Source organism: Nicotiana sylvestris, chromosome 2, assembly GCF_000393655.2.
Source record: "Nicotiana sylvestris chromosome 2, ASM39365v2, whole genome shotgun sequence".
Taxonomy (NCBI): domain Eukaryota; kingdom Viridiplantae; phylum Streptophyta; class Magnoliopsida; order Solanales; family Solanaceae; genus Nicotiana; species Nicotiana sylvestris.
Genome location: NC_091058.1, coordinates 30,648,479 through 30,720,567, shown reverse-complemented (window position 1 = coordinate 30,720,567; position 72,089 = coordinate 30,648,479). Strand labels below are relative to the sequence as shown.

The following is a 72,089-nucleotide window of genomic DNA, read 5'->3' as shown; positions in this document are numbered from 1 at the left end:
AACGAAGAAATCAACTAGAGTGTTCATAGATATTTATACACACGCAAAATTAACTAACAAAAGTGTCTGTTTTGTTAGGGTGGCATTTCTTTTGCTGCTGTACATAAATTTGCTGCTAATATTTTACTAGTTCTTGGGTCATTTTGTGAATGTAGTAGAACAGTATAAATATATTTTTTGAATGCCTCTTTAAATTCGGATGTAGTCGTCTCTGCAGCCGATTCAAATTTTCCTGTTATGTCTATGTTCTCTGAGGTTTAAAAAAAAAAGCCTTTTCTGCTGTTTATTACATGAATGTGTCATTTATACGGGAAAAAAATTGCCAGATTCTAAAGCTACTCTTTTAGTGGAGATTTGTTGTTATGTTTTGAATCGTAGCACAGAGGTTAGATATTCTGCACAAAATGAACTATTTGCCTAGGACTCGGGATAAATATACATGGCAGACACTGAACTTGTCTTTATGTTGAATCATAGCACCGTCGTGGGCCTTCGTTTTGCTTTCTATCTCCTGTATCCTAACAACTAGTTACAAATTCTGCATCACCTATTAAAATTTAAGTTCCATGGCATTATGAAAGATGCAACTTCAAGAGTTTCCCCAAAGGAAGAGGTGCCAAAAGCAGGGAAAGAGGGGCCTTCTACTATTTTTCTCCTTGTTGAATACTGAATTCACTGGGACGTGCTCATTGAGGAAAAGGTACCTTTGGGATGAAATGGACTTGAACAGAGATGAACAGATGAATGGATAAAGAGAATTCATACAGCCGATACCCCAACCAATTTGTGATTGAAGCACAGTTGATTGACTGATTGATGGCAGGAGGTCCTAATTTTCAAATCCAATCCGTACCTGCGTCCATTTTATTGATTGCAGTTCCAAGCGTCTTGTGGGTGAGTTCGGTATCCTCAATTCCTTCCAGACTATAATCATCTTTGTTATTGCTGCTTTCAAACTCTTAAAACTATTTTTATATTATGTCTCATTTTTGTCTGAATGCAGAATTGCTGAGTTGGAGTATCTTCATGGATCATAAACATGCAACTTCTTGCTGCTAGTTGCTTAGACCACGGCAGAAGTAGGAGGCTCATTTCTATGGTGAGATTTTTCTGCTGGTCTTTGATTTCTGAAGTAGAATCCTATTTTCTCTGACAAGGATGCACATAATGATCTTCCTTAATTTAACCTAAGGTCGTTATTAAGATATGTAGTAATTGCATTTTAGGCTTCTTTTTCGCTCACTCTCACGGAGTTGTCTTCACTATTGCTGCATCCATTGCATTTAGGAGCTTTATGGTTTATTCTTTATTAACCTTTGATACCTTTCTCAGCCTTTTGGTTAAAATCAAGCATGGGCGTATCTAGAGGGTTCCATGGGGCACGTGAACCCATGCTCCCCTCACTAGATTAGGTATCGTAATGTTATAATCTTTTCAAAAATACTTAAGTATATATGTGTGCACCCAAGCTCCACGTATTATATGATGCGATGGTTATTGGGATTTGGGCGCACCTCTATATGCGAGATTATGAATTCAAATCTTATGTCAATCTTGTTATTTTTTCCTTTTTTCCCTAGAACTAGGTGCCCATTGGCGATGGGTGTATCTGGTGTCACTTTTTGCGTATTAATGAAGTACTTTTTATTTTGTTTCTTTCTTTATTTAATTTATTCTTGTGTATATTAAGCTAGTAGCTGTGTATGATATAGCATATTAGCATATAATCAATGGGTTGAACTGACTCCAACATTTTTGACACGAAGTATAGATGTAGATGTAAGAAAATTACTATTTTAAAAAAATTAATTTTTAACTTATACTTTCAAAAGTGTAATGGGTGTAATAGTAAGTACTAAATGTTGAACCCGTAAAATTTATATACTAGATCCACATTTTAGTAATAGTGCACCCATCTTCCCAAAATCTTGAATCCGCCTGAGATCAAGTGTGTTCTCTAGTAACCTTTGTAGGCACTATATCAGTATGAAATACTAGTAAGATTGTTAGAGAGATCAACTTCTGAACACTAATTAATTACTGAAAATTTGGTTAGGTAACTCTTTTGAGGAAATGAGCATAGGTTATTCTCCTGTTAGAGTTCTTTTCTCCCATTGGGGATTTTGGGTGTGGGAAGGGGCTTAGATGGCTTTCTTCTTTGTGTATTCTATCGAGAGAAGTTAATCAAATCCTAGCGAACATGCAAATTATTTGCTTGCATATGTAGAATCTGTGAATTTTGCTAGAATTACTAAGAAATAGAAACTGATTTGTATCTAGACAGATCCAAGGTTGCTCTGAGAATGAGAGTGAAGATATGAATGAAGGGTGTGGAAGGAGGTTGAGAGAATGAGAAAAGATGGTTGAGAGGGGGGGATGCTGGTGATCGGAATACTGAGGTTTTATCGGACCCTAGAGAGAAGTTAGAGCTAGGTTTATATCCAAAATCTTTCTTGTTGCCTAAATGAATAATCATTTGAAGTATTTTATCGCTAGGATCATTCAAGATTCAAATTACTTTCTAGTGCATCACTATTCTAGCTAAATTCACTTATGATGCATATGCAAGCAGGTATTTTATACGAGAAATTATGAAGCATACAAATTCTTAATGTACTGTGTGAAATGGACTATTCTCTTCAGGACTCAGGTGTCTTGATACAGAGAGGATGATATCTTATACTGTATGAGAACTCAGTTAAACATGAAAGTTTTTTTTTTTTCCTTTTCTTTTTGCGGATTTCCCATGATTGAAAGCATGTTTCATGGTTCTACACAACTTCCAGGGGTTCAAATATTGACATATTAGCAGTAAAACAATGCTCAATTTCGTGAAAATGGGTTACTGTTCTTGCAAAAATGACCACCCAAATGCAACATTTCGTTCCCTATTTATCCCAAGAAAATGATATGTTTTTCCTTAAATGGTCTCTATTCGTAGGGATTTTCTTAAGCTCAGCTGGATACGAAAGGAAGTATAAAAGCAGGATGGAAACAGTGGAAATAGAAAGGATATAACGTTCACGTCAACAAAGAAAGCAAACAAATTCTTTTTACTAGGTTAAGACAGCATGGGGTCGTTTAGATACCGAGATTAAGAATATAATCTCATTATGCAATCCGTGTATTATTTTATGTTACATTTGATTGGTAATTCGTTTTCGGTATAAGCAATAACTGTATAAATTATAGGAAAAATGATATTGTATAACCGTTCTCAAAATAATAACCGAAAATATATATATACATTCTGTATGTTATATACAAATGTTATACAAATTTTATACGGGTTAAAAGCGAAAAAAGCCTTTATACCGCAAGCGCAACATTATTTTATACAGGAATCAATATTTAGCTCTATGAAGATAAAACACCTAAAAGACCAAAGTAACAATGTTTTATCTTTCTATTTACTTAAAAAACAAGGTAAAATGATAAACTTAAATAGTGTACGTCTTGTATCCCATTTTCAATACAATGAGTCAATTATTAGCCAAAACAAGTATATGCACTAATTAATCTAATAATTGTTAACTTTTGTATTACGTTTCTCACATTATAATCTTTGGCTAATTTTGTCCAAAAATCTAAAGACTGTTGCATAATTTTTTCCCTTCAGAATTGCGTAGTGGCAATAATCATAATCATACAGTGGTGGGCTTAGCTGAACTAAATCATGATTAAATTTGCACCCGTGACCTGCCTTAATTAGTTCATGGCTTAGATCCCCATATTCATTTAACCAAGCTGGAACTTATCATACAATTCTTTTTTCTCAAGTGGTCCATTGGTTTGGTACACCACATCATGCCCCATGATTAATGATTTCTCCCATTAATTAATTAATGTTAATACAACTAAGAAAACCAAAAGGGATCTAATGTAAGAATGGAACAGTGGAATAAGAATGATGCTAAAACCAAAAGTTGCTTAATCCACAGCGCACAAAGATTTGAGATAGTGGATTATGTACACACGTGCTATAGTCAATTGATTAATCCACACTAATCAGCCTGTCAAATTAGAATCTTTCTTCCTCTTTAAAATTCTAGTTTAATTTATCATTTTAATTCAATCTAAGCTTTATAACTAGTCTAAGAAGAAGTCTTAGTTGTCCGACCAAAAAATATTCTGTTTTGTCTTTTTATAATATATTTGAGGGGAAAAGACATTCTCAAAGTGACCTTACCTAACAAGCCGACCACGCTTGATTTCTTTGATAGTACTAATATCTTAGTAATAAAACTAGCTAAAAGTGACAATATATAATCACTCTTAAAATAATAGTCGAAAAAATATATAATTTTATATATTTTTGTATATATATTATGTATGTTATATATAAAAAAATTATACAAACTTTCGCTAGCGAATATAAAAAATTTCTAGCACGGACTAAAAATGATAACACCCTATTAACATGTAGAGAATTTTAATTATGTGCTTGACTGGACTTCTTTTCCTCTTAATCAGCACCTTTTGGTTACATGCATGTGGTTCACATATAAAAACATTTAATTTCATTTGAATATTTATCAATCCTCTCCTTTTTTTTTTCTTTTTTTTTTTGAAGTTGTGGATGGTGATCAGACTCACAGGGTCACACTTTAAGATACAAAGGTACTAACAATTTACTGGTAACTACTCAATTTTTACTTTTTTTTTACCAAGTGAATTCAACAGTCAATATCGATCAACTTTCAAAGTGTAGAATCCATGCCTAGTATATGAAAAAAAGAATCAAAAGCTAAAAATAACCAACCGATTGAATTTTCGCGTTAAAACTGACACTGAAATAAGAAGAAAATACAGAAAACGTCAAAAGGGACAAACAATTTTCATCATATGCGAATTCAGAACTTTAAGTAATTGAATGCAGAATATATATACTATTAATCTCTTCAATAATGTGAAGTGAACATTGAACAATAATTTGGACAGAATGAATAGTAGATATAGCGACATTTCTCCAATATTGAGTACTTTAGGAACAAAGTACTTGATATTACCATCATTATCATGTTATCACCAACTATTCTTTGTAATCTCCATCTTAATTTTAATTGTAGTGTTGACATATGAAAATTTTAATTGTAGGATGAATTATTTTAAATGAATTAGATTAGTCCTGTTAGCCATTGAGTGGTTAGCGGTTACTACCTTAAAAGATGTCTCGTCCCTTTATTTCAATAATCTCGATGTGAACAATTAATCCATAAATTTAATATTTGATTCTAATTTACATGGGTAAATAAACACTAGCTATATAATGACTCAGCCATTGTCATTAAGAAGAAGGACGTACGACACAATGGTAGTTTACACCTACTGATTTAAAATTTCGGATGCATATCATTTCAATTTTATTGAATATCTCCAAATGGACCAAAACAAAAAACAAAAAAACAGTAGTGTATTCTAGGAATAGGTAGACATGGCTATGGTTTTCATAATAATCATTCAATAGATGACTAGATTGCAGAACCATGCTATATATGAGAAGCCATGTCACTACGTTCAGAGGCCGATCCAAGATTTAAACCATATAGGTTCAACCTTTAAGATTTTTAGCATTGAACTCATTATAAAGCTATGAGTTCAAATCAATTATTTATTGCAATTTTAATAAATTTTACACATAAATATATGTTCCACATCGAAAATTATGAGTTCAGTTGAGCTCGTCAGCTATACGCTACATACGCCCCTGACTACGTTTATGGCCATCTTAGCATCAAGAAATGGCCAAAACTAGACATATTTGACACTACCGTTTACTTTTAGAATGGGATAATATTGCAGCCAATACAAATATATAATCATCATCATACCATTGAAAATAATGAATAGGATGTTATACACAAGTTCGATGTTGCTATTCGATCTAAAGATTTTTCCGATATGTACCAATAACTGTAAGGGGTCGTTTTGGTTAGTTCAGAATATTTAGTGGGGGTTTGGACATAACAATTGTAAAATTCCCAAAAAAGTGAATTTTTTTTTCAAGTGAAAATAATATTTGAAAATTAGAGTTGTGTTTGGACAAGGGTTGTTTTTGAACTGAGTGAAAATTTTGAAAAATAATTTTTTGGAGTTTTTTAAATTTTTGAAAAATTCCAAAATTTATGTTCAAATGAAAATTAAAAATTTTTATGGCCAAACACTGATTTTGAAAAAAATAAAAAATTTTCGAAAAAAGTAAAAAAACTCTTATGTCCAAACAGGCCCTTAATCTCGGTATAAAATCTTGGATAAGATAATACAATGTTTGCTTGGCCATATAAGGAAAAAAATAATCGTCGTATAACTAATGAAATGTTTGATTAGTGGTACTAAATAATACCGGGATTAAACTATGCGAGAAATTATGTATTATTTAATGTATGATATCATGTGAATAAGAATACATGTATTAGCAATAAACTATTTAAAGACAAAAATATCCTTGTAAATTAGCATTTCATAAATAACAATCTTTTTATTATTAATTATCGGATAAATAACTCTCCGATCCATTATAATTTTCGTATACATAATTCTTTCACTATAATTCTCGTATAACAAGTAAGTATATGACCAAACTGCCCATGAAAAATATACTATTCGATTTAAAGATTATTCGACATGTTACATATATTAGATACTTTTTTTACACATACGCATTTTCTAGAATTGTTTGTCATCCTAAAAGCCTAAAGAAACACTACGCCCACCCATTACACCTAAAAATCTTAACCTCTTATAGCATCACAATTTCACAAGGAGAGTCAATTCATCACCGACAATTCCCTTTCATTCTCTAAAATAATGATACCAACTTGACTGAAAAAACAATTTGTATGGCTAGTTTAAGGGAATATATCTAAGAAACCAAGGACGGTGGTACTCTTGTTCTCTATATGTTTGTTGGTTTCCCTTTACTTTTTCTTTTAATTGCTAATTGACCACATGACTACGTGAATAATCCTTATGTCACACATGGCCATTTTTAGTACAAATTTAGCATATGAAACTTCTCTTTTACCAAACTAACGGTGCGCACTATCAACGGTACATATTCTTTCACGAATCATTTCATCGCTCAGATATTTGATAGGATAGTCGATTTCCATGTAATCCGATCTAGATATTGTAACTCCTCGCAATATTACGTCGATATTACGTCCAGCAGTATTATATTACTATGATGCTATGCTTCAAAGTATTAAATTAGGACGATGCTGCACCCTGTAGTATTGTATGTTGAATTTGTCGTAAGGCAATTGATGTTAGTCCAAGGAAAAAGATTATTTAGAGATTATAATAATTATACTATTTTAAACAAATGATAATTAATTTGTGATGATGAGAGGGGAAGCAAGTCAAAGAAAAATGAATTTTTCGTCCAAGTTTGACATATTGGGATAAAATACGGGCCGAACGTTAATACCCGATATTTATGAATTAGTGTCATATAAGGTACTACATGACCATAATAGTAAAGTGTACAAGGTATGTTAAAAGCGAGTAGTATTTTAAAAAAGTTAAGATAATTCTTAATTATGCGGGTAATTAATTAATTACTGGGTAACGGGACATTACCTAATTAACTGGGGATATATTGAATAAGCATTAAAGAGCATGAGGTGGCACCTCATGCAAACTAAGTGACTCACAACTTAGAATTGAAGGTGGCTATCTTAAATGTCATACACTTACATCTAGTAGATATATTAAAAAGTTTGGCATCTTTGGCTTCACTAGCCTTAAAATAATCAAACTAAGCTTATAGCTTTCTTCATGCTCAAACATTTATAAGAATGAAAGTTAACCTCACTCCAACAAGAACGGAGATTAATCTTGAATCAAAACAATTTCAACGGGATTTCTTAGCATCGTAGTAATGTGAGATTTTGCAATACTAAAGGAGTACGGTGCAATTTTTGTCAATAATATCATATGAATTTTTCCCTACTCCGATTTTACCATCACGTGTTTCGTCGCAATTAACGCGTGTTAGAGGGATTGTCACGAGGATCGACTCAGGTATGTTAAGGCTATCCCTTCTTCCTTTTGACACGATCTATACAACAAACGAAACGAACAAATGCATAATTTTCATAAATGAATCTATTCATACAAATACTAGGGGTGTCTATATTCTTGATTCCCCATGTGAATTATTATTATTATATCTTCTGTTCATGGGTCTCAGAAAAATATATATTTAATAAAGTTTATCCGAAAGATATAGTGATTTTTTATGGCATTCCGAGAAAACCCTATTAATGTATTTCTTATGCATTTATACATGTGCATTGACCAATGACCATATGACGTTATATACGCATATATGTATGTATATATATAAATATATATGGGATATGGGAAAAGGTTACGGCGTTGTATACGCACCACCACCTGATCAACTGGTATACGTTGATGATTTTGCTCACAGTGGCTGAGATGATATGATGGGATGCCCTCAAAGGATTGATGACATTATGAACACATGTACTTATGCACGACACGATATTCATACAGATATGCATGCCACTCTAAGTATTTCATTATTTACAGAGTTGTCCAGACTTACAGGTTGAGTTATGTACTCTATATTTCTTCCATGTCTCTTATGTACTTATTTATGTGCCTTATATACTCGGTACATTATTCGTACTGACATCCCTTTTGCCTGGGGACGCTGCGTTTCATGCCCGCAGGTACCGATAGACAAGTCGAAAGCCCTCCAAGTAGGTTATCAGCTCAGCGGAAGATGTTGGTCCGCTCTATTTGCTTAAGAGTTGCTTGTTTGACTAGTATGATTTAGACGTATATTGTTTGGTATGGCAGGACTCTGTCCCGACCTTTATTAAAATTATGTATTCTTAGAGGCCGTAAACAGATGCCATATACGTAAAAGATTGTATGGCCTTGTCGTCCTATGTTTGGTGTACGTGTGGCTATTTTGCTCTTCTGAGGCCGTATGTCTTGTGTATTAGTTGGTATCACATGTTATATTCTACTTATCTCACGACAGCCTTTTGGCTCAGTTATCTATGATGGTATGACATAAAAAGATACGTTATGTTGGTACTTGGTTGAGTAAGGTACCGAGTGCCCGTCGTGGCCCATCGGCTTGGGTCGTGACAAAAGTGGTATCAGAGTAGTTCCGTCCTAGGGAGTCTACAAGCCGTGTCTAGTAGAGTCTTGTTTATGGGTATCTTGTGCATCACACTTATAAGCAGGAGGCTACATGGCATTTTGGACTATCACTCTTTCTTATTACTCTATATCGTGTGGTAAAGCCCGGTTGTAAGAACTCAATTTAATAAACTCTATCCTATTCATAATACGATGTTGCCTATCCATAAAGACAGTTGGTAAAAGATTGCATGCGGCTATGGAAGAGTTGAGTTAGAGGAACTTGATTTTACACGATATTTATGATGAGTAAATGTGAGGTCTTCCGCAAATCATGTGTGTAAAGGTGTAAGCTTCTTGATAAGAATCCCTAATGCATGAATATCTATCCACCCATGTGGTAAAAAGCAACGAGAGAATCATAAGGTACATGTTTCAATAAGTACAAGAAGTAAGGTGAAAAACAGTACAAGGTGCCCAGTTAGTAAGGAAGAGCATTATCTACAATTCGGGAAGAGATAAAATTATTTTGGGTTATCTTCGACAACAACAGATGTATGTACAATCGACCACACCCATCTCAGTCATGCCCAATGAGAGCTAACATATATGGTTTAAGAGAAGGACATGAGATCAGGATCCGACTGGGGTTAGAGTAACCCAAAATAATGGATGGATGGTTTGCATTAGTTGACATTTCCGAAAGATATTACAAAGGTGCTAATAGAACTCCTTGTGAGACACCCAGATGGTGTACTCTAGAATATTACAATTAGATGTGAATACTAGCATGAAAAAAATGCAGAAGATAGGCACTGAAAGCCTGGAAGGGATAAATATTACCTTAGTGTGGCTTCTGTCCCTAGTAGAGCGAAAACGTTGAGCAAACCAAAGAGCCAATGAATGAAACAATGGAAGCTAAAAAGCAAAAGAATGTCTTGTTGAAGGTTCCGAAAGAAAGGGATAAATAGAAATATTAGCAGGGAAATAAGAAGAGAGATAAGGAAGCATTATGAGTAAGATGTGATACATGGATGAAAAACAGTAGATCAAAAGATGATAGTATTACAGAATCTATAGTCAGGTGAAGGAAGAGACGAGAGGTGATAGGCCTTAAGACAACAAAAGAGTATAGGCCATAAGGTTGTATCCTCATTTCGAGAAGTAAGTTCGTGACTCTAACGTGATTTCTAATAGGAAAAGCAAGACCCCATAATAATAGAGATCAGTATGGGCTGGTGAATAGGATAAAATAAAAATAAATTGGGGATTTAGTGATTTGATAATAGTCGACATCATGAGAATTTCAGATTTCATACCGACAATAATAGAATGAACAACAGAAGAAGATTCATGAGAAATTAAGAGAATGGTCATTCACGAAGACGCTTCCCTAAAGTAAGCAATGTGAGCAAAGTTAAGCTTAAGAGATTGTATATGCCAGTTATAGTAATTGTCACCTCGCGAGTAAGGAATTTCGTTATCCTTAGTACAGAAGGAATACCGCAAGGAGAGTAAGGGTCATCGATGATGTGAAAGGATGCCAAAAATGAAGAGGTAAAATATTTATAGGCAGATTCTCGTAGCTCCAACTCTTAGTACTCCCCTAAAGGGGGGAATATGGATTGACGTGATATTAAGTCAGAATTAAGTGGTTCTAATAACTATGTAATAATAAAGAAAGAATGCGACAAAAATAAGAAAAAGATGAAATTGCACTTATTAAAATCCTATAGAAATGCCACGATTCTAGGACATTATGCAAAAACGATGTCAAGGAAGAGAAATAAAGGTTCCTGCCTGGGTTGTTATTGATAAATAAGGAGCCAGAGTGAGAGGTAAGTTAAGACAAAGGAAATAACCCAATAAAGGTTACACATAATATTGATATAAGAGTGGGCCAACGAGTGGTTAGTAGTTGATTCAGGAAGAGCCTAGTTATGGCTAGATAAGAGGATATAAACAAATCAATAGATTGTACAAGATAAACAAAGTGAACCCCAATATGGGGAAATCAGCCTCTCAGTTATGACATTATAATACTTGAGATATATTCATATGGGAAAGCTAAAAAGGTACCGTATGAGTATTACGGAAACAAAAGAGAGTGTCACTGGAAAGACAATCAAAAATATCAGTTCAGGAACAACCCCACAAGCACAAGGGCATGGAGATAAGTAACTACGGATAATTATAGGCAAGTAATGACATAAGGAATAAGGCTTCAACCTAAGCACATTAACCTAAAAAGGAAATGGTCGTGTAACAACAGTCTCACAACAACATTGTAAGCACTCCAAAAGAAAGTGACACCTACCATGGCTAATGAACGTGAAGTAAAATTAAAAGTAATATTCGAGACCATATGAGTTGCACAAAATTCTGGCATGCATGGGAACTAAGATAAGCTAAGTAAACACGCAACAAGGGGCAAAAAGACCAGAAAAGGTAATAGCTTACGTTTAAAGAAAAGTGAGAAGGAACAAAAAGATTTATTCGATTAATGATCCAAAGTGAGTTACATTACGAATGCACTCAAGGTTTCAGAGTATTATCCCTACAACACATATGTGAACAATCATACAGTCGTAGAAGACTCCGGTAAAAATTAAAAGGAAGAACTAAGTCCAGGTTATAGATAAGAGATTAAATTATTAGAAGGTTGTATCATGGATATTCCATAGCGTCCATGAAAGGCTAAGTAATACCATGAGCCGCAGATCGGAGGATAGCTTAAGCCTACATAAAGGCTGATCAGAAGGAAGAGGACACTAAAGAGTTACATCAACCAAGTAAATCAGAAGTTTGATTATTGGACCCAGAAAATTATAGAAATCGTGATTGAGAATATTGCAGGATCACTCTTAATATCAGAGGTACAAAAGAGATAGTACAATAGCCATATTCTATAACAACCACAAGATAAAACCAGTTAGAAAAGTACCAGCCTCATAAGAAGCCAGTATGGAGCTACCACCAGATGGTGTATGCACCAGGGGTGCAAGTATTATAAGAGAGCTTCAAGTTGTGGATGTGATTATACCTATGTGAAAGGGAGGTCATATAAGAGATAAATGATATGATGTGAGACTTTAAGATAAGTAAGGTGAAGGTGGACAACACACGAGATACTCAGATACAGAAGGTTGTGAATAGTCCTTACGTAGGACAGAAGGCTAGAAGTATGGGGATTCAATATCTAGGAATAATAGCGACATCATCAGTAGCATATCCTCCAGCCTATGGTCTAGGTATCGAGAAGCCTGACTAAGAGAATAAAGAAGAGTTAGAGATGATGTGATGTCTCGCTTGATATTCCAGAAAAACATAAGAAAATTTATGATGCAACCAAGTTGAAAGGTTGCAAGTAATATAAATAGATATGTATAGGTTTCAAGCTATTTTATGGTGAAGCAACAAGGTTATAGAAGACATGAGTAAGGATAAGAAAGGGCGAGTGAGAAGGTAACAAAAATGGATAAGTCCTTAGGATTAAACCCATGAAAACAAGAAGAGCAAACGGTTTCTCTAAGTTATACAAAGCTCACTACAGCCTGAATGAACTCAAAAGAGTCTAAGACTAATAACATTTATGAGAGATAGGATACTGTAGAATGGGGATGTGATTATGATAGATAAAGGACGACGTTTGGGCCTTCGATTGAGTAATGGTCTGACGAAAAAAAAGAAAGGGTTTCATGAACTAGACAAGATTAAAATAGCCACGTAAGGCGAGTCACATTGAGATGCTATGAAATACGACTATGGAAGTATAATATCGTATCACCCAGGTGGGTTAGAAAAATCACTTCAAATATTCCACGATGCAAGTAATATAAGCCCTTGTGGCAATATATTACGTAAAAAAAATTCAAGTTATCAATGGATGATTGTAGATCAACATTGAGGTGAATTAATAATGGATAGGTAAAAAAATTTGCAAAGTACAAGATGAGATTGGGCCATCAGTCTTAAAATGAGAAGTAATGAAGAAGCGTTAAAGGATTTAGCTTTATGCATATAGGATAAGCAATAAGAGTAACATGGAGTTCGGTAGCAGACCTCGTTAACGATAAATCGAGGTAAGAATTTTGGTATAATATGGCCTACTTAGATGTAGTAATGCTAATGACACCCAGAGGGATAACTTGACATAATTTTGTATATGTTCACAAAGTGAAGCCTAGATATGCTAAAAGCTGGAAGAGAAGAGAAGAGTCAGGCGCACATACACAGTTAAAGTCGTAAAGTCTGCATGATAGAAGGTAGCAACAGTTACGAGATTAGAAGGATTCCAACTACAAGTCATGGTGTGAGAAAAAGGCTTAAAGGGGGAAATGCCCTGGCCTTTGGGATTCATTCACAGAACAATCGCCTAGATGGCAAGACGAGTACTAAAGTATTCGCAAGACCTATAAGTTATGAGAATGATAAGAGCATCAGTCAACATTTGAGGACAAGTGTTCCAACTGGGGGAATAATGTGACGCCCCGCAATATTACGTCGATATTACGTCCCGCAGTATTATATTACCATGATGCTACGCTTCGCAGTATTGAATTACGATGATGTTGCACCCTGTAGTATTGTACGTTGAATTTGTCATAAGGCAATTGACATTAGTCCAAGGAAAAAGATTATTTGGAGATTATAAGGATTATACTATTTTAAACAAATGATGAGTAAATTCGTGATGGTGAGAGGGGAATCAAGTTAAAGAAAAATAAATTTTTCGTCCAAGTTTGGCATATTGGGATAAAATACGGACCGAGAGCTAATACCTGATATTTATGGGCTAGTGCCATACAAGGTACTACATGACCATGATAGTAAGGTGTACAAGGTATATTAAAAGCGACTAGTATTTTAAGAAAGTTGAGATAATTCTTAATTATGCGGGTGAATTGACTAATTATCGGGTAACAGGATATTACCTAATTAATTGGGGATATATTGAATAAGCATTAAAGAGCATGAGGTGGCAGCCCCCATGCAAACCAAGTGACTCACAACTTAGAATTGAAGGTGGCTATATTAAATGTCACACACTTGACATTGACATTTACGTAGATATATTAAAAAGTTTGGCATTTTTGGCTTCATTAGCCTTAAAATAATCAAACTAAGCTTATAGCTTTCTTCATACTCAAACATTTACAAGAATGAAAGTTAATCTCACTCCAACAAGAATGGAGATTAATCTTGAAACAAAACAATCCCAACGGGATTTCTTAGCACCGTAGCAGCGTGAGATTTTGCAATTCTAAAGGAGTACGGTGCAATCTTTCTCAAGAATATCATATGAATTTTTTCCTACTCTGATCTTGCCATCACGTGTTTCGTCGCAATTAACGTGTGTTAGAGGGATTGTCACGAGGATCGACTCATGTATGTTAAGGCTATCCCTTCTTCCTTTTGACATGATCTATACGCCAAACGAAACGAGCAAATGCATAATTTTCATAAATGAATCTACTCATAGAAATACTAGGGGTGTCTATATTCTTGATTCCCATGTGAATTATTATTATATCTTCTGTTCATGGGTCTAAGAAAAATATATATTTCATAAAGTTTATCCGAAAGACATATTGATTTTTTATGGCATTCCGAGAAAACCCTATTAATTATTTCTAATGCATTTCATGCATTTATACATGTGCATTGACCCATGACCAGATGACGTTATATACGCGTATATATATGTGTATATATATATATATATATATATATATATATATATATATATATGGGAAAATATTACGGCGTTATATACGCACCACCACCTGATCAGCTGATATATGTTGATGATTTTGCCCACAGTGGCTGAGATGATATGATAGGATGCCCTCAGAGGCTTGATGACATTATGAACACATGTACTTATGCACGACATGATATTCATACGCATATGCATGCCATTATAAGTATTTCTTGATTTACAGAGTTGTCCAGACTTACAGGTTGAATTATGTACTCTATATTTTTTCCATGTCTCTTATGTACTTATTTATGTGCCTTACATACTCGGTAAATTCTTCGTACTGACGTCCCTTTTGCCTGGGGACGCTGCGTTTCATGCCCGCAGGTCCCGATAGACAGGTCGAGAGCCCTCCAAGTAGGCTATCAGCTCAGCGAAAGATGTTGGTGCGCTCCATTTGCTTCGGAGTTGCTTGTTTGGTTAGTATGATTTAGACGTGTATTGTTTGGTATGGCAGGACTCTGTCCCGGCCTTTATGAAAATTATGTATTCTTAGAGGCTTGTAGATAGATGTCATGTACGTAAAAGTTTGTATGGCCTTGTCGGCCTATGTTTAGTGTACGAGTGGCTATTTTGCTCTTCTGGGCCCGTATGTCTTGTGTATTAGTTGATATCACATGTTATATTCTACTTATCTCACGACAGCATTCTGGCTCAGTTATCTATGATAGTATAACATGAAAAGATATGTTATGTTGATACTTGGTTGAGTAAAGTATCTGGTGCCCATCGTGGCCCATCGACTTGGGTCGTGACAGAAATCAATGTTATAAAAACACTAATAGGTTTTTTTACAGTTGAAATTTTAACACAAAAATATTGTTTAAAATAAAGAATTATAAGATGAATACAATAATGGAAGGGATGTTTATAGATTGTCTGCTAGAAGGAAACCTAAGAGTCATAATTTAATACAATTGACACCAAAGACTACACCCCACAGCCACTAAGTATCAATCAAAACCCTCCTCTTGGACCATACAAGTTGCTCTCAAGTGATCATACCTAAGAATTATAGATTTTCTCCAGTACTGCATGCCCCCTTCCTATTATAATATATAAAGTACTAATATATATATATATACACAAACAGATTGATAACCATTGACCCCTTCCACAAGTATATACACACTTTCACATTTATAAAAAAAAATATTGCTATGGAGAATCTTAGATGACATGCTCTCATTTCTCATCATCTTCCTAAGAATTTTTATAAACTTGATATATACCATGCATCCTCATAAATCCTTCTTAAAAAAAAAACCATATAATAACTCCCTTCTCTTCATTTCCATATCTCTTCTTGCATCAAGATCCAAAGGCTAAACTACTTAGAATTATTTCACTACTAAGTTGATCAAATACAAGATTCTTGATTTGCTTATCATCGGTGTATCAAATATGGGGTTGAGTACTAAGTTGGTTTCTTTTGATGATCACGGGCTTGATAATTGGAGCCAGAATTCTCTACCAGAGCCACCGTCGACAAGGCGGCAGCCGACACCGAAACCGGAGCCATTGAAGTGTCCGAGGTGTGGTTCAATCAATACCAAGTTTTGTTACTACAACAATTACAACAAATCACAGCCTCGCCATTATTGTAAAGGTTGTAAAAGACATTGGACAGAAGGTGGCACTCTTCGTAATGTTCCCGTAGGCGGTGGCCGAAAAAACAAGCGGTTGAGGCCGACTGATCCTGTTGATCATATAACTAGGATGGAATGTGTCACATTAGAGGTGAAAGATCAGAGGTGTCCTCTAATCAGCACGACCGTGCCATCTTCTACCATAAGGGGAAATGTTACTACTAATGATGAAGAGAAAAAGGAATCTGATATTTTCTATCAAACACTAAATTTTCCTTCAACATCACTACAATTTGATCATACAATTAGCAGTTTTTCCAAGAAACCTTTCAGTGGCAATTACAATGACATATTTGCAGGTCTGAAGTTAGATGGAAACACACATTTTTCTTTCTCTTATGATACTGTTCCATGTTCTCTTAGTACTCAAACTTCAAATATTTGTAACGAATACATGGGAAAATTTGATAGTACAGTGGAGGAGTCATCCATAACTACAGTTATGCCAATTACAGGCAGCAGTGATCTCCTTTCTCAGCCATGGAAAATTCCAGAAACAAGCAATAATATTACTGAAAATATGTCAAGTTATTGGAATTGGAACGAAATCGACACGTTGTGTACAGCTGATCTCAATATAGCATGGGATGATTTAGAGATCAAACCATAAGGGAATAAAGAGAAATGAAATATCGATTTTATTAGAAGAGTTTGTCTATATTGATCAGTTCAAGGATTTGTTTTAGTATGTAAATTTCATGCTTGCTATTGTTCAAGTCTTGTTAATTACTACTAGTAACTTGACCTTGGTTTTTCACAAAATGTATATTCCCATATCATCTCTTTATCTATGTAACTGTCGAATTTCTGAAACTGTCTTTTTTTTTTAATAAGTATTTAACTTATAGACACTGACAATACACTAAGTGTATTAAACTTGTCGTAACGTGAAACTTACCTAATTTTCCAGCTTGCTAACTCCACTTTTTGAGAAGTTAGATATAGTTATCTTTTTTAGTGATTGATTGGGCACAAATTTGTGTATACTTTTGGTATAAAAAAGTTAAACTTTCTTTTGATAATAAGCTTCATGCTATAATGTTCATGCTATAATGTTCAGTTTCCATTCTCATTCTTTGTCAATTCACTGAGCAAACAAGTACAGTAGGTTGTGTAGATTTCTTTTCGCCATGGATTCTTGATAGCAAAATGTGAGAATTTTGACAGATAAAAAATAGAAGGGATTGATGGGGTCTTTTCCAGCTAGGGGTGGAATGATTGGATGTGATAGAAGATTCTTGTGGATATGTATAATATGTTTAGATGGATATCTTCAATAATTCTGCAAAGATTTCTTGTGCTCCCTACATCTGTCTAATAGCTAGGTTAGTCATTCCCTTCTTGCTCCCTACTTCTTGTAGCATTGTTTTTTCTGTTCCCGTAGGTTACATGTTCGAGTCGTGCAATCAGCTACTGATATTTGTATTAGGATAGACCCCTTGGGTTATCACATTTTCCGAATCCCGTGTGAACGCGTGATGATTCGTGGAACTCTGACCTTATTTATATTTGGTCGTAGGAAAAAGTTTAAAAAAGTTCTTATTCATTATGTCACACTTTCTTTATTAGTCCGTTCCAACAAGAATGACACATTTCTAAATTATATTTGGAAATAATTTAACTTTAAACATTTTAATTTATCAATTTTAACCTTAATGAGAAGCTTTTATAGTCACACAAATGTCATGACCCCACAAAGCTTTTGCTCCTTAAACTTTGAGGACCACATATTTCAAAAGTTTTTTTTTCCTTAAACTTTGTGTCAAGTCAAACTACATCATTTAGATTGAAATGAAGGGGTAGCAAATCTTCATTAAGGGAATATAAGTGAAAGGAGAGGTTCATAATTTAATATTTGTCAAAATTTTAGCAGTTAGTTCGCATATTTCTATTTCGTGTGGAAAACATTAGGATAAGTTGAACACATTATATGTATGCTTCATTTGGATCTGTGTACACATCCCCTTCTTCCCACCCAAGATAAAAGAAGAAAGAAGAAAAATCTTTCATTTGTTGTGAGGAAGCCACAATCCACATATTTTGGTGTTCTCGGGGTCCCTTCGTGGCATATAACACAAGTTGGTATAAGAGAGCACATGGGGGGACTAACGTGGTATTGAGACTGATCATAAGCCTATATATGCTCAAGTACAATGTCATAAGAGTATTCTCTTCTCATTTCTTCCATTTGAGTGAAGAAGAAGAAGAAAGTATATGTGGGCAATGATACTTTCTTATCTGATTCGAAGATAATACCAGATGAAGAAAATCCTGAAAAAAATGAATAAAATCAGATGAAAGCTAAATAAACTTGAAGAAGGAAACGTAGTCATTGTCTATTGTTGGCCTGTATGTTAGAATCAGTCGGAGACTTATGGTTTAATTAACATCATGGATGTGAGCGGTTCAAGTCTGCTTATCTTCAACTCGTGAACTTCACCGATGACGAGAGTCTGACATGTATAAAATTTAAACTCGTACTGTATTAAATTACAGTATAGAAAGATGTCGAACCCACAGAGATTGGTTTATCTATTCTACAGACGTTTCTTGTTTTAATTACTATTTGAGAAAATCAGGAAGAGTTGAATTGTGAATTAACTAACTAAAAATGCTTGAATAGAGCAATAGAAAATATTTTATTTTTCACAAATATAATAAAAAGGCGTTGAGATCATAACTTCACTTAATATTTCTATTATATAATAGTAAAATTATCCTTCAATTCTATTTCTCACAAATATATAAATGCCTCTCACGATTACATTTATATATCATTACTTAAGTTGAACAATTAATTGCATTCTTCTAGGTTATACAAATTAATCGTCAAAATAGTATTAAAGAGCCAGAAATATATGCTTAAACTAAAACTTGCTCTTTTAGTAAGTCCCTTTCAGTTACCCTACTTGTTATAATTGATTACTACAATATTCGCCTCTTTCGATTACAAATAAGTGTAGAATCAATTTTAACATATAAGAGTTAGATGTCACTAAATAAAAGTTAACATTTATCAATACCAACATTAACTATATTACTCTTCCGCCTCTTTCGATTACAGAATTAGTAAGAAGTTAATGTTTAGTGAGAAATAGATAGATGTTAACAAATTAAATAACACCTAACTATAAAGCAGATAAAATTTAAATGAAAAACTTCAGCTCAAACATGTGAAATTGAGGGATAATATCTACTATTATATAGAAATATTAAGATCCATCACTCTACCAACACAAGAAAAGTTACTCCATAATGGAGTTAGTACTGACAACGAAAATATTCTTGCCAATTAAATAAGAAAATAGAAAGAAATATTCAAGAGAATAATTCCCTCTATTTAATTAAAAACAGGTGCTAGAGTAATTTTCAATATTATAATTTATTCGGAACTAGAAATGAAGACACTGTAATAGCTAAAAGAAGAAAAGAAAGTAATGAAAGAAGCAAGGAAAAGAAAAAGCTCTCTCAATTTTATAGATGGAAAAATATATGATGTACATTGATTTCTCACATATATTTTCCCAAATTGGCAACTTGCAAGTGCTTGTAGTTGTAAAGTTTGCTAAAATGTAATCCTCCAAATCGGCAGGTGGACCATTTGCTTGGACTTTTTCATGTGCACAACTACTTTCATCATTTGTAAAGTTGCATACACCACTTTACTTTTGATTTCAGCATTATAATTCTTCTTTGCAAATTTGGAAAGTGAACTTTTTCTTCTCATTGTTCCTTTTTTCTTATTAGTTTAATTGTTTCCTACAAAAAAAGAGAAAAATATTAGTACTAAAATTTAGATTCCAGCTCAACTTATGCATGATATTTTTCTCTTATCAACCGATACAAAAACATGTGATAACACACGATATTCCTCTTTTCAGGTTCTCTTCCACTTCTAGAACTAAACGTACTCTGATGCATTACATGGATTAGACGAAATTATTTATAGAGGAAAAGATAACCATTACATGTTGCTACTATGTTGCAAGCCATCAAGGAAAAGGAAAACTAGAAATAAATTCGTCAACCTCATCTCAATAGCAGACTGGCGGGCCGTGCCTGAATTCAGACCGGACCAGACTCTTCTTTGTTTGAGCTGCTCCCAATAATCAATCAATTCATTTTTCTGTCTTCTATCACACACTTTATGTTATGAACTATAACTAGAACGGTAGGAGCCTAAGGGCATAATAGTCTTTTTACTATATAGGTAGTTAGTAGTCGGTTATATTAGCTGGGGTGGTTAGAAGTCAGCTATGAATTCAGTTAGTAAACGTAGAGAACGGGGTAGTTAAATACAAGGGAGGGATCGGAAGGATACATATGGATAATGGTGACTCAAATTCCCTATAGGCTCTATACTTTACTTTATCGCTCAAGCACGATTGTCTTCCATATTTCTTTAAGCAATCGACATCCCTCTTGTTCTTCTTCTTTTTCTTAACCCATTCACAACTTTCATTTTTTTTTGAATTTCAAAAGCAACTATTTTTTTCTTTTTATAAAAACATCTCAAGAGATCAACAAGCTCAAATACTTGTTCTTACATCAGTTCTTTCCACAATTACACCTCACCCCTAGATTTTTACATTTAGATCAACTCTTAAAGTGCCCAAAGGGAATTGGGTGAACAAATAACAAGTCTTAACAACAAACTAAATAAGAGTTAAAGCTTGGCTACAAAAAAATAATTATTTAGGCTCAACTGGGCTAACTAGGGATAAATATCATCAATGTAGGTTAATTTAGGTTGTGGCTCAATAAAGAAGGCCTACTTTCATTTCTCAACTCAAAGATCTACCTATAATTTCGCTTCAAACCACATTCAAGGCAAGTTCTAGATTTCCAAATAAGCAGGAGAACTAGATAATATAAGCTAACCGCACAATACACTTGGAGCCACAAAAATTATGATTTCAATCATCAATAAGTAAGTATGAGCTTAAAAATGTAATCATAAAACCAATGATTGGTACTTAATCAATTTCGTTTTTTTTAAGTCTCATGCTTTTCAAGTCAAATCAAGTTTAGCCAACTTATTTACCAAAACAAATTAAACAACTAAAAGTCCTAAAAAATGTTCGATTCAAAATATTACGACCATGTCAAAGAACCGAAAAAGAAATTCATGGAAGTACATGAAATAAGTCGCCTTAGGAATAAGGCAACTCAATTTTTATCGAGTTTTTTTTTACCTTTTGCTTTTAATAGAGGAAAAAGAAAAAAAACTTTAAAGAAACACATATATAACAAAAATATTCCTCTGCCCCAAGCTTAAATAATATCATGTCCTCATGATAAACAAATTTAAAAAAAAATGAAGATAAAGGTGCTTCCCTGATTTTTTTTTATTCTGTACTCATTTCCTTTTCCTTGGCTTCTCAAGGTTTTTCTCATATAACAAAGACAAGATTATGGCAAAGAAAATATTCTTTTTCATGATAGGAGAAAACTTTCATTGTCAAAATTATGGGATTGCTTCTTTATCATGGCAAAATATATCAATACATACTAAATACACACACACACACACATATGTTAATACAAACATGCAATTATTATTTTTTTATTCTTTTTTTTATATATATATAAGACGAAAAAAAACTAAATTTATTAAATAACTTACTAAAAAGGAAATATTATATGTTACTACTAATTACTTATACAATTAAAGAGAGGGAAAGAAAGTAGTTCTGAGTTTAACGTCGCCAGCTCGACTTATTTTAAAAATTAGGCAAAAACAATTGTTGAAGCCTGTTTGTTGAAGAATCTGCTGATATAAGACTTCAAACGATGACCGTTTACTTTGAATTTGTCTCCCCCATCTGTATGTTGTATTTCAATGGCACCATAGGAGGTAACTTCTGTTACAATGTACGGTCCTGACCAACGTGACTTGAATTTTTCCGGGAATAATCTCAACCGGCTATTGTACAGAAGAACTTGGTCTCCAATTGTAAACTCCTTATGGAGAATGAAGTTATCATTCTATTTTTTTGTTTTTTCTTTGTACATTTTAGCATTTTCATATGCTTCAAGTCTGAACTCCTCCAATTCATCAAGCTGCAACAGACGATTTTTACCTGCATCTGGCAAATTTAGATTTAACAACTTTATAGACCAATATGCTTTATGTTCAAGTTCCACGGGTAAATGACAAGCTTTTCCAAAAATTAATCTATAAGGAGATGTGCCTATGGGAGTTTTGAAAGCAGTTATGTATGCCCATAAAGAATCATCTAACTTTAAAGACCTATTTTTTCGAGAAGAACCACAGAGTTTTTTCTAAAATTCTTTTTAATTCACTATTGGATACTTCAACATGTCCGCTTGTTGAGCATGATATGGAGTTCCTATTTTATGAGTTACTCCATATCTTGACTACAAACTAGCAAATTGTTTATTTACAAAATAAATTCCCCGATCGCTTATGATAACTCGTGGAGTTCCAAATCAAGAAAAAATATTTTTCTTGATAAAAGCACAAACAACATGAGCATCATTTTTTCTAGTGGCCATTGCTTCTACTCATTTTGAGACATAGTCAACAGCAACTAAAATATATTCACAACAGTTTGGAGGAGGAAAAAGACCCATAAAATCAATGACCCAAACATCAAATATTTCACACATAAAGATAGAGTTAAGAGGTATCTCATCCCTTTTTGAAATGTTACCTCTTCTCTGGCATGTGTCACAAGTGGCGACATAATTTCTTGCATCTCTAAATAAAGTGGGCCAAAAAACCCCCAGCTTCAAGTACTTTTGCGGCTGTTCGTCTTCCTCCATAGTGTCCTCCTACAGCTCCATCATGACAGTGGCTTAGGATATTGTTCATCTCTATTTCTGCTACACATCTCCTGATCATACCATCTACACAAAATTTAAACAAGTAAGGATCTTCCCAAAAATAGTAACTTTTTTCTTTTTTGAGCTTTTTTCTTTGTTCGTAAGATAAATCTTTTGGGATCCATCCTCCAACTAAGTAGTTGGCAATGTCAGCAAACCAAGGTGTCTGATTTGTAACTGTAGCGATTGTATAAACATGCTCATCAGGAAATTCCTCCTTGATATCTGTTGTTTCGGTTGGAGGATTTTCCAAACGTGATAGGTGGTCAGCCACCTGATTTTCTGAACCTTTTCTATCTTTTATTTCAAGATCAAATTCTTGCAAAAGAAGTATCCATCTTAGCAATCTAGATCTAGCATATTTCTTTGCTAAGAGGTATTTTAAAGCAGCATGATCAGTAAATACTATAACCTTCATTCCTATCAAATAGGAACAAAATTTGTCAAATGCAAATACTACTGCAAGTAGCTCCTTCTCAGTTGTGGCATAATTCTTTTGAGCTTCATTGAGTGCAACGACCCGACCGGTTGTTTCAAGCTCTAGCGCATCGTTCAGCAGTTTGAGGCCATGAGCAGCTTCACTTCAGGCATTATGACTTGTACGCATGGTCAGAATTGAATTTTGGGAAGTTCGGAGTTGATTTGGAAAGAAAATCCTCATTTCGGAAGCTCTAAGTTGAAAGAATTAACTAAAATTGGATTTTTTAGGAAACGACCTCGGAATCGAGATTCGAAGGTTCTAGCAGGTTCGTATGATGATTTCGAACTTGGGCGTATGTCCGAATCAGATTTTGGAAGACCCGGGAACATTTCAATACCTATTGTGGAAGTTAGCATTTTTGTAAGAATTTCATAAGTTTGGGTTGAAGTGCATTTCAGTGTTATCAATGTCTGTTTGGGATTCCGAGTCTGGGAATAGCTCCGTATGGTGATTCTGGTGTTGGGAGTGTGATCGGAAGTGAATTCGGAGGTCCTAAGGTCATTTTAGAATCATTTGGCTAAAGATAGAAATTTGAAGGTTTTAGAGAAGTTTGACCGGAAGTGGACTTTTTGATATCGGGGTCGGAATCCAATTCCGCAAGTTGGAGTAGGTCCGTAATGTCGAATGTGACTTGTGTGCAAAATTTGAGATCAATTGGACGTGATTTGATAGGTTTTGACATCGAATGTAGAAGTTTGAAGTTCTAAAGTTCATTAAGCTTGAATTGGGGTGAGATCCATGATTTCGATGTTGTTTGATGTGATTTGAGGCCTCAAGCAGGTCCATGTTATGTTATGGACTGGTTTGTCTGATTGGACGGGGCCTCGGGTGTATTTTAGGGTGGTTTCAGATTGTTTCGGGCAGTTTTGCAATAGCTGTTGCTGGTGTCTGGTGTTGTTATTCGCGTTCGCGAGGATCCTCTCGCGTTCGCGAAGAAGGATTTGGCTTCAGGGACTCTGTTCTTCGCGTTCGCGAAGAGATCCTCGCGTTCGCGAAGAAGGAAATCTCTGTTGCACAGGTCTGACTTCGGAGGCTCATATCTCGCAATCTATAAGAAATTTGGAGATGATCCAATAAAAGTTATATCCCTTTGTGTCTAATTTTCGGAAAAGTAAACCATTTAGTATTTGGATTTATGTACCAAAAGTTATGGCTGATACACTACAGCTATCCGGGAAGATGAAGAAGAAATTTGTGTTGCACAGGGCTGAATTTGGTAGCTTATATCTCAAAATCTATAAAGAATTGGGATACGACCAAAACATGAAAGTTGTAGATCTTGGTGTCTAGTTTTTAAAACATTAAATTATTAGTTATTTGAAGTTTTGTACAAAAGGTTATGGCCATTATACTAGAGGCTGTCTGAGAAGAGTTTGAAAAATGGTTTTGGGAATTTTCTTCTTTGCGAATGCGATGGGGGTCTCGTGAACACGAAGAAGAGTCGTCTGGGCAGTGTATAAGTGTAAAGAAATGGGTTTGTTTATTTCATCTCATTTCCTCCATGGGAGTCAACGTAGGAGCGATTTTGGAGCTCTATTTTCATCATCCATGTCAAGGTAAGTGATTCCCACCTATTGCAAGTTAATTACTTGGATTATATCTAGATTTTAACATGGAAAATCATGTAAATTAGTAGAAATTTTGGGATTTTGAAGAAAACCTAGGAAATTTGTATTCTTGGATTTTGACCATGATTTTGGACATGAAATTGAGAGCCAATTATACATTTGAGTTCATGAGGTTGTGGGTAAACTTACTTTCAAAAAATTTCGAAATCCGGTCACGTGGGCCCGAGGACGATTTTGTCAACTTTTCGAGCAGAGTTGGTATTTTATATAAATTGAATTATTATGAGTAATAGGGTGTATTTTCATTGGTTTTCCTGTTATTTGGCTAGTTTTGGAGCGTTGGGGCATCGGTTTGAGTTGTTGGAAGGGGCTTGGAAGCTGGTTATTGGCATAGCGATGGCGATGCATGCGAGGCTCGACGACCGCCGTAATTGATATTGTTCGGAAGTATTCAAGTATTATGGCCTATTATGTGTAGGCAGACCCCGAAAGGTTTGTGGTGGTTTAGGCCACTACTTGAAGAATTGAATGTTCTACGATTATGAGAATTAACTCGCGTGTTGCTATGGTCCTCCTGGAAGGAGTTAAGTAAAACGTTTCCAGGTGATGAAGTGTTTACAATATTAGTGGTCCAGGAGTTAAGATGAAGATCTTGTGCTATCGCATATTGGCATGTTGAGTGCAATGAGTGATATGGAATTTGAAAGTGAGGATCAAGGTTGCGGTTCGGTGTTGACAAGGATGTTACGAGCTCGGATGAGCGTGAAAAGGATTTGAATGATTAGAGTAAGTTGGCATTGTCTTCAGCGTCACCTGAGATTGGTGTTTTGTGAAAGAGGCTTTGCATCCTGGTTATGGATTCTTGATCGCTTTTCAGTATTAGTGCGGCCGGTGGTATGGGTGTGCAGACTTGTTATCTGTTACGGAAGGTCGTGGGAGCGTGGCCCATGAGAAGATTGTATAAGTGGAGCATGTAGTCACTTGATTGATTGAAGAATTAAACCAAGTATGAAGATTGTGGTGATATCATTAATTTGAGAATTTAAGCCTGGAGGGCACTCGGTTTATTGGGTTGTGGACTATGGAGGACTGCTCCGGTTATGATGATTGTTCTTGTGTGTTATGGGAAAAAGGGGTTATTATGGACACAGAAAAGATTATGGGCCTAGTTCGATACGATCAGAATCGGCTAGAGGTATGTGGATGGATTTAAGTATGAATATGGGCTCTATCTCAGGCCGGATGTGTTCATTTCGGCATAGCGCTCCTTATGGAGGAATATTCAGCCGTTGAATGTTATTTCATCATCGTCTATTTCATGTAATATTACTTTGTGCCATGTGAGTTGTGAAACGACTTGGTAAATTTCTTATGTGTTGAGGTTCTACGTAGAGACGATGTTATACGAGCAGGATGGCTCTTGAGATTCAGATCGTATGTCGCATATCGGTTGTGCTTGAGTTTTGTAGCGTATGGTGCTATATGTCTCCCTAGGGATGACATTATGCACTTAGCGTGCTTGTGACCGATATTCGGTATTTTGTTGTAATGAGCAATTTAGCTCGATGTATATCTCCTTATGTGAATTCTATGTGTGGATCGGGTGACACACCGCCATGGGTATGTTATTTGGATCGGGTTGCACGCCACAACAGTGTGATGTTGAGTACAATTTTCTATATGCTATTTTTGTGTGCCTTGTTTCCTATTTTCTTAGGAAAGTCCATATTAGTGCGTGAGTTGAGTAGTCCCTTATAGAGTTCGTTTTCCTTTTGTCACGTTCGAGTTCATAGCCTATTGGCACATTGTGGCATCATATGAGACTTTTGATCATGTCCGGGGTGGCTTATTGCCTGAGCAGTTCGTACTGGGTGAGATGAGATCATTAGATTTAGGATCAGTGCAATCTGATTATATGAAGTATATTAAGGAGAAAAGACCATTACTTGGTTTAGAATGAGGTGACGGTTCTTGTCACGAGTATAGATCCAATGATTTGTTGATTCGGCAGTTGGTTCTGAATTTCTACACGTCACTTCCGTCGTGGTGGTATTGTAAGAGTTAGAGCAAGACCTATGTATATCATGAGGTGCGTTGCGAGCATCAAATTCGGGGAATGTTGGTTATTATAATTAGAGAATGTTATTGTGGTCCTGTAAATAAGGTGTTACATGACGAGAATTCAGCAAAGGCATGCAGTCATGTTCTGGTACCTCGTGTAGTGATTGATACAGTGTTCATATATTGGACGCAGGCCTAACAGAGAATTCCAGATGTTGGAATTGGGCTCTAAGCTTATTTGCGTGAATAAAAGGGAATATCTTCAGAATTGATCGAGCTAATGTGCTTAACTGAGTTGTGGTAGCACGGGTAGGTGCACGAGGTGTTAAACAACGATTTCAGACTACTCCAGTGTAGTTCTCAGCACGTTCGAGGACGAACATATGTTTAAGTGGGAGAGAATGTAACGACCCAACCGGTCATTTCAAGCTCCAGCACGTTGTTCAGCAGTTTGAGGCCATGAGCAGCTTCACTTCAGGTATTATGACTTGTACGCATGGTCGGAATTGAATTTCGGGAAGTTCAGAGTTGATTTGGAAAGTAAATCCTCATTTCTGAAGCTCTAAGTTGAAAGAATTGAATAAGATTGGATTTTTGAGTAAACAACCTCGGAATCGGGATTCAAAGGTTCCAGCAGGTTTGTATGATGATTTTGGACTTGGGCGTATGTCCAGATCGGGTTTTAGAAGAACCGGGAACGTTTCGGCACCTATTGTGGAAGTTAGCATTTTTGAAAGAATTTCATAAGTTTGGGTTGAAGTGCATTTCAGTGTTATCAATGTCTGTTTGAGATTCCGAGTCTGGGAATAGCTCCGTATGGTAATTCTTGTGTTGGGAGCGCGACTGGAAGTGAATTCGGAGGTCCTAGGGTCATTTTGGAATAATTTGGCTAAAGACAGAAATTTGAAGATTTTAGAGGAGTTTGACCGGAAGTTGACCTTTTGATATCGGGGTCAGAATCTAATTCCGGAAGTTGGAGTAGGTCCGTAATGTCGAATGTGACTTGTGTGCAAAATTTGAGATCAATTGGACGTGATTTGATAGGTTTTGACATCGAATGTAGAAGTTTGAAGTTCTAAAGTTTATTAAGCTTGAATTGGGGTGCGATTCCTAATTTCAATGTTGTTTGATGTGATTTGAGGCCTCGAGCAGGTCCATGTTATGTTATGGGACTGGTTTGTGTGTGATTGGATGGGGCCTCGGGGGCCTCGAGTGTGTTTTGGGGTGGTTTCAGATTGTTTCGGGTTGTTTTGCAATAGCTGTTGCTGGTGTCTGGTGTTGTTATTCGCGTTCACGAGGATCCTCTCGTGTTCGCGAAGAAGGATTTGGCTTCAGGGACTCTGTTCTTCGCGTTCGCGAAGAGATCCTCGCGTTCGCGAAGAAGGAAATCTCTGTTGCACAGGTCTGAATTCAGAGGCTCATATCTCATAATCTATATGAAATTTGGCAATGATACTAAAATAAAAGTTGTAGCCCTTTGTGTCTAGTTTTCAGAAAAGTAAACCATTTAGCATTTGGATTTGTGTACTAAAAGTTATTGCTGATACACTATAGGCTGTTCGGGAAGATGAAGAAGAAATTTGTGTTGCACAGGGCTGAATTTGACAGCTTATATCTCAAAATCTATAAGGAATTGGGAGATGAACAAAACATGAAAGTTGTAGATTGGTGTCTAATTTTCAAAACATTAAATCATTTGTTATTTGGAGTTTTGTACAAAAAGTTATATCTATTATACTAGAGGATGTCTGAGAAGAGTTTGGAAAATGGATTTGGGAATTTTCTTCTTCGCGGACACGATGGGGGCCTCGCGAACGCGAAGAAGAGTTGTCTGGGCAGTGTATAAGTGTAAAGAAATGGGCTTGTCTTATTTCATCTTATTTCCTCCATGGGAGCCGACCTAGGAGCGATTTTGGAGCTCCATTTTCATCATCCATATCAAGGTAAGTGATTTTCACCTATTGCAAGTTAATTACTTGGATTATATCTAGATCTTAACATGGAAAATCATGTAAATTAGTAGAAATTTTGGGATTTTGAAGAAAACCTAGGAAATTTGTATTCTTGGATTTTGACCATGATTTTGGACATGAAATTGAGAGCCAATTATACATTTGAGTTCGTGAGGTTGTGAGTAAACTTTATCTTTGAAATTTTTTGGAATTCGGTCACGTGGGCCCGAGGGTAATTTTATCAACTTTTCAAGCGGAGTTGGAATTTTATATAAATTGAATTTTTATGAGTATTAGGGTATATTTTCATTAGTTTGCCCATTATTTGGCTAGTTTTGGAGCGTTGGGGCATTGGTTTGAGTTGTTGGAAGGGGCTTGGAAGCCAGTTATTGGACTTCTGAGCGAGGTAAGTCTCCTTTCTAACCTTGTAAGAGGGAATTGTCCCCATATGTGAAATAATTGGTTACGTGCTCCTATTTGTGGGGGCTACGTACGCACGAGGTGACGAGAGTCCGTGCGTAGCTACTATTATGTTTAAGTCTGGGTAGTCTAGGACCCAAAAACATGTACCTGAAATATTTGTAATCTCATTGACAACTGAAATTGCCTAAATCATATCGAATTAGTAAAAGAATTTCTAAAAAGGGTTAAACCTCATTTTCTTAAATCGTTAAAAGAGAATTGACTTTTCCTTGGATAAATGTTTCTTGATAAATTCTTAATTGACTGTTTGACTGTGTATCTATGAGTACCTTCATCGCATGTATGATTTGCGAGCGGGGTAACTCTACTATTTATATTTGACCGCGTCGCACGTATGATTCGCGAGCAGGGTAATAGATGTATCTGTGGTTCGCGCTATTCGACCACCTCGTAGTGCACAATTTAAATATTTGTTGGATCGGGCCGTACGACCTCGGCATGATTTGCGCATGCTTGTAATTCTTGCTTGAGATTTACAAATTGATATTGCTTCCCTGGTCTGAGATAAATTGATAAATAATGGATTATGAATTTGGAGACTTCTAAATATAAAAAGGAATGTTTACTTGTTTTTTTGACTTATTGAGTTTACTGCCGTTTTTAATAAATCTATGATTATTCGAATTATTAATATATTATTATTGGACCACTAGTAAGTGTCGAAGTCGATCTCTCGTCTCTACTTCTTCGAGATTAGACATGATACTTACTGGGTACACGTTGTTTTTGTACTCATACTACACTTGCTGTGCATTTTTGTTGCACATGCACATGTATGTCTAGTGGCCTAGTTGGGCACAGGGGCATGGTTGATACGGAGACTTAGGTGGGTTGCACCTCTTGAGATGACCCGCAGCCAGCAGAGTCTCCTTCAGAATATTGTACTGTATTTCTTTTTCTGTCCAATTTGTATTCCGGACAGTTGTTGTATTATATTATTTCCTAAAAATTGCTCATGCACTTCTGACACCGGGTTCTGGGATGTTTAAGGGGTATTCTGTATTAACTTCTAAACATTCTTTTATTTATTTTGTAAATATTATCTTTTACTAGCCGAATTGAAGGAAGATCATAGTTTTTACAATTATTTAAACGAGAATTTAATTAAGTATTTATGGTTGGCTTGCCTGACAGCGGTGTCTGGCACCATCATGTCCCTTAGTGGATTTTGGGTCGTGACATTGATGGTTCTACTGGCGTAGTAAATAGGCCTGAAAATCTTGTCTCTCTTTTGTCCCAATATCACTCCAACTGCTATATCACTTGCATCACACATTATTTCAAATGGTTCGCTCCAATCAGGAGAAACAACAATTGGAGCATTAGTCAAATGTTCCTTGAGAATCCCAAATGCTTTCCTGCAATTATTTGAAAATTCAAACTTCACATCTTTCATCAGTAGGTTAGTCAAGGGTTTTGAAATTTTTGAAAAATCTATTATAAACCTTCTATAAAGACCTGCATGCCCTAAGAAGCTTCTAATACCTTTAACAGTGGTAGGAGGGGGTAATCCTGCTATAAGATTAATTTTAGCCTTATCAACTTCAATTCCTTTAGCAGAAATTTTATGTCCTAAAACAATTCCCTCCGTTACCATGAAGTGACATTTTTCCCAGTTAAGAACCAAATTTGTCTCTTCACTCTTTTAAGCACCAAAGTTAAATGATAGAGACAATATTCAAATGTCATACCAAAAAGTATTAAATCATCCATAAAAATTTCAAGAAACTTTTCAGTCATGGTCTGAGAAAATTGCCGACATGCAGCGCTGAAATGTAGCAGGAGCGAACATAGTTCAAATGGCATTCTTCTATAAGCATACATACACATGTGAATGTGGTTTTTTCCTGATCTTCTGAAGCAATTGGTATATGATTATATCCTGAATATCCGTCAAGAAAGTAGTAAAACCATGGCCTGCAACTCTTTCAAGCATTTGGTCAATAAAAGGTAAAGGAAAATGATCTTTCCTTGTGGCATCATTAAGTCGTCTGTAATCAATACAGACTCTCCATCCTGTGACTGTTCTAGTAGGTATGAGTTCATTATTTTCATTATTTTCATTTTTTATTACTGTCATACCTCCTTTCTTTGGTACTACCTATACAGAACGTACCTAAGGACTGTCAGATATTGGATAAATGATACATGCTGCTAGAAGTTTCACCACTTCTTTTTTGACGACTTCCTGCATTGTTGGGTTTAGTCTCCTCTGGGGTTGGACTATTGGCTTGTAATTATCCTTCATAAGAATCCTATGCGTGTAAATAGCTAGACTGATTCCATTGATGTTAGCTATAGTTCATCCTAAGGCTCTTTTGTGTTCTCTTAACACCTTCATTAGTTTTATTTCTTGTTTTGCAGTCAAAGAAGATGAAATAATTACTGAAAATAATTTAGGTTCAAGAAAAACGTATTTTAAATGAGAAGGAAGAGTTTTGAGTTCAATTTTTGGTTGAACTTCTTCTAGTGAGACTTTCTCATTTTCAGAATCTTTTTCCAGTATTTCAGCTTCTTTTCTGATTGTGATATCATCATCACTTATGGTACCTGACTATGCCAAACATCTTTCCAATGAATCAGTAATCAGTTGATCATCTTTATATTCATTTGCAAGGTGATTCTACAAATCAATTTGAAAACAAGATGATGATGACTCATCCTCAGGATATTTCATTATTTTCTGCATATCAAAAATCACTCTTTCCTCATCAACTCGCAAAATTAATTGTCCTTGATGGACATCAATTATTGCTCTTCCTGTTGCCAGAAATAGTCTGCCTAAAATCAATGGTACCTCAGTATTTTCTTCCATTTCAAGTACTATAAAATCTACTGGAAATATAAATTTATCAACTCTAATAATGACATTTTCAAGTATTCCTTTCGGTTTTTTAGTACTTTGATCAGCCAATTGTAGAGACACACCAGTGTCCTTCATTTCACCAAGTTCTAATTTCCTGAAAATTAAAAAAGCATTAGATTTATTGAAGCACCTGAATCACATAATGCCTTTTCAAAGTGAGCACCTCCCAAAGTACAAGGAATTGTAAAACTGCTTGGATCACCAAGTTTCTGTGGAAGCTTATTTTGAAGTATATCACTACATTTTTTTGTAAACTTAACTACTGAAACTTCTTCCAGTTTTCTTTTACTTGACAAAATTTCTTTAAGAAATTTAGCATATGCCGGCATTTTCTTCAAAGCATCTGTAAAAGGTGTGTTAATGTAAAGTTGTTTTAAAATTTCTAGAAACTTTGAGAACTGTTTGTCAAGCTTTTTTCTTTTTAGCTTTTGGGGAAATAGAAGGGGTACAGAGTAAGGATTTATCATCACTTCATTTTCTTGTACCTTTTTTCCTTTATCTTTTTGTTCTTTTAGAAGTTCAGTGTCTCTTTTATTCTCACCTTCATTTATGTGTTCCACTTCTTGTGGCTTTCCTTGTCTATTTGCATATGGATCATCAAGAGTTTTACCTGATCGCAGAGAGATGGTTTTGAGGTGTTCCTTTGGATTTTTCTCGGTGTTACTTGGTAAAGAACCTTTTATTTGCCCAGACATGAGGGTTACTAATTGGCTTACCTGAATTTCCAAATTCTTGATAGCTGAATATTGACTTTTAACCTTCTCGTCAGTAGCCTTAATGAATTTGTACATCAGGTCTTCAAGGCTTTGTTGATGAGCTCTATGGGGTTGCTGCTGATTTTGTTGAAAATTTTGTTGCCCTCTATTTTGATTTTGAAAACTAGGTGGTCCTTGTACCTGCTGCTTTGATTAAAAAATCTTTGAGGATTTTCAACACCATTAGGATTGCTCCATTGAAATCGTGGATGTTTTTGTGTCATGGGACTATCGAATGAGTAATTGTTTCTATAACCAATCACATTTACCTGTTCCTTATTTTGTGTTGAAGTTTGACACTCATGATTGAGATGATTACATCCACAAACATCACAATTCTCAAGTTGAGATGATGATTGAGTATTTACCTGAAAGGCCTCAACTTTTTGTGTCAGAGTTGCAATTTGTTGCGCTAATGAATTCCAAGCTTCCACTTGATTGACTCCTGCTGCTTTTTTAACAATTATTCTGTCAAAGGGCCATTGAGCAACATTTTCTGAAATTTCGTTAAACAATTGCATAGCTTCTACAATGGTTTTGCTCATTATGGATCCTCCTGATGCTGCATCAATAACATTTCTAGCTGAGGGTTTAAAACCATGATAAAAAATATATAAGATGTCACGATCTTGAATACCATGGTGTGGACATTTTCTTAATATTGCTTTTAATCGTTCCCATACTTGGTATTCAGATTCAGAATCTGTTTGCATAAAATTATTGATTTCTTGCTTCATTTTAAATGTTTTTGCAGATGAAAAATATTTATTAAGAAATTTCTAAGTCATTTGGTCCCATGGAGTGATTGAACCTATTAGCAGACTTCGCAACCATATTTTTGCTTCATCTTTTAATGAAAAAGGAAAAAGTCGTAACCTGATAGCGTCTGTTGTGACTCCATTATCCCTGCAAGTTTCAACTAATTCAAGTAAATCAATTAGATGAGTGTGAGGATCTTCACTCGCATCACCAGTAAACTGACATGACTGTTGAATGGTTTGAATCAAGCCTGTGCGAATTTCAAAGTTGTTTGCTGCAATTGGTGGTCTCCTCACACTTGATTCTCCTTCAAAATGATCCGGCCTTGCATAATCTCTGAGTATTCTGTCACGTTGTGGAGCCACCTCATCGAATTGTTCTTCCACTTGATGTGGTGGAAGTTGGTTATTATTAAGCTCTTCATTCTCCATTTCTTCACAAGTTATACTTTGAGGAGATGATGTTTGTCCTTTCCTGTGCAATTGAAGAGATTTTTCAATTTCTGAGTCGTAATTCGCCAACTCTTTTGTGGAAGAGCAGGTCATAAACTACCTGAATTCCTTAAAGAGAAGAATTGTTTTTTGAAAGAAAATCAAACTTAGTTCCTAAAATAGTAGTGGTGATACTAAAAAGAAAAAAATGTATATTAAAATAATAGTAGTAATTAATATAACTAGTGATACTAATTAAAAATAGAAAATAAAATATGTTTTTTTAAATGAGCTAGCTGATCCTAGAAACAACAGAATGATACCGTATAATAAAAATAAAAATTAAAAATATGAAGAAAGAAAATGATACGAAAACAGTGGGTAGTAATATTGTTAATAAGAGAAAACTAGAAAGACATTACTAGTAACAATAGTTACACTAGTAACAAAAAAACAAAAATAACAATATTAATAACAATATTAATAATAATAATAATACTACTACTACTACTACTACTACTACTACTACTACTACTACTACTACTACTACTACTACTACTACTACTACTACTACTACTACTACTACTACTACTACTACTACTACTACTACTACTACTACTACTACTACTACTACTACTACTACTACTACTACTACTACTACTACTACTACTACTACTACTACTACTACTACTACTACTACTACTACTACTACTACTACTACTACTACTACTACTACTACTACTACTACTACTACTACTACTACTACTACTACTACTACTACTACTACTACTACTACTACTACTACTACTACTACTACTACTACTACTACTACTACTACTACTACTACTACTACTACTACTACTACTACTACTACTACTACTACTACTACTACTACTACTACTACTACTACTACTACTACTACTACTACTACTACTACTACTACTACTACTACTACTACTACTACTACTACTACTACTACTACTACTACTACTACTACTACTACTACTACTACTACTACTACTACTACTACTACTACTACTACTACTACTACTACTACTACTACTACTACTACTACTACTACTACTACTACTACTACTACTACTACTACTACTACTACTACTACTACTACTACTACTACTACTACTACTACTACTACTACTACTACTACTACTACTACTACTACTACTACTACTACTACTACTACTACTACTACTACTACTACTACTACTACTACTACTAATAATAATAATAATAATAATAATAATAATAATAATAATAATAGTAAGTTCTCAAATTAATAACAAAATAATTAATCTGAAGTAGATGTTGCCAATCCCCCACAACGGTACCAAAAATTTGACGAGAGTCTGGTGTGTATAAAGTTTAAACTCGTACTCCGTCAAATTATAGTATAGAAAGATGTCGAACCCATAGAGATTGGTTTATCTATTCTACAGACGTTTCTTGTTTTAATTACTATTTGAGAAAATCAGGAAGAGTTGAGTTGTGAATTAACTAATTAAAAATGCATGAATTAAGCAATAGAAAATATTTTGTTTTTCACAAATATAATAAAAAGGTGTTGGGATCATAACTTCACTTAATATTTCTATTATATAATAGATAAAATTATCCTTCAATTTTTATTTCTCACAAATATATAAATGCCTCTAACGATTGAACAATTAATTGCATTCTTCTCGGTTATACAAATTAATTGTCAAAATAGTAATATTAAAGAGTCAGAAATATATGCTTAAACTAAAACTTGCTCTTTTTAGTAAGTCCCTTTCGGTTATCCTACTTGTTATAACTGATTACTACAATATTCGTCTCTTTCGATTATAATTAAGTGTAGAATCAATTTTAACATATAATAGTTAGATGTCACTAAATAAAAGTTAACATTTATCAATACCAACATTAACTATATTACTCTTTCGCCTCTTTCGATTTCAGAATTAGTAAGAAGTTAATGTTTAGTGTGAAATAAATAGATGTTAACAAATTAAATAACACCTAACTATAAAGCAAATAAAATTTAAATGAAAAACTTCAGCTCAAACATGTGAAATTGAGGGATAATATATACTATTATATAGAAATATTAAGATTCATCACTCTCCCAAAACAAGAAAAGTTACTCCTTAATGGAGATAATACTGACAACGGAAATATTCTTTCCCATTAAATAAGAAAATAGAAAGAAATATTCAAGAGAATTATTGCCCCTATTTAATTAAAAACAGGCGCTAGAGTAATTTTCAATATTATAATTTATTCGGAAATAAAAATGAAGACATTGTAATAGCTAAAAGAAGAAAAGAAAGTAATGAAAGAAGCAAGGAAAAGAAGAAGCTCTCTCAATTTTGTGTCCTCTACAGAAGCTCAATGTAGCACTATTTATAGATGAAAAAGTATATGATGTACATTGATTTCTCACATATATTTTCTCAAGTTGGCAACTTGCAAGTGCTTGTAGTTGTAAAGTTTGCTAAAATGTAATCCTCCAAATCGGCAGGTGGACCATTTGCTTGGACTTTTTCATGTGCACAACTACTTTCATCATTTGTAAAGTTGCATACACCATTTTACTTTTAATTTTCAGCATTATAGTTCTTCTTTGCAAATTTGGAAAGTAAACTTTTTCTTCTCATTGTTCCTTTTTTCTTATTAGTTTAATTGTATCCTACAAAGAAAGAGAAAAATATTAGTACTAAAATTGGATTCCAGTTCAACTTATGCATGATATTTTTCTCTTATCCTCCTTTCAGGTTCTCTTCCACTTCTAGAACTAAACGTACTCTGATGCATTACATGGATTAGATTAAATCATTTATAGGAGAAAAGATAACCATTACATGTTGCTATTATGTTTCAAGCCACCTAGGAAAAGGAAAACCAGAAACAAATTCGTCAACCTCATCTCAATAGCAGACTGGTGGGTCGTGCCTGAATTCAGATCGGACTAGGCTCTTCTTTGTTTGAGCTGCTCCCAATAGTCAATTAATTCATTTTTGTGCTTTCTATTGGCACTTTATGTTATGAACTATAACTAGAAGGGTAGGAGCCTAAGGGCATAATAGTTTTTTTACTATATAGGTAGTTAGTAGTCAGTTATATTAGTTGAGGTGGTTAGAAGTCAACTGTGAATTCAGTTAGTAAACGTAGAGAAGGGGGTAGTTAAATACAAGGGAGGAGATCAATTGTAATCATCCAAGAGAAATTGAGTATTCTGTCAATAAGATCACAGTCTTCTTCTTCTTCTTCTTCTTCTTCTTCTTCTTCAATTCTTGTTTTCTAGTTCAATTGTGCAAATCTGCTCAAGGGTTGTTCATCATCCCAACCCTTTAGGATTACATTAACTGTGTTCTTCATTGAGCACGTGACATTGGTATCAGAGCAAGGCGGTTCTCGGCCGGAAGTCATACCGGAAACTAACATAAGAAATGGAGAAGTGAGGCATGAAATGGAGGAATTACGCAAACAAGTTCGTATTCAAGGTGATGCACTGGGAGAAATTAAACAGATGATACTGGTGTTGGCGACCAACAATGGAGTTCCGGCGGCCCAAGCAGCTCCAGAAGCTGCTAAAATTGGGGAAAAGCAAGTTCGAGGTCGAAACCTTAATCAGGAGGATCATTATCAGAGGTTTGATTTTCCCAGATTTAATGGGGAAGACATTAATGACTGGTTGTATAAAGTAGAGAAATTCTTTGATTATGAGCACATTTCGGAGGAAAATATGGTCCAAACTGCTTCTATTAATATGGAAGGAAAGGCCCTTCAATGGCACAAGATGTACATGAAGCCCAGGATGGGAAGATTCCCAAATTGGGAAGACTATGTTAGGGCAGTTTATTTGAGGTTTGGAGATGTGGAACATGCAGATCCCATGGCGGAATTGGTGGCTTTCAAACAGAATGGGAGTGTTTAAGAATTTCTTGACAAATTTGATGAATTACTGAATCAAGTGGAACTAACAAAAGAGTATTCCATCAGCATCTTCTTAGCCAATTTAAAACACGAGATTGAGGTCCAAGTAAGGATGCTAGGGCCAAGAACACTAATGAAAGCCTATAGTCAAGCAAGGTTGGCAGAACAGTCCTTAAAATTGCAGCATGGTCACACACAAGCCTTAGTAAGGAATTCAAGGTCCTTACTAACCACACCTAGTAGCATGTGGGGATCAAGTTCTAGAGGGTCCAATTTCAGTTAAAGTCGTGAAGGCAACAGAACCTCAGGTCCTAGCAAATTCAACAAGATTGCTAGTAAGCCAGCATTTCAAGGGTCAAGAAGGTTATTAGCTAAGGAGATGGATGAGAAGAGGGCAAATGGCCTTTGTTACTACTGTGATGAAAAGTACACAGCAGAACATAAATGTAGTCGAAGGAAGCAACTGTTTATCCTAGAACTGGAGGAGGAGGTCGAGAATTCTCTTTGGGAAGATGAGTTAGAAGAAAGTGAAAACTCTGAGGAATCAGCCTTGAATCCTCAATTTTCTGTTCATGCCCTTAATGGAACTAGTAACTACAGAACAATGAGAGTAAAGGGAGCTGTTAAGGGAAAAATGGTTCATATTTTAATTGATTCAGGGTCCACCCATAATTTCATGGACCTTGTAGTGGCCAAGAAGTTAGGTTGTAGATTGAAAACCATTCCCTCTTTTGTTGTGTCTGTAGAAGATGGCAGTAAAGTTCACAGTTCTGTGATGACTGCAGGAGTTACTTGGAAGATGCAAGGAGTAGATTTCAAAGCTGATATGTTGGTTATTCCATTGGGAGGAGCTGATTTAGTACTCAACATTCAATGGCTCATTACATTAGGAGATATAAGGTGGAATTTCAAACAGTTGAAAATGGAGTTCCAAATTGGAGGAAGTAAGGTGTCACTAAAAGGTAGCCAACCTGGGGCTTTCAAGGTAGTAGCTGATGTTCGAATGCAGAAAGTACTCAACAAGCCTAGTCAAATTCATATGATGTTAATGGTGTTCATTCAACCCTCACAAGAAGCAAACTCAGTGCAGGAAACAAGAATAACATCAAACTCTCAGTAAGTGCAGAATTCAGAGGATTTGCAGAAGATGCTTCAACAATATGCACCCCTTTTTGAGAATCCAACAACACTGCCACCCCATCAAGCTCATGACCACAGGATCATTCTGAAGAAGGGAGTCTCACCCATCAATGTGAGGCCATAAAGATACCCTGCAAGCTAGAAGGATGAGATTGAAAAGATTATTAAAGAAATGCTGGAATCCGGTCTCATCAGACCTAGTGTAAGCCCATTCTCTTCTCCTATTGTTATGGTTAAAAAGAAAGATGGTACATGAAGGCTTTTCATTGATTATATAACGTTAATAGACTGCACAGTAAAATATAAATTCCCTATTTCAGTGATAGAAGAATTGCTAGATGAGTTAGGGGGATCAAAATACTTTTCAAAACTGGATCTTAAATCAGGCTATTATCAAATAAGAATGGAGGAGAGGGTGTCACGACCCTAACCCTGAACCGGTCATGATGGCGCCTCTCGTGATGACAAGGCCAGCCAGACCAAAATAGAACACTTCTTTTAAGCAGTTGAATACCATAAATAGTTCTAAAACATGATATAATAACTATAATTTGCGGAAACGACGATAACAACAGTAGAAACCAACCCGACACAGCCGAAACCGGGGTGTCACAGGTCATGAGCAACTAACGAATCCTGATACAAGTTTACTAGATACGAGGTCCGATACAATAGTTCAAAAACATGGAAATAAATAGATAAGGGAGGCACGGGGGCTGCGGACGCCAACAACTACCACGTACTCTCCGAAACACCGCCTGGACTGGAGGGATCAACACTCAGGAGCGAGACCTGTTGTGCTTGAATCTGCACACAGGAGTGCAGAGAGTAAAGTGAGTACTCCAACTCAGTGAGTAATAATTATAAATAATGGCTGAAAGCAAAGAAAAAACGTGAACACACAAAGCAATCTATACCAAAGCAGTAAAATCACTTAAAGTAGTAAATTAGTGAAGAAATCAAGTTTAATCCCTTTTAACAAGTAAACAGGTAATTTGGCAAGTAAATAACAAGTAGAAATCCGCCTCTCGGCACAATATCAATCACTCAAAACAGTATCAGCCCTTCAGGCTTTCTCTCAGTACAGTATCAGCCCCTTGGGCTCACTCTCAGTACAGTATCAACCCCTCAGGCTTAGTCTCAGTATCATAATAGGTACCTGCGCTCACTGTGGATGGGAAGACTCCAGAGGGGTCCCTTACGGCCCAAACGCTATATCAAGCCACCTCGTGGCATTATCTCTCGGCACTCGGCCTCTCATTACTTGGCACTTGGCCTCACATCACTCAAGCCACCTCGTGACGTATAAAAGTATCTTAGGCCCTCGGCCTCATGTCACTCTGTATATCTTCACATATGGCCCTCGGCCTCAATCAGCCCGAAAATCATCACAAGCCCCTCGGGCATTAGTAAAACAGTAGTTCTCAGCCCAAAACATCATTTAGAAATATCATTTAAGTTTCATATGTGAGTAAAAGTGGCTGAGTTTGTAAAACAGTATATATCAACAGGACTGAGTTCAAGTAATAAGTCAAGCAGTGAGGAAATAGTGATAAAAATCCCTGAAGGGTTCAAATAATTGGTACGAAGACCAAATATAGCAATCAGCCCAAATCATGAGGATAACACGTAAGTTTCAGTCACATACACGGTAAAATCATCATTCGGGATGGACCAAGTCACAATCCCCAGTAGTAAAAGACCCCACGCTTATCATCCAGCGCGTGTCTCACCTCAATATAGCACTACGATGTGCAAATCCGGGGGTTTAAACCCTCAAAACATCATTTACAATCACTACTCACCTCGAACCGGCTACAACTCTAGCTCGCGACACCTTTGCCCCTCGAATCGGCCTCCACGCGCATCGAATCTATCCAAAACCAGAACGAATACGTCACAATATGCTAAGGAAACGAAGCCCAAGCGAAAATAATGGAAAAATATCAAAAAATCCCGAAATTTGCAAAACCCGAGCCCCGGGCCCACTTCTCGAAACTCAGAAATTTTCACATCATTAGATCCCTTATCACCCCACGAGTTCATACATATCAAAAGCACAAGAATCGGAGTTCAATTGACCCCTCAAATCATTAATTTAAGCCCTCTTAAACTCAAGCCCTAAACCTCCATTTTTAATCCATTAATTCCTTAAATTTCAGTCCCAGTCCATGAAATATTACCGTAGAAGCGTGTTTTAGGTTCAAAATCCTTACCTTATCGAAGTTCTCTTGAAATCTCCCTTCAAAATCGCCCAAAAGCCCTCAATCCGAAGTTAAAAATGATGAAACCCTTCAAAAATCACGAAAGATGAAATATATACCTTCTGCCCAGGCTTTTCCGCATCTGCGGTCCAAAACCCGCTTCGGCGGTACCGCATATGCGACCCAATCAACCGGTTCTGCGGTCACTCACTTACTAGCCAAAACTGCATCTGCGATGGAAAATTCCGCATCTGCGGCTTCGCAGATGCGGCCACCTAGACCGCTCCTGCGGAAACTGCTCACCAAGCCCACTCTCGCATCTGCGGCCCCTACCTTCACACGTGCGACACCGCACCTGCGGTTCCCAAGCCGCTGGTGCGAAAACACTAGAAGCAACAAATTTTTCTAAAACCTCTTAAGTCTAAAATCTTCCCGTTAACCATCCGAAATCATCCCAAGGCCCCTGGGACCTCAACCAAAAGCACAAACATGACCCAATACCTCATTCAAACTTGTTCCAATCATCAAAACAGCTCAAACAACATCAAATTACTAAAAACTCATCGAATTCAAGCCTAAGTTTTCTACAATCTTCCGAAACTCGTTTTTGATCAAAAACCCAACCAAACCACGTCCGAATGACCTGAAATTTTGCACACACATCCCAAATGACATAAGCTGCAGCAACTCTCGGAATTCCATTCCGACCCCCGGATCAATATCTCACCTATCAACCAGGAATCGCCAAAATACAAACTTCGCCAATTCAAGTCTAATTCTACATCGGACCTCCAAAACCAATTCCGATCACACTCCTAAGTCATAAATCACCTCCCAAAGCTAACCGAACCATCGAAACTCACATCCGAGCCCTCTATACATAAGTCAACATCCGGTTGACTTTTCCAACTTAAACCTTCTTAAAAGAGACTAAGTGCTCATTTCTTACCAAATCCACTCCGAACGCAAACTAACCAACTCGATCACATAAAACACGGATAATGAAACATAAAGAAGTAGAAATGGGGGAAACGCAGCGGTAACTCATGAGACACCTGGCTGGGTCGTCACATCCTCCCCAACTTAAACAAACGTTCGTCCTCGAACGAGTCAAGAAACATACCTGAAGCCTCAAATAGTTGAGGATATCTGCTCTGCATCTCCTGCTCGGTCTCCTAGGTAGCCTCCTTCATGGGCCGACCTGTCCACTGCACTTTCACTGAAGCTATATCCCTTGACTTCAACTTCCGAACCTGACGACCCAAAATAGCTACTGGCTCCACATCAAAGGTCAAATCATCATCCAACTGAACTGTGCTGAAGTCCAAAATATGAGACGGATCCCCAATATACTTTCGGAGCATAGAAACATGAAATACCGGATGCACACTCGACAAGTTGGGTGGCAAAGCAAGCTCATAAGCCACCTCCCCAATCCTCTGAAGCACCTCAAAAGGCCCAATGAATCGTGGACTCAACTTTCCTTTCTTCCCAAACCTCATAAAACCCTTCATAGGCGAAACCTTCAGCAAGACCTTCTCACCAACCATGTAGGACACATCTCGAACCTTCCGGTCCATAACTCTTCTCTCGCGACTGGGCTGTACGAATCTCCTCAATCACCTTCACCTTCTCTAAGGCATCCTCTTCTCCCATACAAAGCCTCATATGGAGCCATCTAAATACTCTACTTGTAGCTATTGTTATAAGAAAACTCTGCAAGCGGTAGAAACTTATCCCATGAACCTCCGAAATCAATAACACAAGCACGCAACATGTCCTCCAATATCTGAATTGTACGCTCGGACTGTCCGTCCGTCTGAGGATGAAAATCTGTGCTCAAGTCCACATGAGTACCTAACTCTCGCTGAATAGACTTCCAAAACTGGGAAGTAAATTGAGTACCCCGATCTGAAATGATAGAAATTGGGACACCATGTAGCCGAACAATCTCCTGAATGTATAACTCTGCTAACCGCTCTGAAGAATAAGTAGCACACACAGGAATGAAGTGCGCGGACTTGGTCAGCCGATCCACAATTACCCAAATAGCGTTGAACTTCTTTAAAGTTCGTGGAAGTCCAATAACAAAGTCCATAGTGATCCTCTCCCACTTCCACTCGGGAATGACCATCTGTTGAAACAAGCCACCTGGTCTCTGATGCTCATATTTCACCTGCTGACAATTGAGACACCGAGCTACAAATCCCACAATGTCTTTCTTCATTCTTCTCCACCAATAGTGTTGCCTCAAATCCTAGTACATCTTCGCGGCACCCGGATGAATGGGATACCGCGAGCTATGGGCCTCTTCTAAAATCAACTCTCTAAGTCCATCCACATTGGGCACACAAATCCGGCCTTGCATCCTCAACACCCCATCATCACCGATGGTCACATCTCTGACATCATCATGCTGAACTCTGTCCTTGAGGATAAGCAAATGCGGATCATCATACTAGCACTCTTCGATGCGATCATATAAGGAACATCGAGAAAAAACACACGCCAACACCCGACTGGGCTTTGAAATATCCAACCTCACAAACTGATTGGCCAAGGCCTGAACATAAACTGCAAGGGGTCTCTCCCCAACTAAAATATATGCCAAACTCCCCATACTCACTGCCTTTCGGCTCAAAGCATCGGCCACTACATTGGCCTTAACCAGATGATACAATATGGTGATATCATAATCTTTAAGCAACTCTAACCATCTCCACTGCCTCAAATTAAGATCCTTTTACTTGAACAAATGCTAAATACTGCAATGATCAGTGAATACCTCACAAGATACACCATACAAGTAATGCCTCCAAATCTTCAATGCATGAACTATAGCGGCCAACTCCAAATCATGAGTGAGATAGTTCTTCTCATGGGGCTTCAACTGACGAGAAGCATACGCAATAACTCTACCCTCCTGCATTAATACACAACCAATCCCAACGCTTGAAACATCACAATACACGGTATATGAACCTGAAGTTGATGGCAAAACCAATACTGGAGTTGTGGTCAAATGTCACGACCCAAAATCCTAACTCGGTCGTGATGGCGCCTCTCGTGAGGACAAGGCCACCCAATCAACAAAACAGTACATCTCTTTATAATTACTTAGCAGGAATAAGTCTAAATCATGGGTAATATAATCTTAAATGCGAAATAAACGTGATAGAACAAGGAAAACCCTCCCAACTCAGCCCGAAATCGGGGTGTCACAAGTCATGAGCTACTACAGAGTTTACTAATATTTTACAAAGTCTGGAATTATCATAAATAACAAAGATAAGGGAGAAAACGGGGCTGCGGACGTCAACAGCTACCTCGTTACTCCTAGTCACCGCCTGGTCTGGAAAGAATCAGCGCTCAGGAGCGAACTCAGCTCTGCCTGTATCTGCACACATGGTGCAGGGAGTAATGTGAGTACTCCGACCCAGTGAGTAATAAAAATAAATAACGACTGAAAACATGAAATCTCATAACGGCACAATATAGCGCTATCCCAAGCAGTAAAATCAGTTATACAGTAAAATAGTGAGTATCAGATAATTCTTCTTTTAAAACAGTAAAGACAAATAATTTCCACAGTAAGGATAAATCAAAAGCTTGCCCCTCGGGCTCAATATGTAAATCTCAGTATAGTATCAGCCCCTCGGGCTCACTCCCAACTCACCAGCACACAACATCAGCCCCTCGGGCTCACTCCCAACTCACCACACACAAGCAACGGCCTCTCGGGCCCACTCCCAACTCACCTGGGTACCCTGCGCTCACTGGGGGTGTGTACAGACTCCGGAGGGGCTCCTACAGCCCAAGCGCAATATCAATAGGCCTGAAAGCCTTCACACATCACACACGAGGCCTGAAAGCCTCCTCATATAACACTCGAGGCCTGAAAGCCTCCTCACATCACTCAACATATCCTCACGTATGGCCCTCGGCCTCAATCAGTCCAGAAAATAATCATAAGCCTCTTGGGCATCAGTAAAACAATAGTGCTCAGCTCAACAACATTATAAATATCATTAAATCTCGAGTTGAGTATAAATGTAGCTGAGTTCACAAAATAATATAATTCAATTGGACTGAGTTCAAATAATATTTCAATTCGTGAGGAAAATAGTGATGTAAATTCACAAAAGATTTCAGATAATTGGCACGAAGCCCAAATATGGCAATAAGCCCAATCATAGTGAAAAACAATAAATCTTTATCAATTACGCGGTAAAAATATCAACTGGGATGGACCAAGTCACAATCCCCAATAGTAAATGACCCCGCGCTCGTCATACAACGCGTGTCTCATCTCAACATAGCAGTATGTTGTGCAATCCGGGGTTTCAAACCCTTAGTGCATCATTTAAAATCATTACTCACCTCAAGACGGTCCAACGTCTACTCCGCTATGCCCTTGCCTCTAGAATTTACCTCTTCACGCGTCGAATCTGGTCAAAACCACAACGAATACATTACAATAGGATAAAAGAATATAACCCAATCGAAAAGACTCGAAAAATATCGAAATTCACGAAATTCGCAAAACCCGAGCCCGGGCCCACTTCTCGAAAAATTACAAAAGTTACATCACCGGATTCCTCATCTCTCCACGAGTCCGTACATATAAAATTTACCAAAATCGGAGTTCAAATAACCCCTCAAATCTTCAAATCTTATTTTCAAATCCCTAGGCCTAAATCTTCAATTTACTCCTCAAAAACATGTAATCTAGTCGGATTATTCGATGATAATTCAATATTATGGAGTAGAAATAATCACAAGTGACTTACCTCAAGATTTCCCAAGATTTCTTGCTAAAAATCGCCCAAAATCCGAGCTTGGAAGTCAAAAAAAATGACCAAACTCGGACTGCTGGACATTAAATCTGTCATGAAATTTTCGGTACTGTTCACGCGGGGCACTGTTCATGCGCGTGAGGTCACTGTTCACTATTCACCTGCGCGATTACTGTTCACGCGCGGGTACTGTTCACTGCTGCAGAAAATACAGCAGCTTTTAAGAAATTTGCAGCACAACCATTTTTCACTAAAATGGCTCTAACTCCATTATACGAACTCGGAATTAGACGATTCTTGTTCCTATGAGTCACAAATAATAATAAAAACACAACTTTTCAATCGAAACTCAATTCGGAGCTCGTTTACCCAGTTTAATACCCATTTCGTTCGTTAAACAATTAGCTCACATTTCACGTCAAAAACCCAATCGCGACTTGATGAAATTAAACCAAAATTTCCAGATCAGTCCTATAATTCATGATTTAAATTATGGAAGTCTCGAAATCAAATTTGGATCTCTAGAACTAAAAATGAACCTTTAGATCATTACATTTATGCTCAAAACGACAAAAATCTTCCAAAAATGACCCGTTGGGCATCCGAAACACACCCGAGGCCCCCGGGACCCCGACCAATAATACCAACCAGTCCCAAAATACATTACGGACTTGATCGAGGCCTCAAATCACATCAAACAATGCTAAAATCATGAATCAACCTCCATTCCAAGTTTTGTGAACTTTAGAATTTCCAACTTCTATTTCCGATGCTGAAACCTATCAAATCACGTCCGATTGAATTCAAATTTTGCACACAAGTCCAAAATGACATAACGAAGCTACAGAAATTCTCTGAATTCCATTCCGACTGTCAGATCAAAATTTCACCTATCAACCGAAATCGCCAAAACACTAACTTCGCCAAAATGAGCTAATTTCTTCACCGGACCTCCAAAATTAATTCCGATTGCGCTCCTAGGCCTTAAATCATCCCCCGAAACTAACCGAATCATCGGAATTCAATTCCGAGCCCTCTAACTCACAAGTCAACGTATGGTTGACTTTTCCAAACTAATTCTTCCTTAAATAGACTAATTGTCTCATTTCATACCAAACTCGATCCGAATTGACTCAAATTCACCAAGTACACTTATTGAAACATGAATAAGCATTTAACGGGGAATACAGGACGAAAATACAGGAAACGACGGTTCGGGTCGTTACATTCTCCCTAACTAAAACAAACGTTCGTCCTCGAACGTGCCCAGAGTTGTCCCAATAGCCAAACAATCGCTTAGTAACCTCGCCACGCATATACCCGGGGGTGATCCCACGTCACCCTATCTCATATAGGTCCGACAATACATTGTAACTTAAATTTTGCAATCCAATCTAGCCCATAAGCCATAGGACCACGTTTCCACTTTTGAAATCTTTCATATGATCAGAATCCCACATTTATACTGTGAATAAGCCCGAACAAGTTGTAATAATCCACACCTGCAACCTTAGGTGCTATTACATGATAGACCACATAACTCAAACGCTTGTAGTGATAACTCCTAATCACAACAGCTGCACACAACACCCGAATGCCGATAGAAAAACTCTTATCAACTAAAGTCTCATCTCACACTTTCATATGCTGCCAATGATGACTAAATCACGCGGTAAGCCATAACCATTTCCCATATCAACCAAGCGCAATTTGATGTCTAGTACCACAAGAGAATCATCATGCCCATGGAGAAGCACATAATACAATGTCATACCAGTAAACCTCACTATTGCACCATCCGGTTACCCTAGAAAGGGAAAATACCTCAAAGAAGAGAGCCGCTTTGCAAGTTCCACAAGTACCACCCCAACGATATGCTATAAGCTCGTCAATCACAGTGGAACCAAGATACATGAATAGAATAATAATAACCGGCTCTTCTATAACTCACATTGACATTAACTTCACGAGCAACTTAATTGCCAATAACATAATCCACCTGGCACGGTCACAAACCTCCAATCCAAGCATATCATATAGAAGTAATCCAGAAAGTACACATGTATATGCTACGTGAAACAAGATTCTCATGCTCTTGGACTGGCATAAATAACACTCTATATCGTAGTCATGAGCAAACTGCGCTGTCATAGCTCAAATCAGCAAGTTAGCACAAAACTGGTAATTACCAAGTTTGTTATGGAATTTAGCATCTTGGAAATCTCAAGTATAGTCCAGATAGTTCTTAACAGAGTTACGAATACGAGAAACATTATACCTTTAAGCTCAATATCCCGCTCTAGGCATATCATAGCCTACGTATCTTCCGAGCACGAATATTGGCTCGGTGCTTGCACACATGTTCAAACCTCACATATATCTGCGCTCACAGCGTATAGTTATCACCATCAATTAGCTCGACTAGTGCATCCAATGAGTTAGATAAAATACTCTCCTCAACATGCCACAATCCCGAAATAGTATATTTTTGAGAATTCCCCGTCTCCAAATTCATAGATCACATAAATCACTGTAACTGATCACAACCTCAGCACCCAAATGACTGGCACATCCCTCAAGTACGATCATCCCGAGATAATTATTTTCAATTTTTTTCTAAATACATAACAAGATCGAAATATTGGTAGTCGATCAACCAACTGAGCGTTGAAACGCCAATAGACATCTGTTAATCAGAATATAATGTGCATCCTTCTCAGGCCTTACCGAGCAGTTATAACATTCAATCTAAATATCTGAAACTGACTATTCTATCCAGAATTCATGTCCTTTTCTTCAAGAATGAACTGCCACCTCGTACATGAAAATATTAAACATGCATAACATACCACGTCTATTATGCCATCATTTTGCAAATGCAAGAATATCATTAGAATTTCCTGGCTATAGGAAAATTACATTCCGGCAGTTAGAAATCTTCTATTTTCTCCCATTTAGGAGGGGTTCATAATATACAATATGGTCCGTGCACCGGTAAGATATCCGGCTCGAACCATGGTAAAAACCATCAAGAAAACTTTCAAATCTGTTCGCACATAACCAAGCTATCAATACGAGGCAAAGGGTACTTGTTCTTCACTGTTACTTTATTCAATTGGCTGTAATCAATGCACATTCTCATTGTGCCATCATCCTTCTTCACAAATAAGACTGGTGCACCCCACGGGGACACGCTAGGCCGAATGAACCCTTTATCTAGGAGTTCCTAAAGCTGCTCCTTCAATTCTTTCAGCCCTGCTGGTGCCATACGGTACGGTGGAATAGAAATGGGCTGAGTGCCCGGCACCAAGTCGATACCGAAATCAATATCCCTATCCGGTGTCATGCCCGACAGGTCTGCAGGAAATACATTGGGAAAAATCCCTCACAACTGTGACAGAATCAATACTAGGGGTCTCAGCTCCAATATCTCGCACAAAAACTAGATATGACAGACAACTTTTCCCAACCATACTCTGGGCTTTCAAGAAAGAAATTACTCTGCTAGGAACATAATCAGTCATACCACTCCACTCGATCCGCGGTACACCTGGCATAGCCAAAGTAACTGTCTTAGCATGACAGTCTAGAATAACATGACACAGAGATAACCAATCCATGCCCAATATAACATCAAAATCCACCATGCTCAATAGCAATAGATCAACTCGGGTCTTCAGACCCTCAATAATCATAACACATGACCAGTACACACGGTCCACAACAACAGTATCGCACACTGGGGTAGATACATGAACATATAAAGAAAGAAACTCCAAGGGCGTACCCAAATAATGAGCAAAATATGAGGACACATAAGAATAGGTGGAACCGGGATCTAATAATACAAAGGCATCTCTGTGGCAGACTGGAACAATTCCTATAATGACATCATCTGAAGCAATAGCATCTGTCCTTCCTGGAATAGCATAAAAATGGGACCGGCCACCGCCTAATCGACCTTAAATCTCCGTAAGCCATAACTGACTCACCAACACGCCTCAAACTGGAACCAATATAGCACATAACCGTGCAATCGACTTAATTAATATCAAACTCCCCAACTTGGCTCAAAGCCATAGATCAAAACGCACTCAATAATTCACAACGCATATACTCTATTGCTGCCGTAATACCATAGCGAGATTAAACTCACTCCTTCATAAGCTTGTGGAAACACGAATCATCTAGAATTTTAACTCTTCTACAATTCTTGCATTCACTCACACAACAGTTAAGCCCACTCTTTAGGAGGTCCAATTTAGATTTCAATGCATATTCTTCACTTGTAAATGATATCTTCTAATAGACAACATAAGGATCGCACCACCTTAGGACACTCCTCAGGAGATAACCCACCTGCTTCACCTCCAATTAACATTTTTGTATACCTTCCACAGTTATACACATTACACAATCACTTAATCTTTCTGAGTCTAAACTCATACCGTAACATGAAATTCACTTCACTCCAAATAGGATACATGAAAAGATTCTCCACGCGCCCATAATTCGGGGCTACACATCTAATCACAATGAAAATCAAACACTTAATAGTTCATCTATCATCCTGCAGCCCTTCCTCGTCACTTCCAAGTCATATAGATACATCTTGCAGTACTAACATACTCCTCACGTAGCTATCCAACCATCATTCCCACTAATAGGGACAATACTAGACATATAAGTTCAAAACACTTGCTCGCACAATTAGCACCTCGGTGCTCAAGCCATATTCAAAGATCCGTCCTCAAGTCCTTCAGACTGGGCCAACATCAACTCACAGAGGTCACATCTCTCCCTTCGATCAGGTAATCACAAGCCATCAAGGCACATCTAATACTGAGCGCTCGTTCGCGCATACGAACATGTGGAAGGAATTATAAGAGTCACTTTTTCAAGCTGAATCAAAGACGCACGATAAGAATTCAAGAATATAAAGTCTTTCCTAAAGGTGCTGCAGCCTCTCGAGGATAAATACAGACGTCTCCATACCGATCCACAAGACTCTGCTAAACCTGCTCATGACTCGTGAGACCTATGTAACCTAGGCTCTGATACCAACTTGTCACGACCCAAAATCCCAACCCGGTCGTGATGGCGCCTCTCGTGAGGAAAAGGCCATCCAATCAACAAAACAGTACATCTCTTTATAATTACTTAGCAGGAATAAGTCTAAATCATGGGTAACATAATCTTAAATGCAAAATAAATATGATAGAACAAGGAAAACCCTCCCAACTCAGCCCGAAATCGGGGTGTCACAAGTCATAAGCTACTACAGAGTTTACTAATATTTTACAAAGTCTGGAATTATCATAAATAACAAAGATAAGGGAGAAAACGGGGCTGCGGACGTCAACAGCTACCTCGTTACTCCTAGTCACCGCCTGGTCTGGAAAGAATCAGCGCTCAGGAGCGAACTCAGCTCTGCCTGTATCTGCACACATGGTGCAGGGAGTAATGTGAGTACTCCGACCCAGTGAGTAATAAAAATAAATAACGACTGAAAACATGAAATCTCATAACGGCACAATATAGCGCTATCCCAAGCAGTAAAATCAGTTATACAGTAAAATAGTGAGTATCAGATAATTCTTCTTTTAAAACAGTAAAGACAAATAATTTCCACAGTAAGGATAAATCAAAAGCTTGCCCCTCGGGCTCAATATGTAAATCTCAGTATAGTATCAGCCCCTCGGGCTCACTCCCAACTCACCAGCACACAACATCAGCCCCTCGGGCTCACTCCCAACTCACCACACACAAGCAACGGCCTCTCGGGCCCACTCCCAACTCACCTGGGTACCCTGCGCTCACTGGGGGTGTGTACAGACTCCGGAGGGGCTCCTACAGCCCAAGCGCAATATCAATAGGCCTGAAAGCCTTCACACATCACACACGAGGCCTGAAAGCCTCCTCATATAACACTCGAGGCCTGAAAGCCTCCTCACATCACTCAACATATCCTCACGTATGGCCCTCGGCCTCAATCAGTCCAGAAAATAATCATAAGCCTCTTGGGCATCAGTAAAACAATAGTGCTCAGCTCAACAACATTATAAATATCATTAAATCTCGAGTTGAGTATAAATGTAGCTGAGTTCACAAAATAATATAATTCAATTGGACTGAGTTCAAATAATATTTCAATTCGTGAGGAAAATAGTGATGTAAATTCACAAAAGATTTCAGATAATTGGCACGAAGCCCAAATATGGCAATAAGCCCAATCATAGTGAAAAACAATAAATCTTTATCAATTACGCGGTAAAAATATCAACTGGGATGGACCAAGTCACAATCCCCAATAGTAAATGACCCCGCACTCGTCATATAATGCGTGTCTCATCTCAACATAGCAGTATGTTGGGCAATCCGGGGTTTCAAACCCTCAGTGCATCATTTAAAATCATTACTCACCTCAAGACGGTCCAACGTCTACTCCGCTATGCCCTTGCCTCTCTAATATACCTCTTCGCGCGTCGAATCTGGTCAAAACCACAACGAATACATTATAATAGGCTAAGGGAATATAACCCAATCGAAAAGACTCGAAAAATATCGAAATTCACGAAATTCGCAAAACCCGAGCCCCGGACCCACTTCTCGAAAAATTACGAAAGTCACATTACCGGATTCCTCGTCTCGCCACGAGTCCGTACATATAAAATTTACCAAAATCGGAGTTCAAATGACCCCTCAAATCTTCAAATCTTATTTTCAAATCCCTAGGCCTAAATCTTCAATTTACTCCTCAAAAACATGTAATCTAGTCAGATTATTCGACGATAATTCAATATTATGGAGTAGAAATAATTACAAGTGACTTACCTCAAGATTTCCCAAGATTTCTTGCTAAAAATCGCCCAAAATCCGAGTTTGGAAGTCAAAAAAAATGACCAAACTCGGACTGCTGGACATTAAATCTGTCCAGAAATTTTTAGTACTGTTCACGCGGGGGAACTGTTCATGCGTGTGAGGTCATTGTTCACTGTTCACCCGCGGGTACTGTTCACTGCTGCAGAAAATACAACAACTTTTAAGAAATTTGCAGCACATCCATTTTTCACTAAAATGGCTCTAACTCCATCATACAAACTCGGAATTAGATGATTCTTGTTCCTATGAGTCACAAATAATAATACAAACACAACCTTTCAATATAAACTCAATTAACTCACATTTCACGTCAAAAACCCAATCGCGACTTGATGATATTAAACCAAAATTTCCAGATCAGTCCTATAATTCATGATTTAAATTCTGGAAGTCTCGAAATCAAATTTGGATATCTAGAACTAAAAATGAACCTTTAGATCATTACATTTATGCTCAAAACGGCAAAAATCTTCCAAAAATGACCCGTTGGGCATCCGAAACACACCCGAGGCCCCCGGGACCCCGACTAATAATACCAACCAGTCCCAAAATACATTACAGACTTGCTCGAGGCCTCAAATCACATCAAATAGCGCTAAAATCATGAATCAACCTCCAATCCAAGTTTTATGAACTTTAGAATTTCCAACTTCTATTTCTGATGCCGAAACCTATCAAATCACGTCCGATTGACTTCAAATTTTGCACACAAGTCCAAAATGACATAACGAAGCTACAAAATTCTCGGAATTCCATTCCTACCGTCGGATCAAAATTTCACCTATCAACCGGAAATCGCCAAAACACTAACTTCGCCAAAATGAGCTAATTTCTTCACCGGACCTCCAAAATTAATTCTGATTGCGCTCCTAGGCCTTAAATCATCCCTCGAAACTAACCGAATCATCAGAATTCAATTCCGAGCCCTCTAACTCACAAGTCAAGGTCCGATTGACTTTTCCAAACTAATTCTTCCTTAAAGAGACTAATTGTCCCATTTCATACCAAACTCGATCCGAATTGACTCAAATTCACCAAGTACACATATTGAAACATGAATAAGCATTTAACGGGGAATACGGGATGAAATACAGAAATGACGGTTCGGGTCGTTACATCAAAGCTGTCTTGAGCTTCTGAAAGCTCTCCTCACACTCGTCCGACCATACAAATGGAGCACCCTTCTGAGTCAACATAGTCAAGGGCGATGCGATAGATGAGATTCCCTGAACAAACCGGCGATAATAGCCTGCCAACCCAAGAAAGCTATGAATCTTTGTGGATGAGGACGGTCTAGGCCAACTCTGAACCGCCTCAATCTTCTTCGGATCAACCTGAATGCCCTCGCTGGACACTACGTGCCCCAAGAAAGCCACTGAACTGAGCCAAAACTCACACTTGGAGAAATTTGCATAAAGCTTCTCCTATCTCAATTTCTGTAATACCACTCTCAAATGCTCCGCGTGCTCCTCCTGACTATGCGAGTACACCAGAATATCATCAGTGAAAACTATAACGAACGAATCAAGATAAGGCCGGAACACGCTGTTCATCAAATGCATGAACGCTGTTGGGGCATTGGTTAACCCGAAAGACATCACAAGGAACTCATAATGACCATATCTGGTCCTGAAAGCAGTCTTAAGAATATCTGAATCCCTGATCTTCAACTAGTGATAGCCCGAACGGAGATCAATCTTGGAGAACACTCTCGCTCCTTGAAGCTGGTCTAATAAATCATCAATGCGAGGCAAAAGATACTTATTCTTAATTGTTACCTTGTTCAATTGCCTATAATCGATGCACATTCTCATGATGCCATCCTTCTTCTTCATAAACAGAAAGGGCGCACCCCAAGGTGACACACTAGGCCGAATGAACCCCTTATCTATGAGTTCTTGAAGCTGCTCCTTCAATTCTTTCAACTCTGCTAGTGCCATAAGATATGGCGGAATAGAAATGGGCTGAGTGCTCGGCCTAGGTCAATACCAAAATCAATATCCTGTCCAGCGGCATGCCCGACAGGTCTGCAGGAAAAACATCGAGAAAATCCCTCACAACTGGGACAGAATCAATACTAGCAGTCTCAATTCCAACATCCTTCACAAATGCTAGATATGAAAGGCAAACCTTCGCAACCATACGCTAGGCCTTCAAGAAAGAGATTACTCTACTAGGAACATAATCACTCACACCACACCACTCGATCCGCGGTACACCTGGCATAACCAAAGTGATTGTCTTAGCATGATAGTCTAGAATAGCATAACACGTAGATAACCAATCCATGCCCAAAATGACATCAAAATCCACCTTGCTCAATAGCAATAGATCTACTCGGGTCTCCAGACCCCCAATAGTCACCACACATGACCGGTACACATGGTCTACAACAATAATATCGCCCATCGGGGTAGATACATGAACATGTAGAGCAAGAAACTCACGGGGCACCCAAATAATGAGCAAAGTACGAGGATACATAAGAAAAGGTAGAACCGGGATCAAATAATACAGAGGCATCTCTATGGCAGACTGAAATAATACCTGTAATGACAACATCTGAAGCAATGGCATCTGACCTACCTAGAATAGCATAGAAAAGAGCTTGGCCACCGCTTGATCGACCTCCCCCTCTAGGGCGACCCCTGGCTACCTGACCTCCACCCCTAGCTGGCTGGGCAGGTGGTGAAGTAACTGGAGCAAAAGTCGAGGGCTGACCCCTTTGCTGGGATAAACTAGGAACACGACGAGGGCACTGCCTCCACACATGCCCAAACTCTCCACACTCAAAACAACTCCCAGATGCTGGAGAAAGGGACTGAAGGGAACCTCTCGCACCGAAGTGACTAGCTGATGCACTCGGCATAGAAAAACCCTGAGTTAACGGGGCATGAGATGAACTCTGAGCTGGGAGGGCACTGAGTAAAGGCTAGCCCTGTTGAGACCCATGATAACCATGACCTGAAGATGCCCTGCGATACTCTGGACAGGCTGACTGAGCAGGCCTAAAAGAGCGGCCTCTACCATGCTGAAACTGGCCCCTCGAAGGAGCACCACTATAACTGCCAGATCCTCGAGGCCTCTTGGCCTCCTTCTCCTCTCTATCCTGACGGCGAACCGTCTCAATCTCGTGAGTGATATCAACCACTCGAACGTAGCACCCAATACTCTCTCTCTGGTTATAAGAATACGGAGATAGTAGTTAAGGCCATCCACAAACCTCCTGATCCTTTTGCGATCTGTCGGAACCATCCAGACGGCATGACAAGCCAACTCAGAAAACCTCGACTCATACTATCACACAATCATATCCCCCTGCTTCAACCACTCAAACTATCTACGCAGCTCCTCTCTGCGGGACTGCGGTACATACTTCTCCAAGAATAGAGTGGAGAACTCCTGCCAAGTAAGGGGCCCTGCTACAACCGGCCTACACCTTTCATACGCCTCCCACTAAGTGAAGACAGCCCCAGAAAACTGAAAGGTGGTAAATGCCACACCACTAGACTCAAGAATCCCTATTGTACGGAGCATCCGTTGGCACTTATTTAGGAGACCCTGGGAATCCTCGCCCTCAGCACCACTGAATGACGGAGGCTGGAGTCTACCAAACCTCTCAAGACGACGCTGCTCATCATCCGACATAACTGGCACAACAAACTCCTGAGCTGGTGCAACCGGCTGGGCTGGAGGTGCCCCCAAAATTTGAAGTCCCTGCACTACCTGCTCAGGTGTGCAAGCAGCAGGGGTCTGATTGCCTCCCCCGACCTGTGAAGTAGTTGCTGGTTTGGTGGCTGAAATTGCCTGAGTCAAGCCAGTACAAACTGTCAAGATCTGTGCCAAGGCCTCCTGTAGACCCGGAATCACGATGGGCACAGCTGGTGCCTGAACTAGTACTGCTGGAGCATCCATAGCTGGAGCCTGATCCGGAGCTAGGGCAGCTGGTGGATCTACAGGTGCTGCCCTTGCTACTTTGCCTCTGCCACGACCACGACCGCTTCCATGGCCTCTGGTGGTCTCAGCTAGTGGCACTGGTGGTCGTCCACCTCGCCTGGTAGCTCGCATCCTCACCATCTGTGAGAGAATGGAACAACAGAAGTTTAGTACTCAGACCAACAAGTTCGCACGACAAGAATTTCAAGAATATAAAATTTTTCCTAAAGGTTCTGCAGCCTCTCGAGGATAAATACAGACGTCTCCGTATACCGATCCACAAGATTCTACTAAACCTGATCATTACTCGTGAGACCAAAGTAACCTAGGCTCTGATACCAACTTGTCACGACCCTAACCCTGAACCCAGTCGTGATGGCGCCTCTCATGATGACAAGGCCAGCCAGACCAAAACAGAACACTTCTTTTAAGTAGTTGAATATCATAAATAGTTCTAAAACATGATATAATAACCATAATTTATGGAAACGACGATAACAATAGTAGAAACCAACCCAACACAGCTCAAACCGGGGTGTCACAAGTCATGAGCAGCTAACAAATCCTGATACAAGTTTACTCGATACGAGGTCCGATACAATAGTTCAAAAACACAAAAATAAATAGATAAGGGAGGCACGGGGGCTGCGGACGCCAACAACTACCTCGTAGTCTCCGAAACACCGCCTGGACTGGAGGGATCAGCACTCAGGAGCGGGACCTGCTGTGCCTGAATCTGCACACAGGGGTGCAGGGAGTAAAGTGAGTACTCCAACTCAGTGAGTAATAATTATAAATAAGGGCTGAAAGCAAGAAAACACGTGAACACACAAAGCAATCTATACCGAAGCAGTAAAATCATTTAAAGCAGTAAATTAGTGAAGAAATCAAGTTAAATCCCTTTTAACAAGTAAACAGGTAATTTGACAAGTAACTAACAAGTAGAAATCCGCATCTCGGCACAATATCAATCACTCAGAACAGTATCAGCCATTCGGGCTCACTCTCATTACAGAATCAGCCTCTCGGGCTCACTCTCAGTATCATAATGGGTATCCGCAATCACTGTGAGTGTGCAGACTCCGGAGGGGCCCCTTACGGCCCAAGCGCTATATTAAGCCATCTCGTGGCATCATCTCTAGGCACTCGGCCTCACATCACTCAGCACTCGGCCTCATATCACTCAAGCCACATCATGGTGTATAAAAGTATCTCAGGCCCTCGGCCTCATATCACTCAATATATCCTCACATATGGCTCTCGGCCTCACTCAGTCCAAAAATCATCACAAGCCCCTCGGGCATTAGTAAAACAGTAGTTCTCAGCCCAAAACATCATTTAAAAATATTATTTAAGTTTCAAATATAAGTAAAAGTGGCTGAGTTTGTAAAACAGTAGATATCAACAGGACCGAGTTTAAGTAATAAGTCTAACAGAGAGGAAATAGTGACAAAAATCCCCGAAGGATCCAAATAATTGGCCTAAGCCCAAATATGGCAATCAGCCCAAATCATGAGGATAACAAGTAAGTTTCAGTCAAATACGCGGTAAAATCATCAATCGGGATGGACCAAGTCACAATCCCCAGTAGTAAAAGACCCCACACTCATCATCCAGCGCGTGTCTCACCTCAATATAGCACTATGATGTGCAAATCCGGGGTTTCAAACCCTCAGGACATCATTTACAATCACTACTCACCTCGAACCGGCTACTACTCTAGCTCGCGACACCTTTGCCCCTCGAATCGACCTCCACGCGCGTCAATTCTATCCAAAACCAGAACGAATACGTCACAATATGCTAAGGGAACGAAGCCCAAGCGAAAATAATAGAAAAATATCAAAAAATCCTGAAATTAGCAAAACCCGAGCCCCGGGCCCTCTTCTCGAAACTCAGAAATTTTTATATCATTATATTCCTTATCACCCCACGAGTTCATACATATCAAAATCACAAGAATCGGAGTTCAATTGACCCCTCAAATCCTTAATTTAAGCCCTCTTAAACTCAAGCCCTAAATCTCCATTTTTTGTCCATTAATTCCTTAAATTTCAGTCCCAATCCATGAAATATTATCGTAGAAGTGTGTTTTAGGTCCAAAATCCTTACCTTATCGAAGTTCTCTTGAAATCTCCCTTCAAAATCGCCCAAAAGCCCTTAATCCGAAGTTAAAAATGATGAAACCCTTCAAAAATCGCGAAAGATGAAATATATACCTTATGCCCAGGCTTTTCCGCATTTGCGGTCCAAACCCCGCTTCGGCGGTACCACATATACGGCCCAATTAACCACTTCTGCATCACTCACTTACTAGCCAAAACCGCATCTGCTATGGAAAATTCCGCATTTGCGGCTTCGCAGATGCGGCCACCTAGACCGCTCCCGCGGAAACTACTCACCAAGACTACTCTCGCATCTGCGGTCCCTGCCTTCGCACGTGCAACACAGCACTTGCAGTTCCCAAGCCGCAGGTGCGAAAACACCAGAAGCAGCAAATTTTTCTGAAACCTCATAAGTCCAAAATCTTCCCGTTAACCATCCGAAATCACCCCGAGGCCCCCGGGACTTCAACCAAAAGCACAAACATGACCCAATACCTTATTCAAACTTGTTCCAATCATCAAAATAACTCAAACAACATCAAATTACTCAAAACTCATCGAATTCAAGCCTAAGTTTTCTAAAATCTTACGAAACTCGCTTTTGATCAAAAACCCACCCAAACCACGTCCGAATGACCTGAAATTTTGCACACATATCCCAAACGACATAACGAAGCTGCAACAACTCTCGGAATTCCATTCCGACCCCCAGATCAAAATTTCACCTATTAACCGGGAATCACCAAAATACAAACTTCACCAATTCAAGTCTAATTCTACACCGGACCTCCAAAACTAATTCTGATCACATTCCTAAGTCATAAATCACCTCCTGAAGCTAAATGAACCATCAGAACTCACATCCGAGCCCTCTACACATAAGTCAACATCCGGTTAATTTTTCCAACTTAAACCTTCTTAAAAGAGACTAAGTGTCTCATTTCTTACCAAATCCACTCCGAACGCAAACTAACCAACTCGATCACATAAAACACACATAACGAAGCATAAAGAAGTAGAAATGGGGGAAACAGAGTGATAACTCATGAGACGACTGGCCGGGTTGTCATAGAGGGATATTGAGAAGATAGCCTTTAGATCCCATAATGATCATTATGAGTTTGTAGTAATGCCATTTGGCCTCACTAATGCCCCTTCAACCTTCCAAAGCCTCACGAATAAGATCTTCTAACCCTACCTTAGGAAATTCATCTTGGTGTTCTTTGATGATATCCTTATCTTTAGTCTCTCCTGGTCTGAAACTTAGTTCATTTACAAAAAGCCTTTGATATTCTACAAGAACAGAGCTTGTTTGTGAATCTCAGTAAATGTTCTTTTGGGAAGCCTGAGGTAGAGTACTTAGGTCACATTATTATACAGCAATGGGTGACCACTTCAAGATACATGTGATGACAGATTGGCCTAGTCCACAAAACCTTAAAGAACTTAGGGGGTTCTTATATAGAAGGTGTGTTAAAGGCTATGGAATACTAGCCAGACCTATAACTGAATTGCTTAAGAAGGATAAGTTTGGTTGGTCAGAAGAAGCTGCTAAAGCTTTCCAGAATTTGAAGTAATTCATGAGTACTGCCCCTGTACTAGCTTTGCCAGACTTTTCTATGGAGTTTGTGATTGAGACTGATACATGTGGGGTGGGTATTGGAGCAGTATTAATGCATGCTGAGTAACCTTTAGCTTATATGAGCAAAGCTTTGAGTCCAAAACATCAGCAGCTGTCAGTGTATGAAAAGGAGATGATGGCCATTGTAACTGCCATTGACAAATGGAGGCCTTACTTAAATTGGGAGACACTTTGTCATCAAAACAGATCATCAGAGCCTCAAGTACTTACTGGAGCAGAGGATTTCCACTCCTAGACAATAAAAATGGCTAGCCAAATTGATGGGTTATGACTATACTATACTGTATAAGAAAGGGAAGGACAACATAGCAGCTAATGCACTATCAAGATGCCCAGCTACACTAGTTCAGTTGCAGATGTTAACCACTATTACTTCTGATTTCCTTTCTGAAGGTCCAGTAGTCATACATAGGGGATTCTCATATATAACATCTGCTAACTCAACTACAAACAGATCCTTTATCTAATCCACCATACCTCTTACATGCAGGAGTCTTATACAAAAAGGGAAGGATTGTTATTGGTCCTAACCCTGTTCTCAAGGAGGAGATTCTACAATATTTTCATAACTCAGCAGTTGGAGGTCATTCAGGTATAGTTGCCACTGTCTTCAGGGTTGGACGACTATACTATTGGAAGAAGATGAAACAAGACATTTATAATCATATCAGGAGTTGTGAAACTTGTCAGAAGTGCGAAAGAGAAAATGTCAAATATCTAGACTACTGCAACCACTCCCTATTCCTGAGAAAATTTGGAGGACATTAGCTTGGATTTCATAGAACGGCTTCCAAAGGCACACAACAAATCTGTGATTTTGGTAGTAGTAGACAGATTGAGTAAATATGCTCATTTCATCACATTGGTCCATCCTTACACAGCTTCCATAGTGGCTCAAGCTTACCTAGACAATGTCTATAAACTCCATGGCCTACCTCAAACTATAGTCAGTGATCGAGATGTTATATTCCTCAGCAAGTTTTGGCAGGCATTATTTGAAGAACAAGGAGTTCAATTACATTATTCCACTGCCTACCACTCTCAATCAGATGGATAAACTGAAGCTGTGAACAAATGTTTGGAAGGGTATGGCAGGTGCATGTGTAGTGAAAGACCAAAATAATGGGTGCAATGGTTATCCTTGGCAGAATGGTGGTATAACACCAACTATCATACTGCCATCAAAATGACTCCATTTGAAGCAGTGTATGGACAGAAACCACCCCTCCATTTACCCTATGTAGCTCATCATTCCATGGTTGATCAAGTGGAAGAGTTTACATGCTAGAGAATCAACTATCAGGCTGCTCAAAAATCACCTAGAACTGGCACAATGTAGGATGAAAGCTCAGGCTGACAAGAAGAGATCTCCCAGAAGCTTTGAGATAAGGGACTTGGTCTTTGTCAAACTACAACCTTACAGGCAAATGTCTTTAAGAGGACACTCTTATCATAAGCTTAATCCTAAACACTTTGGATCATTTAAGATTCTGCAGAAGGTGGGCACAATAGCTTATCAACTGGAACTTCCTTCCCAGGCCAAGATCCACCATACTTTTCATGTGTCACAGTTGAAGAAGTACATTGGAAATGTGGCTGCTGTTTCAGACTTGCCGGTCTCATTATCCACTCATGGCCACATTGTCTTGGAGCCTGAAGCTATCCTAGATAGGAGGTCAGTCTAGTCCAGAGGGAAGCAGGTCGACCAAGTGTTAAACAAAATGGTTCAATTGTCCCGAGGAAGACAACACTTGGATGGATACTTATGCACTTTCTCAGCAATTTCCTCATTCCAGTCCTTGAGGATAAGGACTCTTTCAGTGGGGGAAATTTGTTATGAACTATAACTAGAAAGGTAGGAGCCTAAGGGCATAATAGTCTTTTTACTATATAAGTAGTTAGTAGTCGATTATATTAGCTGAGGTAGTTAGAAGTCAGTTGTGAATTCAGTTAGTAAACATAGAGAATGGGGTAGTTAAATACAAGGGAGGGGATCAATTGTAATCATCCAAGAGAAATTGAGTATTCTATCAATAAGATCACATTCTTCTTCTTCTTCAATTCTTGTTTTCCAGTTCAATTGTGCAAATCTGTTCAAGGGTTGTTCATCATCCCAACCCTTTAGGATTGCATTGACTGTGTTCTTCATTGAGCACGTGACACTTTAACTATTTATTTATATAGTGTGTGAAGTCTAACTAATGCAAAGTGCCTCACGTCAGGAATAGAGGCCACTGGGGATGTAGTTGCTTTGCACGGCAAAGAAGGAGCCATCTGACTGCCCCCTTCCACTCGCTGTGTGAGTAATGTCTTAGTCTATAAAGGCATTCTGGGTAGGTCATAATAAGTCGATAGTCAAAGATTTTATACAATTTAAAAATAAATAAATATAGAAAAATTGTTTGAAAAGGGGAAATAAAAATCTCCTCCACTCAAGAAGATGAACCTGTACCATCAAGGCAAACAAGGACTTGGGTAGTCCCTAGATTGATTTGTCCGAATTACTAATATTGAAGTTGGAAACTTTTGCCTTGAAAAGAAAGCCGTATACTTGGAAATAATCTTAGAACAGAAAATTTCCCAGAGTAAAGGACACAAAATAAGTGATGGAATTAAATCCACCAGAAAAAAATAAACAAACCAGCAGGTGATAAATAAGACAACAGTCCATGCTCTTGATTTTCCTGGTAGCAGTGGCCTCACACAGCATAAACATCGACTTGCCAACATTATGAGTAGCTGACTAGCCAAAAGGAATAAGAATGAACCTACACCTAAGCCAGTTGCAATATCTGATTCTTAAACAGTAATTATACTCTGCATCTTTCTTGATAATTGCCTGAAAATATTAACCCAAACGTTAAATTTCCTATAGATTTAGTGAAAATATATACTATAAAGATAAAAAAATTCTAAAGTATAGAATCGTTAACCTTATAGCCAAAGAGCTATGTCAGAAATGCCTTCACGTTAATCCTCAAAGGCTCAGACAAGTTCCTACTCTGCCCGCATTTGAGCAAGGAAATTAACATTAAGTCAACTAGAGGGTAAGCGCAGGGCGGCTCTAACATGGGGTTAGGCAAGTGCCTTAGGCCCCCATTTTTTAGGAATAAGAAGTATATTTTATAGGTTTATAGGTTTTTCTTTTAAAAAAACAAATTTATGTATATAGTACTTTTGTACTTTTCATATAAAAAGAAAGAAAAACTTTAGATATATTAACAAATTAAAGTTTAAAATAGTAAGAAAGTAGTTGTCAATTTGATTTGATTTGACAACTCTACTTTTTATTCTTCCAAGTAATCCCTAGCCAACGTTTCAATTCTAGTACTAATATCATTTATTCTCGTCTTTATTCATGATTTATGCTCATCTTCTTAATTCTTTCTACTAGATTTCTTTCTTTCTCCAAGACTCTAACAAGCCAACAACTAGATATTTTGGAATCAAAGTGTTCAAACTTCTTGAATCAGTCGGTCATTGTAATATTATTCTAACTTTCTAATATTATTTTTATTTGTTATTTATTATTTTATTAATTTTACTCTGTACATATTGTTTAATTTTTTTTTAGAATATAAATATGTCAATAAGAAAATATGCATCTGGTTATTCAAAAATACAAAAGAAAAAAAAAGTTGAAAATTTAATAAAATCTCAAAAAGAAGCTCTTGACAAATTTTTGACAAACAATAAAAAATAAGGCTCCATATTAAACTCACTTTAAGCCCATATACGCTTGGGCCGCTACTAGGTAGGCGACCTACATAATGGGGTTGATTTAATACGGACATGATTAGGGCTGTTCATTCGGATCGGATATCCGAAATCCGAACCGATCCATTCAATTTCGGATTTTGGATTTCGGATTGGATCGGATTTCGGATTGTATTTATTAAAATTTTCGATTTCGGATCGGATTCGGATTGGTATATTTTAATCCGATCTGATCCGATCCGAAATCCGAAATTATTAGGCAATGTATAAATACTACACTTTAATTTCGGATAGTTTACTTCCTTTACATCTTCCTCCAAGTTATTACCTTTACAATTGCTAGATTTAACTATATTGGCATCATAGTACTCTCATAATTGCATAAACATGAATTTTTCTTAATGTATTACATCTTTTACAAAGAAAATATACATATTAGTTTGCAACTTTGAGGCATAATAATACGATCCGAAATCCGATCCGATCCAAACTTTAAAATCCGATCCAATCCGATATAATTCGGATCGGATTCGAATTGCATTTTCTAGAATTCGAAATTGGAATTCGAAATGTACTAAATCCGATCCGATCCGTGCATAGCCCTAGACATGATAGCAGAAGAATAGAAAATTGAAATCACCTGTAGTTGAGACTTGAGAGGCTTCAACTCCCAACACGTGTGCGCGCACACACAAACAGAGATTCAAAGGGAAGAAGAGAGGACACTGATGACTGAACAAGACGTAATATACCACGAGTCCACGAAGGAAGCAGTTAGACAGATTTCAAATTTTCAATTATATTATCTGCAAAAAGTTGATGCATAGTACTATATTATACGGCAAGGTCAAAATGTACTTATTGGAAAAGTATATCTTGGTCACACTTCCTAATCCATTCACCCGTTTATATATACGGCAACATAAGTTTTATTTTGTGTCTCGTACAACTTATATTAGTTGTATGAGGCTTCTTTTTTGTCTCATAAATTTGTGGACCTCAATCTTATACTTTTGGGTCTACAAAAATATGGACCTACAAAACTGTGAGATAAAAAACTTGCCTCATACAACTAGTGTCAGTTGTATGTGACACAAAATAAAATTTTCCATATGGCAACGTTACTGAGTGTATTTTTTCACAATCGTACCTATGATATCATATCATTGGATTGTCAAAAAAATTTCCTCTCCAAATCTAGTCGAGTGATAGTATAGATACTATCTGCCACGACCTATTTTCTAAACAAGCCAAGACCGGCACCCGATCAGTAAACATGACCGAGTGAACCATTTGCGCTTATCAAATCTATTATAACTTCAAACTTTATATGCCACAAGGCAATACTATAACCAAATACTTTTAATTAATTTAAATATCTAAAATAAATCAACTCCAAAACTTTGTTCGTAGTAACCAATGAAATACTACTAAGTTATTATCAAAAACATCTGAACCTTAACTCATTGACTGTATCTATGAAGCCTCTACTGATAAACTGACGCACTGCTTAGGACATGAGATTTCCTGGCATATTCTCTAAGTAAACAAAGAAATAACTAAATAAATTTGACTCTCAGGAATACTCTACGAACAAAAGCGGAGCTCACCAATAGCACTGGAAGGGAGGGAAGTCCTAAACTGTAGCTTGCTCGCCTGCAAAATCGGTTCCTACATTGTACCGCAGACCAACATAGGTTCCCAAAAGAGAACGTCAGTACCATCCATTGTACTCAGTGAGTCTCAACGACATGGCACAAAACTTTAATAACATATATATTACAAACAAAGATTCTAAATGCATGTAAAACATAAAGCTTATAAGAACAATTCTAAAATAATTGCATAATAGCAGTTTATGAATATTCTAAAAGAAATTCTTTTCTTTTTCTTTCTTATAAAAAAATACTTCACTTTATACTTTTGGGAGTTCCAACTATCCTGACTTATTTTTGTCTTAGTCACCGTGTGATCGGCACGGGTTTGATCCCAACCTGATCGAATAGGCTCAATCCACGAGGTACCACTCGCTTCATGGTTCTCAGCGCTCATGTATCATACCTTAGCCTGGCTAAGTAAATTTTCACCGACGAGACCCTCGGCTCGTGTACTCCTTACTCTGGCACAAATAGTTTCAAGAAGTCAACTCGGCCTGGATGATGACCCCTTCTCAGAATAGAGGATACTCCCAAAAAAATTTTCTTTCTAAACTTCTTCTTGTGACTTTTCAAGTCTAAATCTTTTCTGAAACATCCTATACGTACTCATACTGGTATCCATAAAGATAAAGCATGCCATAAGAATGAAATAAATATTCAAAAATATATCTAAAGATTCTTGCTCCTTCATGAATTTTCAACATGAAAATGGCATATAAGAGTAACACAAAAATCTGAAAATTTATGCACATATATCATAATAAATCACTTAAACTTTAGCTAGAACAATTCTAAGTTAATAGGTACTCACTCACTCCAATTAAGTACATATAAACTCTTTTAAGTAATTCATAAAACACATTGTATGCGTACTTTTATGAGTTAAACCACTTTAGTAAAGGGTTATATCAACTCACGTCAAAACTTATCGAGTCAATACGTAGGCCCCAGTCCAATTGACACCAGTCAAACAATCGATTCTACAACAACTAGTGCATTTTAATCAACTTTAAAGTTTCACACCTAAACATGAAATTTATTGTTGATATAGAGGAAGAAGGGAATTAACTATTTAATTCTTACCTATTACTACTGTAGGGTAATTGACCATAGAGAATTTTATATACATGAGGTCAAGAATTAGTAATTTGTAAAGAACCGTAGAATCTTTTCCTGGCCTCCATGTGAAATCAACGATGCCTCTGTTTCCCTATTCGTGAATCATGAGAATGTTTTGTTTTTTCACCTAGAGTGCCTTCTGTTGTCGTATAAGGATTCTAAATCATTTTTAGTTCCAGCAGCCCTTTATGGGCTTTTAGTCTTGTCCCCTATTTTTGTTTTAGTTTTTCCTTTTTTTGTTTTGACTAAACTAGTATTTAATTATACCTATTTATAATAAAATATTAAAATTATTAATATTCCCCTAATTGTATAGTCAATTATTTATAAATAGAGAAGTAACTCAAAATCAATCACAGGGTTTAAATCCTTAATAGAAGTATAATTTAAGATTACAAAAATTAAATTCTATATTTATTGAGTCTTGAAACTTTTATAGATTTGAGGAGTGCTACAATCTTCCCTCCTTAAAAACATTCGTCCTCGAATGTTGCTAGGGCCTTATTTTTAAACTAACAATCATTCCTTAGGTCCTTGAACCTCTTAAGTTTTCTTAGCACTACTCACTCTTCTAAAAGATTTAAAATTTTGGCTAACTCCCTAAATTTTTAAAAATTTCAGCAGAGTCTTCCCCGTAAATTGGATTATCCAAAAATTATCCCTGTCACAAATACCACAACTACACCAACCACAACAAAATATACCATAATAAGCCATTTATAGACACCATACACAACTCATAAACTAATTACTCACACTTCGGCAAGGATGTACCATAATAACCAACCAAAATCTAAAGCACAATACTTCTGCAAAAAGTAAATAACTTTAATAAACTAAATATACTCTTGCATGGCACTAAATTATTAAATAACTAAATATACTCTGACAGAAACTAAATTACTTCAACAACTATATGTAATCCAGCAAGGACATAAACACATGCTAACTTATATTTAATAAATAAAATATAAATGTGAAACCAAACCTAGGTTCAGATACCTTTTTCCTCAAATAAATATAGATATTTCTTCCTCATATCTTCCTCGACCTCCCACGTAGCCTCTTTTGAATCATGATTACTCCACAAAACTTTTATCGATGCTATATCTTTTGTTCTCAACTTTCTTACTCGCCTATCGAGAATTTCTATAGGTAGCTCTTCATAAGTCAAGCCTTCTTTAATTTCTATGGTATTGGCAGGTATTGTATGGGACTCATCATGAATTTATTTTCTAAGCATAGACACATGAAAAACAGGATGAACAGAAGACAACTCAAGGGGCAACGCTAGCTCATAAGCCACGTTTCCCTTCTTTTCTATAATCTCATAAGGTCCACTAAATCTAGGACTAAGTTTCCCTTTCTTACAAACCTCATAACTCCTTTCATTGGTGAAACTTTCAAAAATACCTTTTCACCAACCATGAACTCTAAGTCACAATGCCTCTAGTCAGAATAGGAATTTTGACGACTCTGAGCCGCTTTCAGTCTTTCTCTGATTAGCTGGACTTTCTCTAAGGCCTCACAAACAAACTCTGGACCAATCAATGGTACCTCTGCTAGTTCAAACCAACCCACTGAAGACCTACATCTTCGCCTATACAACGCTTCATAAGGAGCCATACCAATGTTGGCCTGATAGCTGTTATTGTAAGCAAATTCTATAAATGGCAAGTGATCATCCCAATTACCTCCAAAATATATAATACATGCTCGCAACATATTTTCGAGAGTTTGAATGGTCCTTTCTGCCTGGCCATCGGTCTGTGGATGGAAAGCGGTGCTCAAATTGACCTTGGTACCTAATCTTTTCTGAAATGCCTGCCAAAAATGCATCGTGAACTAAGGGCCTCTGTCAGATATGATTGAAACTGAAGTACCATGCAATTGGATTATTTCTTTGATGTACAACTGGGCATACTGCTCTGGGAAATCTGTCGTCTTTACTGGTAGGAAATGCGCGGACTTTATCAGTTGGTCTACAATAACTCAAATGGAATCATGCTTACGGTATGTGCGAGGTAGACCTACTACGAAATCCATATTTAATCATCTCCCACTTCTACTATGGTATCTCTATATCTTGAGCTAGGCCACCAGGCCTCTGATGCTCGGCTTTGACTTGCTGGCAATTCAAACATTTAGCCACATGATCTACTACTTGCTTCTTCATGCCTTTCCACCAATAAAACTCTTTCAAGTCCAGATACATTTTGGTAGCACCTAGGTAGATAGAGTACCTCGAGTTGTGAGCTTCTTCCATTATGACCTTTCTCAGACCATCTACATCAAACACACATTCCGATCATTCAACTTCAAAACTCATTCACTTCCTAGAGTGAAGTCAGATTTGTTTGTTTCTGACTCCTTCTTTTAACTTTAGTAATTACGAATCTTCGTCTTGCTTAGCCTTAACATATGCAACAAGGGAGGATTGCGCTAAGGCATAAGCAGTTATACCTCTTTCTTCTGTCTCATCCAATCTAATTCCATTTGTTAGTTTTTGAATTTCTCTACCCAAAGTTCGCCTTTGTACGTCAAGATGGGTCAAGACACCCATTGACTTCCTACTAAGTGCATCTGCTACTACGTTAGCTTTGCCTGAGTGATAAAGGATGTTGATGTCATAATCCTTCAATAGCTCGAGCCACCTTCTCTGTCTCAAATTTAATTTTTTTTGCTTGAAAATGTATTGGAGGCTTTTGTGATCTGTATACACTTCAGAATGCTTGCCATAAAGGTAGTGTCGCCATATCTTTAATGCAAACACCACTGCTGCAAGCTCCATGTTGTGTGTGGGATAGTTTTTTTCATGATTCTTTAACAGCCTGGAAGCATAAGCAATAACTTTTTCATTTTGCATAAGAACACAACCAAGACCTACCCTAGAGGCATCACAATTCATTGTGAACCCCCCCCCCCCCGAACATGTCGGCAAGGTTAACACAGGTACAGTGGTCAACCTCTTCTTTAACTCTTGAAAACTCTGCTCACAAGCGTCTGACCACTGGAACTTAACTGCTTTCTGAGTCAACTTAGTTAATGGAGCTGCAAGTGAGGAAAACCCATCTACAAACCTTCTCTAAAAGCCAGCTAACCCCAAGAAACTCCTAATTTCGGTTGGCGTTGTCGGCCTAGGCCAGTTCTTGACTGCTTCTGTCTTCTGGGGATCTACTTTTATGCCTTCAGTAGATACCACGTGGCCTAAGAATGCCACTGACTGCAACCAGAACTCACATTTTGAAAACTTGGCATAAAGCTCATTCTCTTTCAAGGTCTGCAAGGCTATTCTGAGGTGTTCTCTATGATCTTCCTTGCTCTTAGAATATACCAAAATATCGTCTATAAACACGATAATAAAGGTATCAAGGAATGGCTTGAAAATTCTGTTCATGAGGTCCATGAATGCAGCTGGAGCATTTGTCAACCCGAACGACATTACTAGAAATTCATAGTGCCTGTAGCGAGTTCTAAATGCTATTTTAGATATATCCTCTTCTCTAATTCTCAACTGGTGGTACCCCGACCTCAAGTCTATTTTTGAAAAGTACTTTGCACCCTGAAGTTGACCAAATAAATCATCAATTCTTGGCAGTGGGTACTTGTTCTTAATGGTAACTTTATTCAATTGCCGATAGTCGACGCACATTCTGAGGGACCCATCTTTCTTCTTGACAAACAGGACCGGGGCACCCCCACAGTGAAACACTCGGCCTGATGAAGCCCTTGTCAACAAGGTCTTTCAACTGTTCTCTCAACTCATTAAGTTATGCTGGAGCCATCCTATTAAGTTATGCCTGGACGATGACCCCTTCTCAGAATAGAGGATACTTCCAAAAATCTTTTCTTTCTAAACTTCTTCTTGTGACTTTTCAAGTTTAAATCTTTTCTAAAACATCCTATACGTACTCATATCTAAAGATTCTTTCTCCTTCATGAATTTTAAACATGAAAATGGCATATAAGAATAACACAAAAATCTGAAAATTTATGCACATATATCATAATAAATCAGTTAAACTTTAGTTAGAACAATTCTAAGTTAATAGGTATCAGTCGCTCCAATTAAGTACATATAAACTCTTTTAAGCAATTCATCAAACACCATGTATGCGTGCTTTTGTGAGTTAAACCACTTTAGTAAAGGGTTATATCAACTCAACTCAAAACTTCTCGAGCCAATACGTAGGACCCAATCCAATTGACACTAGTC

General features: G+C 37.6%; 4 protein-coding genes and 1 non-coding gene across 7 annotated transcripts in view; 4 read left to right on the top strand and 1 right to left on the bottom strand.

Annotated features, from left to right (window-relative positions):
• LOC104229461 (pentatricopeptide repeat-containing protein At2g27610-like) overlaps window positions 1–227 on the top strand; it is a 5,341-nt gene extending 5,114 nt beyond the window's left edge. For all 3 annotated transcript variants that reach the window (XM_009782115.2, XM_009782114.2, XM_009782116.2), the window contains exon 2: window positions 1–227. This exon is cut by the window's left edge and continues 3,086 nt beyond it. The gene's annotated coding sequence lies outside the window, so the exon portion shown is untranslated.
• Window positions 228–16,288: 16,061 nt separating this feature from the next.
• Window positions 16,289–17,143, top strand: LOC104229463 (dof zinc finger protein PBF-like). The gene has a single exon (XM_009782118.1). It carries the CDS (start codon window positions 16,289–16,291, stop codon window positions 17,141–17,143), a length of 855 nt encoding a protein of 284 aa, XP_009780420.1.
• Window positions 17,144–32,894: 15,751 nt separating this feature from the next.
• Window positions 32,895–34,285, bottom strand: LOC138884122 (uncharacterized). Its single transcript, XM_070164935.1, has 2 exons — window positions 33,818–34,285; window positions 32,895–33,689 (listed from the first exon to the last, which is right to left on the bottom strand). Exons 1-2 carry the CDS (start codon window positions 34,283–34,285, stop codon window positions 32,895–32,897), a joined length of 1,263 nt encoding a protein of 420 aa, XP_070021036.1.
• LOC138886602 (small nucleolar RNA R71) lies at window positions 34,182–34,288 on the top strand. Its single transcript, XR_011405652.1, has one exon. It is a non-coding gene; the product is annotated as a small nucleolar RNA R71 (small nucleolar RNA).
• A 26,831-nt stretch (window positions 34,289–61,119) lies between these two features.
• LOC138884121 (uncharacterized mitochondrial protein AtMg00860-like) lies at window positions 61,120–61,614 on the top strand. The gene is made up of 2 exons (XM_070164933.1): window positions 61,120–61,270; window positions 61,433–61,614. Exons 1-2 carry the CDS (start codon window positions 61,120–61,122, stop codon window positions 61,612–61,614), a joined length of 333 nt encoding a protein of 110 aa, XP_070021034.1.
• Window positions 61,615–72,089: the final 10,475 nt, after the last annotated feature.

Excerpts from the sequence above, each read along its gene's own strand:
- LOC104229463 (XM_009782118.1), top strand. The coding sequence starts at position 16,289 with ATGGGGTTGAGTACTAAGTTGGTTTCTTTTGATGATCACGGGCTTGAT.
- LOC138884122 (XM_070164935.1), bottom strand. The coding sequence starts at position 34,285 with ATGAAGCAAGAAATCAATAATTTTATGCAAACAGATTCTGAATCTGAA. Across the intron at positions 33,690-33,817 it reads CAACACAAAATAAGGAACAG|GTACAAGGACCACCTAGTTT; the intron begins GTAAATGTGATT and ends TCAAAGCAGCAG.
- LOC138884121 (XM_070164933.1), top strand. The coding sequence starts at position 61,120 with ATGGGTGACCACTTCAAGATACATGTGATGACAGATTGGCCTAGTCCA. Across the intron at positions 61,271-61,432 it reads GCTTAAGAAGGATAAGTTTG|CTTATATGAGCAAAGCTTTG; the intron begins GTTGGTCAGAAG and ends AGTAACCTTTAG.